This window comes from Nicotiana tabacum, chromosome 12, assembly GCF_000715075.1.
Source record: "Nicotiana tabacum cultivar K326 chromosome 12, ASM71507v2, whole genome shotgun sequence".
Taxonomy (NCBI): domain Eukaryota; kingdom Viridiplantae; phylum Streptophyta; class Magnoliopsida; order Solanales; family Solanaceae; genus Nicotiana; species Nicotiana tabacum.
The window spans coordinates 36,465,779-36,537,867 of NC_134091.1; the positions used below are offsets into that span (position 1 = coordinate 36,465,779).

General features: G+C 36.8%; 1 pseudogene; it reads right to left on the minus strand.

Moving 5' to 3' along the window:
- Positions 1-3,090: 3,090 nt before the first annotated feature.
- LOC142167096 (uncharacterized) lies at positions 3,091-55,234 on the minus strand (annotated as a pseudogene).
- Between the last annotated feature and the right edge of the window lie 16,855 nt (positions 55,235-72,089).

Below are 72,089 nucleotides of genomic sequence, written 5' to 3' on the forward strand. Positions count from 1 at the left end.
CTGAGCATTTTATCTCTGAGCTACTTCCTTTATTACTTCCATTATATTGTTATGAACTGTTGTTGGCTATTGGTGTTGGACCCCCGGCCTGTGTTCCAACTCGTCACTACTTTCAACCTAAGGTTAGATTTGTTACTTATTGAGTACATGAGATCGGTTGTACTCATACAATACTTCTGCACCTTGCGTGCAAATATTGGATGATGATGTTGTTGTGATCGTCGGAAGCTGGATTTGAAGACGCACCTGAGTTCCGGTTATAACTGCCTCTTGTTCATGGTAGCCTTAGATTTATAAAAATCTATTTATGTACATTTCAGACAGATGATGTATTTATTTCATACTACCTTTGTAAACTCTAATCTTAGAAGGTCATGATTTGTACTACCATTCCTTGGGAAATTGTTTGTATAAAAGCGGTGTATTATCATTTCTTGTATTAATCAATCTCATTAAATCGGATAGTTGCTAATTGGCTAGCCTGACAGGTTGGGTTAGATGTCATCACGACTAGGTGAATTTTGGTTCGTGACAAGGTGGTATCAGAGCTCTAGGTTCTTAAGTTCTACAAGTCATGAGCAAGTGTCGAGTAGAGTCTTGCGGATCGGTATGATGACGTCCATACCTATCTTTGAGAGGCTACAGGGAATTTAGGATAATTTCCCATCTTTCTATCCTTATCATGCGGAATTGATTCAACTTGAAACATAACTCTTTGAATTCCTTCCACGTATTTGTATGCGCATGTGATCGTTCGGTATCAGCTGTGCATCACCGACTTGTGATTCCATGGATGAGGTGCGAGGTATGGTTTCAGCGCATTGATGATGGGCCAGTATGGATGACTTAAGGCCGGGTTTTGAGTGCAGCTTGAGCACGGGGATTTAGGTTATGTGAGCACGTGCTTTTGGACTTATATGTCCGATAATGTCCCCATGAGTGGAATTTGTAACTCGATGAGTGGCTGGATTGCTATTTGATGAGAATGATGTGACTGCATGAAGTGTCCAGATCATTTGATTGTGACGAGAATAGTTTGCTTGAGATGTAAAAAGGCCTATTGGGTGTTAGATTGTTGTCTTGATGTGACATATAGGGTCGAGTTATGAGTGTGTTGAAAGATTTTTCATGTTGTTTAATTGTGGAACGAAGTAGATTTCATGTCTTGTTATGAGTTTAGACTTAGGAAGATTAAGTGATGGCGTAGTTATCGTGGCTGTGAAAGGTTATAGAGAGATGTCAGTTTGAGACTAAGCGGTGGGTTATAACCTGTGTGGTAATCTACGGATGTGTGAACCATATGATGTTGTGTGGAGAGCTTCTTTCCTCTAGCGGATTAAATGTGTTGAGATTTGAATTTTGAACTTGGTTAAGAAAGTTGACCTGATCGGCATGTAGATGTATGCGATTTTAGTAGATGATTTCAGATACCATATGGTTTGTGCTATGTGAGCTTATGAATGATTTAGTTGAATCTCCCTGCGGTATTATGGCAGTAATAGAGCATGGGCATTGTGAGTTATCGAGTATTTAGATCTATGGCTTTGAGCCAAGTGAGGGAGTCTGCTATCGACAGTTTGATTACATGGTTATGTGTTGTATTGTTTTGGTCTGAGGCATACTTGTGGATCGGTTATGACTTGCAGAGGTTGGGTTTGAGGATGACTCGAGTATGGGAATTTCAGAATGTGGGTTATATTGCACTTTATAAGTATATGAAAATCATGGAATGATTGAGTTGTTACGTGTGTAGGATGTAGTGTGCATGGAGTAGGGGTTTGCTCGGTTGTTTAGAGGTGTGGGTTACTTCTTTGGGTGTTGTTGTGCTAATGGGGCACAGGTCATTTGGCCCATTTGGGCGGCGCAATTGAGATTTGGGCAGGATGGATGACTCTCGAGAAAGTTCTCATGGATTCAAGATTTATATGTAGCAATTGTGATCAAACCAAACCGCTCCAACTTGTTCACACTGATGTGTGTGGACCAATCAATCCACCTTCCTTCTGTAAAGTAAATACTTTCTTCTCTTCATTGATGACTTTAGTAGAAAGACTTGAGTTTATTTCTTGAACCAAAAATCTGAAGCTTTTGCTACTTTTAAAAATTTCAAAGTTCTTATGGAGAAATAAATTGGCTATGAAATTAAAGATTTAATGTCCGATAGAGGAGGTGAATTCACTTCAAAAGAATTTAATGATTTCTTTCAGTCTCATGGAATTCGTCGCCCTCTAATGGCACCTTATTAACCCCAACAAAATGGAGTTATAGAGAGAAAGAATCATATGATTCTTAATATGGCTAGATGTATGTTGAAAGATAAAAGTATGCCCAAGGAATTTTGGATCGAAGCTGTTTCTTGTGCAGTTTATTTGAACAATAGGTCTCCAACAAGAAATGTTAGAGGTCAAATTCCTCAAGAAGCATGGAGTAGAAGAAAGCCAAGTGTTAAGCACTTGAGAATCTTTGGGAGCATAGCCTATGCTCATGTGCCACACCAAGGGAGAGCGAAGCTTGACGATCGAAGTGTCAAGCATGTGTTTGTTGGCTATGATACAAGTTCAAAAGGCTATAAATTATACAACCCATGCAGCGGCAAAGTGGTTGTAAGTCACGATGTTGGATTTCATAAAGAATTGGCATGGAATTGGGAAGCTCGGGAAGAAGCTTCACATGATTTTCTTCCATACTTTGGTGATGAAGAAGAAATAGAGACCGTGGAACCTGTGCAGGAGGAGATCGAGTTAATAGCGAAGAACAACACTTGGGAGTTAACAACGCTTCCCAAGGGTCATCGAGAAATTGGAGTAAAATGGGTATACAATACAAAGAAGAATGTTGATGGAAATGTGGAGAGATACAAGGCACGACTTGTGGCTAAAAGCTACAAGGAAATGTGGAGAGATACAAGGCACGACTTGTGGCTAAAAGCTACAAGCAAAGGCAAGGCATTGACTATGAAGAGGTCTACGCACCTGTTACCCGCATGGAGATGATTTGTTTGCTGATCTCTTTGGCTGCTCAAATGAAGTGGAAGATCCATCCATTAGATGTCAAGTCAGCCTTTTTGAATGGCTATCTTGAAGACGAAGTCTATGTTGAACAACCATTGGGCTTTATGAAAAAAAATCATGAAGATAAAGTGTTACAGTTGAAGAAGGCTTTATATGGATTAAAGCAAGCCCCCCAAGCATGGAATAGTTGCAACGACAAGTATTTTCAAGACAATGGGTTCACTCGTTGTCTTCATGAATATGCTCTTTACCTTAAAGTTCATACTAATGGATATATCTTACTTGTTTGTCTATATGTTGATGATCTTATTTTGATGGGTAATAACCCAAATTTGTTTGAAGATTTTAAGAAAGATTTGTCCCGTGAATTCGAGATGATAGATGTAGGACTCATGTCATACTACTTGGGCCTAGAAGTGAAGCAGATAGAGGATGGAAGTTTTATCTCTCAAGAAAGCTATACAAAATAGATATTGAAGAAGTTCAACATGCTCGATTGCAACCTTGTGAACACGCCAATGGAGAGTGGGACAAAATTGTCCAAGTTTGATGAAGTAGAAAAAGTGGATCCCACATTTTTCAAAAGTCTTGTGGGAAGTTTGAGGTACTTGACTTGTACCAGGCTAGATATGCTCTTTGCGGTTGGAGTAGTAAGCCGCTTCATGAAATCTCCTACCTCAACTCATTTGAAAGTCGTTGTAAGAATTCTTCGTTACCTAAAAGGTAAGATTGACTTTGGGCCATTTTATTCTTCTTCTAGTGATTTTCACCTTATGGATATTGTGATAGTGATTATGCGGGAGATATTGATGATAGAAAAAGTACAACTGGCTTTGTACTTTTCTTGGGTGATTCTGTTATTTCTTGGAGTTCAAAGAAACAATAAATTATTACTCTCTCGACTTATGAAGCTGAATATGTAGCGGCAACATCATGTACGTGTCATGATTTTTGGTTGAGAAGATTGTTGAAGGAGCTCAATTTATCAAAAATTGAAGCTACAGATATTTGTATTGACAACAAATCCGCACAGGCACTCAAAAAGAATCCGGTGTATCATGATCATAGCAAGCATATAGACACAAGGTATCACTTCATCATAGAATGTATTGCCAAGAAAGATGTAGAACTCAAATATGTGAAATCTCATGATCAAGTTGCAGATATATTCACAAAGCCTCTCAAGTTTGAAGATTTTCAGATGTTGAGATCAAGACTTGGAATGACCAAGAAAATTCAAAATCAAGGGGGAGATTTTTGGGACCCATAAAAAAGGAAATAAAGAAAAAGATGAAAAGGTTGCAGAAGGCAAATTGGGCGGCTGAAAAATTTACCAAGTTGGGCAGCTGAACTTTGCAAATTGTTGAATGAGCCAATCTAATTGTTTGGTTTGGTGGCAACTTTGCCTATAAAAGAAAGTATTTTGTTTCAGTTTAAAACACACCAAAAACATAAAGAAGCAATAGAAGTTAGAGAGATGAATCCACAGATTGTAGTATGTGAGATAAATAATGAGTGTGGGTAATATTGTAGTGAGGTGCTTTAAATAAAGAGTGTTATTTCTTTTAAAATTGTAGTAGTCTCTTGACACTACTAAGTTAGAATATTATAGTAGTAATATTGCTCTGCTCGGGTATTGTATTTACCTTGTTAAAGGAGTGAGTGTGAGTAATATTGTAGTGAGATGCTTTAAATAAAGAGTGTTATTTCTTTCAGAATTATAGTAGTCTCTTGACACTACTAAGTTATAATATTATAGTGGTAATATTGCTCCGTTCGGGTATTGTATTTACCTCGTTAAAAGAGTTGGTGTCGTTGTTACTTTCTTGTGTTATTATTATTTGCAATGGATATTATTTCTAGGTGGGATTATTATTTTTCCCAACATATTATACTATTTATACGACAAATTAAGAAATAGACATTTTTGGCAGGAGTTTCGGGAATAGACAAGCTGGCTTCCGATGAATTTGCTAGCAGAGAAATGTATTACCCAAGATGCTTTCCTTTGATTATCTCCAATGCTGAAACAATACAATTTCATAAAGTTTTAATAAACAATGTAGAGTGTGTGGCTATACTTTGTGTTGTTTTAAAAGAAAAAGATAAAAAGTTAGACCTTACCTGGTGCAACATAGCCACATGTGCCTGCAAGCGCAGTGCATTTGGATGAATCTGGCTTGATAAGCTTAGCTATACTCGGAATCAAGTAAAACATTACTGCTTGATATATCTCGATGAACAATCGGTGGTGAGTAATCCTGGTGCATATAAGATAAAGCAAAAGCAACACCCTTGATGATATTCACCCTTTTAAGCCAATCCAAATTCTTGGACTCAACTTCATTGCTCAAAATACTAGACAAACTCCCCCTCTCCACATACTCGTAAATCAAGAACGAGTGTTGTGCACTTGAACAAAAGCCATAGAGTTTCACAATGTTCTGATGCTTAATCCCTAGTAATGCCCTTACCTCATTCATGAAGCTTTTGAGAAGTGTATTCTCGAATGAAGAATGAATTCTCTTCACAGCTATATTCCTTGATGATGAAAGGTTTACCTTGTAAACGCTACCATGCCCTCCTTGCCGATGCAAAACTCTCTAATGCCTTTCCATCTAACATGGATATTGAAAGCCATCCATCATCTTGTCTTTCGACGTCTTTAACTCTCTTACTTTTATCACGCATAAGGAGAATGCCAAAGAAAGCACGGAGTAGTACTAGTGCTCCCAACAGGAAGTAGAGAAACGAGGATGAGTTTATGTCCCTTCGCCAATGAGTGCTTTATCACCATAGAAGATGACCTTTCGCAAGTTTGGAATCCTGTTACATTGCCGGAAAGACCTTTGTTACCTTCTAATGAAGCATTAATCAAAGCTTTATTATTTGGTATTAAACCTTTCAACTCATTGAATGACAATACGACATCAAGCAAACCGGTCGGGCATTCACATTCTTGAGGAATGTGGCCATAGAGGTCATTGTGGAAAGATTGTTGTTTGCCAAGTTCTGCAAATGGGCTAACTGAGGAGGTATTTATCCAATAAGAAGGTTATGGCTCAAATCAAGTACACTTTGATGAGTTATCCTCCCTATCTCTATTGGAATTTTCTTGTCTAATTTGTTGCTTAGGTTCAAGAAAAACAGGTTCATGTAATCGGGTGAAAATGAACCTCCCCCCTAACTTTCAATATTTGGCATCTTTCACTAATAGAAATCTGCCCAAATCCGTCCAAACCATACCGACCGAAATCCGTCGGAAGGGAAAACCGACCGAAATCCGTCGGAATATATCTAGATCGGTCGCAAAAGTCAAATATAATTTTTTACTAAAAATACCGACCACTTTTGGTCGGAAAAAGTGGTCCCACAATAAAAAAAATACTGCTTTATCTGACACATAAATATTTCGACCGATTTCGGTTGGAAATTGGTCAATATTTGACCAAGTCATGGTTAGTCTTTGCATATTATCTACCAAAAAAATGTTTAATTGAAAATATTCAAGTATACTGACCGAATTCGGTCGGAAATTTTGATTTAATTTTTTCCGCCTAGGCTCAATTATTTTTTTCCAATAACAAAAATAAGATTTTAAAATTATTATGAATATACCAACCGATTTCGGTCGGTATTAGTGGTAAAAAATAGTCAACCACTTATAAATTATTATTATTTACAATCTATATATATTTAACAATACACACACACACACACACACACACACACACACACACACACACACACACATATATATATATATATATATATATATATATATATATATATATATATATATATATATATATATATACAACGGCTATATCAATTAAACTCGATCAGTTATATATATAATGTTTATCATCTGTGTGCTTTCGTATAAATTACACTGCATATCCGTATATGTGTAATAGATTCTAATAGAGTGTATGATTTTATTTAATTTATGATAATTTACACTTACATACATATGACTAGCGTTGATGATTTATTCTCAACTGTTCATACTCGAATGCTTGATCGGTGACTAAATAAGAAAATAAATCTTGGAGTTTAAGTGACTAGATGCTCTGGTATAATGACTAGATGCTTCGGTATAAGAACTGTTTTGACAATTTGTTCAACACAATGATGGATGATAAGAATAAGACAAAAAATAACCTGAAGGCTAGACTGGACTTACAAGAATATTGCAGGCGATGTGAAATACATTTGCAGTCTGCGAACAATGGTAAGGTGTTCAAGTCCAAGGCCATCTACACATTCACTTTGGAACAAAGACGACAGATTTGTGAGTGGGTTGCAAACCTAAAGATGTTCGAGGGCTAAGCTTTGAACCTAGGAAAACGTGCCAATGTGGTTGAAGGAAAGCTGACTCATATGAAAAGTCAAGACTGCCATATCTTCTTGGAAACCTTGATTCCTATTGCATTTTGTGATTTGCCTAAAAATATCTGAAAACCCATCACAGAGATAAATTTGTTCTTCAAAGACTTATGTTATATCACATTAAGGGAAGAAAACCTATTTCAAATGAATCGAAACATTCTTGTAATCAGTAATAAGTTGGAAATGATTTTTCCATGTGGTTTCTTTGATGTAATGGAACACCTTCCAATTTACATTGTACACGAGGCGAGACTCGCAGGGCCGGTTCAATGCAGGTGGATGTATCCATTCGAGAGGTAATTGTCACGCCCCGAACCAGGGGACGAGACCGGCACTCGGTGCCTCACCTATCCTTGCGTACCAACTTGCTACTAAGGGACTCTGAACATATGATGTCATACTTTGGCCATGGGCCACATTGCAAGACAACTGCGAATGCTGAATAAATATCAATATAAAACTAGGCCGACAAGGTCGTCATAATTACTACAGCTGACAAACCAACCAAATATACATACAAGGCCTACAAGCCTAACATGCTGCACTAACTGACAGGATATGTCTACAAGCCTCTACTGGTGGATATACTATGATCAGAACAGCATCCCGACCTACTCATAATATATATACATTTATACACAATATGTACATAAAGCTCTAGACCTGGCATCTCCGAAAGGCATGGAGCTTACCGATCAAGCTAAACTCGGGCAACACTTAATGAGGAGGTATACCCGTCTGTCTGTGTGAACCTGCACGCATGAAATGCAGCGCCCCCAAAAAAGGGACGTCAGTACGAAATAATGTACCGAGTATATAAGGCACTACACTGAAAGATGAAACTGAACTGATAATATAATAACTGAAAGAAACTGGAAGTCAATGATAATCTGAAGATATGCTTACCTACTGATACTGACTCAACTCTCTCAATATAGTAAGTAAAATAGTTGTCCGGCCTTATAAGACTCGGTATATATATAACTGCTCTGTCGTAGTAGGCTCGCTCATAGGCGCTCGACCATACTAGGCTCTGTATCTCGGCTAACTGGGCTCGCTCATAGGCGCTCGGCCACAGTAGGCTCGGTATATAACTTACCATCTGATCAGAGGTTGCCCAATAGGGGCCTGCCCATCGATTATAGCTCGATGGTAATGAAAATATTGTAATACTGCATATATAGGCTCTCTGCTCTCTTGACTAGAATAAGACAATACTCAATTGAATATGAAGTCCCGATAAGGAGAATATTGTAACTTACAAGACTAGAAAAATATACATAAATTCCGAAATATGAATTTCTCTTTATGTCTCGTCATCAACTAATGTAATGGATTTCCTTATTATTTAATCATTCATTTTCTTAAGTAATGACATATGGTGTTTGTAAGCTTATGCTTGTTGACTAAACCAGGACTATTTTACATTTTGGTATAACTTATGCAAATCATAAAAGTATCAGTGTGTTAGTAATAAAGGTATCTCATCATCTTCAATTAGGAAATCCTTACATAATAATCCACATATTATTGTTCCCTTATTATTTTCCACTGCATAAACAATTTCTGCATTATTACAATTCGGCATAATTTTCCAGATTTTTGGTATTACAGGGTCATGCCAAAATGAAGGAAGGGCTTAGCCTTAACATACATGGAGTAGAGAAAAATCCGTATGATGTTCTTGGAAAAGGTTGCACCGTACTCCTTTAGAATCGCAAAATTTCGTTGCTATTACGCAGTATAATTTCGTATGAAATTGTTTGACGAGCAAAATCACGTCAATCTATCTCACTTTGTAGAAGAGTCATATGAAACAAGATATATGAAACAAGAGCCACTTTGTAAAATCATGTTTGAGACTTTCCACCGTAAGTGTCTTACTTACAAAATATATAATCCCTTGCAACAAATGAATTTGATAACCTTGATGATAAGTTAGAGATAGACCAAAATCATTTCACTTTTCACGTGTAATTGTCTTAAGTTTGATATACAGTTGCCTACTAATTGATTTGTCTAAAGGTAAGAGTCACCTATGTCTTACTCCACTTGCTGCCACGTGGGGGTGGGGTGGGAATTTTAATCTTATCCTATAATCAATTAATTAATTAGGTAATATCCCGCTATCCGATAATTAACCAATTACCCGCACAATTAAAAGTTATCTCAAATTACTTAAAATTCTATTTATTTTTTATGTACTTTTTACATCATACTATCATGGTCATATGGTACCATATAAAGTAAATACATACACTATTATTTTTACTAAAACATCCATGTAAAAATACATATATTTCTCAACTTATAATTTTTTTAATCTCATATAAAGAGTAAAAATTCGCGTACGCTTAATTCTTAAAATGATAAAAAGATAACCTTCTTTTCTTGTGAAAAAAATAATTTCTATCTTTACAATAAAGAAAATCTCATAAACTTTCTCATATTAGGTGTATAATTTATCATATCCGATAATAGTAATAATAGTAACTATTCAAAATTATACTTATAAAACTTTTACTAAAATACTCCATTTAAAAGAAAATACCACATTAACATAATATCTAACAGTATCAATGTTGATAAACTTACGGAGTCTTACGGTCACAAATCCTCTGTAGAAAAGTACAGAATGTAACAGTAATGATCAAACCTTGATTTATTCTTGTAATTTTCTTTAACATTATCGTCTAATATGAAAATGTGCAGGACTATCGGCAAGTGTAACGATTTGTTAAACCGAAAAATAGGATTGAAGGATCCATATGCGAAGCCTATCTTGCAAAGGAAACTGCCCATTTTTGTTCTTACTACTTCGATAGTCATGTGCCATGTGCTAGAAATAGGCCCAATCGGCACAATGTCGTGGTTAAGATTGATCCATTGTATCGATCAATGTCCATATTCAATCAACCAGGCCGAGGTTCTAAAGATCGAACAAAAAGGGGCCTAAGTAGTATGGAGTACAAATCAGCTTCAAATCATGTGTTGCTAAATTGTTCGGATCTTCAACCCTTTCTTAAGTAAGTGTTGACGTAAGATTAATTTACATGGACTACTATTTAATTTAGTTGATGCAACTAACAAAATTTTCAATGTGTCGCTCAGTGACTTCTTGAGTCAATTTGGCCATGATGTTGTATATTCTACAATTGAGGCATGATTTAAAGAGTGTGCAAGTGCATCTTACACCAAGTTTAGAAATGTTACTTACCTCGAAAAAGCCGAATCAGATGCCGAGCAAGCTAAACAATGCCGAGAAATTTCTAGTCCGCAAACGCCTTCCTATCTCCTTAATTCAACCAAAACGACATGTTTCTATTCAAACCACGTGCAAATTAATAACAATACACTCCAATGCTTATAATTTAAAAATTTATAAAAATTCTCAACTCCGTCCAAAAAGTCGACAGTGGGAGCCACGTCTCGGAATCCGACGAAACTCACAAAATCTGACAATCCATTCAATTACGAATTCAACCATACTAATTTCACTCCAATCTGACTCCGAATCGATATTCAAAACTCGAAAATTTATTTTATGGAATTATAGAAATTTCCTTCGATTTCTCTTGAAAATTCGATAATTATACGCCAAAAATGAAGATTAATTCATGCAATATAATCACAAGAGAATCGAGAACACTGATCCCAAGTTGTGTGGTGAAATTCCTCTCCAAGGTCGCCCAAACCGAGCTCCAAAATCCGAAAATAAAGAAAGAAACCAAAGACCTCGAATTATAGGTTCTATCCAGTGTTTTCGCATTTGTGGTCTCATTGTCGCATCTGCAACCTCCGCTTCTGCAGACGAGTTGTGCTTCTGTACATACCCCTGAAGGCCAGCCCTTTCGCTTATGTGATCAAAACCACCGCATATGCGGTCGCTCTTCTGCGCAGATTCCTCTGCATCTGCGGCTCCTGCCCAGCAGTACCTATTTTTCTTAGGCGATGGGATGCTCGCTTCTGCGACCAAGCTTCCGCAAAAGCGATTGCACCATTAACCCAAAAATTCCAGTAGCTTCAACAAGGGATCGATCCGAACCTCATCCGAAACTCACCCGAGCCACTCGGGACCTTGTACGAATATACCAATAATCCCCGTAACATAACACAGACTTACTCGAGGTTTCAAATTACACATAACAACATCGAAATGACAACTTGCACCTCGAATCGAACTTATGAATTTTCAAATTCTATATCTTGTGCCGAAACGTGTCAAATCAATTCGGAATGAACTCAAATTTTGCATACAAGTCATAAATGACATAACAAATCTACTGAAATTTTCAGAATCACAATCCGGACTCGATATCATAAAAGTCAACTTTCGGTCAAACTTCTAAACCTTCAATTTCTTATTTTTGCCATTTCAAGCCAAATTCAACTATGGATTTCAAAATAAATATCCGAACACACTCCTAAGTACAAAATAACCTTACGGAGCTATTGGAACCATCAAAAGTGTATTACAAAGTCATTTGCAAAAAAGTCAAACTCCCGTCAACCCTTTTTATTTTTTCAAACATGATATTTATTCTTCCGAACTAATCCCGAAACACCTGAAACATCAAATCTGACGATTCACACACGTTATAATACATCATATGAAGCTATTCAAGATTTCAAATAGTTGAAAGGAGCCTAAATGTTCAAAATGACAAGTCGGGTCATTACAGTTACACACTTCATTTGCAGACTAAGTGTGCCTGGGAGGACCAGCATAACAGTGTCATTCTTGCAAATTTTGAGTTTAAATACCACAAGAGACTATCCAATTCCTTCTATTCTGCTCAGAAGAAGAGCAAGAAGCTTTCATGGGTTCTATCGCACATATGGGAGGATCTACTGAGGCAGTAGACCACTGAGAAGTTCGAGAAGACGAGTGAACAGGGAAAGAAGGCCCGAGCATCTAAGAAGGGTGGCTCCTTGCACTGTGTGGGTGCAAGGAGCATGGGGACTGTGAGGAGACTACTGGTAATTCTATTTAATTCTATTTTTATCAAACTATATTTATATTAATTTAGTTAACATATTTTATTATATTTGTAGGAAAAAAAATATGGGAGGAAGATGACTCATGATGAGTTCTTCATGGAGACTCACATCCGGAAGAAGAAGGCACCGACAGATCCAACTAGATGGGTCGAGGACCGGGCGAAGATTAGATATGTAAGTTTCATAACTACTACAACTTGAAATTAATGTTTATAATATTATATAGTTAATAATTTTCTATCTTCTAAATAAAGGGTCGCTACAAGATTAATGTGGAGGAATACACTCAGACCTTGCCATCGAAAGAGCAAGGTGAGCGACCACCCATTTTAGACGAAGAAGCGCAGAAGATATGGTTGGATGTTGTCGGTGGTCCTAAAAAGGGGATAGCGTACGACCTTCCAGAGAGATCATTTCGGCACTATAGGGCTGGATTGCAAGGTATGTGGACTTCCGCCCAAGGCGAGGCAATTGATAGGTCGACTATCTCGTCTATGGAGAAGAAGATCGCAAAGATGACAGCAGAGCTTGAAGAGACAAAGGCTAGAGAACAAAAGAGAGATAAGCAATTTGATACCCTTCAAGTTCAGCTAGAAAAGAGGGACCAATATTCTTGCTAGTGGGGCTTTACCCATTCCCCAATCTCGTGAGCCTTCCCCAGATAATAATCCTTCTCCTCATGATCCTTTGAACCATGCCAACGATAAAGCTTCTAGGAGTGAATATGGAGATGATGCAATACAAAATACTCATTGAATGGTGTGTATTGCTAAACAAAGTCTTGAACTTGTGAATATTTAGTTGGAATGGTTTTGAATGATGATTGTATTGTTGATATTATTTTGTTATTGAACATTTGTATTGTTATTATTGTGATGGGCGTTGTTGTTGTGGTTGTTATTAGCGTTGTTGTTGTTGTGGTTATTGTGGTTATGGTTTTTATTAGCCTTGTTGTTGTGGTTGTGGTTGTTATTAGCGTTGTTGTTGTGGTTGTGGTTGTTATTACCGTTGTTAGTGTAGTGTTACAACCCAAATTCGCATACCATAGATCACGCCGTAAGTTAGTCGACGTAAATCCAAGAAGAGATTATCTTTGAGATGATAAGAAATTAATCCTATTGGTCTTAAACGATACAAGGGTGTATAAGAGTGGTTAACAAGTATTTGAAGTTAAACGAATCAAGGATGTTGTAACCCATATTTTCGGGTAACACTAGAGGTGATTAATTGCCCCAAGTTTTTAATATCATAAGTCTTGAAGTCAAGCGAGTTATGAAACAAAAGTCGATAAAAGTTGTCGCAACTTAGGTTTATAATTTTACTTAAACTTTAGGTCAAATGTTACTGCATTTTTCTCCCAATGTGCTTAGAATTATGGGGTGATCTACCTATCAAATTGAAGATCTATGAGTCTAGTTTCCAACGCATTAAACCGTTCATCGATACGATCTCGGAATAGAGAGATATTCACATTTTTGCGAGAGTGCGCCAAGCTGCTCTCTATGGGGTCCAAAAAGGCTGTTTAAGACATATGGACATATATAAGATACCTCAACCCCGTTTTAAGTCATTATTTTTCAGTATATTCAGACCTTATAACCCTAAAAACAGTCTCTCAAGGTTCTCTCATGATCCAAGACCCAAACAAAGGGCAAACAACACAAATCAAATGTCGGGAATCCCGTGGCGCTAGTAAGTTTCTTGTTCTTCTTGTTGTTGCTGATTTTTGTGTTGTTCCAGCTCGTGTGGGAGGTTGTTTTAAGTTTTTTATGTTCTGTAAATACACCTTCAAGTTTTTAATATCAACCCTAGGTGATTTCAAGTCTTCTAAAGTAATTCTAGTGCCGAAAAACCCGAATTAATTGCTAGTTTCGCTTCCTTGTTCTTGTGGCAGAATTGAAGGGATATTTCGTGGAAAATTAAGGTAAAATTGGAGTTGTTATTTCTGTTTAAAGGTAAGGAACCTCTTACTCTATATATATATTTAAGATTATCCAAGTTGCAGCTAAGTCGTTGAAGCTAGAACTTGTGAAATATATATCGAAAGGCTTGGTAGTAATGTTGTTAGTTGGTGGACTATTTTGGAGGCTTAATATGATTATTAATGATGTTGTCTGGGCTGTTTGGTGATTGTATTGACTTGTGGGAAGTCATATAAATAGGGGAGGTGCTGTCCGTTTCATCGTAAAATAGGTTGCGGTCGATACATAATAGTTACGACGCTTAAACGATAATGATAGTGTCATTTCTCTTATTGTAGACTAAGGAGTCGTGACATTTGCATAGCTTGAGGTTCGTCAGTATATACAAGGTATGTGAGGCTATCCCCTTCATTCTTTTGCACGACTCTGATTGTACATAATGTAATGAACGAGCTCCCAAAGATACTCTACTCTTAGAAGCTAGCAATACTTATATTGCTGCCCTTCTTATGAAACGATTGATATTGATGTTACTTCTCTTATTATTATATTATCAATGTTGTTGGTAGTTCCTGATTCTTATAAGATTCTTGATGAAGAGTTAATCCTAATAACGTGTACGAAGGATACCAACCTTATGTCACTCCGAAAGGTTCAAAATGTGATTCCAATGAGTCCAGCATGCATCATATATATATGTATCTATTTTACTCTACCGAGCCGCGCTATAGTCGGCCGGGTACGGCACCTATTGTGCAACCACTGATTAGTTGGGTTTTACCGAGCTCCACGTGGCCGGGTACGATTCTACCGAGCCCTATGATGGCCGGGTACGTTTTACCGAGCCTATTATGGCCGGGTACGATATGATGATGGTGATGCCCACAAAGGCGTATGTTTTAAAAGTTTATGTATATATATGTATGTATCATGTATTTCATGTCAGTAGCCCTCAGAGGTACCCAGATGTCACAGGTTGTATATTCTCTATCCCTGTTTACATTACTGTTCTTACTTATGCTTTCTTGCCTCACATACTCAGTACTTTATTCGTACTGACATCCTTTTTATTTGTGGACGCTGCATGTCGTGCTGCAGGTCCTGATAGACAGGTAGATGTAGCTCCCCCACCACAGTAGGCTATCCAGTTCAGCGGTTATTGGCGAGATCCCTTCTCCGGACTTGCCGTGGTCTTGGTATGCATTTTTGTTATAGACATTATGGGTATGTCGGGGCCCTGTTCCGGCAATGTTGTAGCACTTATGTTCCTTTAGAGGCTCATAGACAGATGTCGACTTATGTATGGTTTAGAATGCCTTTTCGGCTGATTTTTGTTGTATAGTCTTTCATGGCATCATGATAGCTCGTACCTTATATATAGTTTCTTGACAGTCTTGTCGTCCCATGTTATGTATGTTCATGACATTATCTTTCATTGTTGGATGTTCATGATCCATGTCTACTATTTATATTGATCTTGTCGGCCCTTAAAGATAATAAGGAAGGTTAGATAAAATGTACGTTGGTGCTCGGCAAGTATGGCCCGGGTGCTAGTCATGACCCTCCAGTTGGGTCGTGACAAACTTGGTATCAGAGCAAGTCTGTCCTAGGGGATGTCTATGAGCCGTGTCTAGTAGAGTTTCGATTATGGATGTGTAGCGTGCCACATTTATAATCAGGAGGCTACGTGACATCTAGGGTTGCTACCTTCTTCCTGAATCTAGATCGTGCATAGAGTTGAGTAGTAAGTGTTCATATCTAATATTCACCTTATTTTCTTTTAGCGATGCCTTCGACTAGGAAGCAAGCAATTAGTAAACTGCTTGATACAGCTGTGGGAGAGGGTAACATTCAGGTGCCTCCAGCCAGAGCAGGCCAAAGTGAGGCTCAGAGTGAGATGCCATCTCATACCTCTCCGTCTCCTCCAGAGGATATTAGGAGGCACCCAGTACATCCAGTTCCTCCGTCTAGCACTACAGACCACGATATGCGCAGTGCAGTGCAATTGTTGACTAGCTTGGTAGCTGCTCAGGCTCAGAGGCAGAATACCGGTGCTGCTGATAAACCGGTTAGTGCGAGAGTTCGTGATTTTATTAATCTAGACCCTCCAGTGTTTACCGGATCAGACCCCAAGGAGGACCCGCAAACATTTATTGATCAGGTTCATTGTACATTGCGGGTTATGCATGCTAGTGATACGGAGGCAGTAGAATTGGCTTCTTATCGGTTACGGGATTTAGCGATTTTATGGTATGATAGTTGGGAGAGATCTAGGGGTCCGAATGCTCCTCCAGCCGTGTGGAAGGAATTTTCTGAGGCCTTTCTTCGTCACTACTTGCCAGCTGAGATACGACGAGCTAGAGCTGATAAAATCTTGAACCTTCGACAGGGTAATATGAGTGTACGAGAGTATAGTATATAGTTTGATTCTTTAGCAAGGTATACTCCCCATATGGTGGCCGAGATGAGTGATAGGGTGCACCTGTTCATGAACGGGTTGGGACCACATCTGATAAATGAGTGCACAATAGCCTCCTTGGTAGAGGGCATGGATATTTCCCGTATTCAGGCTTATGCCCAGACCCTTCAGGATCATAAGTTATATGCTAAGCTCTCTAAATGTGAATTCTTGCTGAACTCAGTAGCATTCCTTGGCCATGTGATATCTGATGAGGGTATTAGTGTCGACACTCAGAAGATCGATGCAGTGAAGAATTGGCCGAGACCTACAACACCGTCAGAAGTCCGCAGCTTCCTGGGGCTAGCAGGATATTATAGGTAGTTTGTAGAAGGGTTTTCCTCTATATCAGCACCATTGACTAAGTTAACACAGAAATCTACCAAGTTCCAGTGGTCTGATGCTTGTGAACATAGTTTTCAGGAGCTAAAGAATCGATTGACATTCGCGCCAGTGCTCACTCTCCCAGAAGGAACAGAAGGTTATGTGGTATATTGTGATGCCTCAGGTATAGGTTTGGGGTGCGTATTGATGCAACGTGGGAAGGTGATTGCTTATGCATCAAGACAATTGAAGAAGCTTGAAAAGAATTACCCGACTCATGATTTGGAATTGGCTGCAGTAATATATGCTTTGAAGATATAGCAGCACTACTTATACGGCGTCCATGTTGACATCTACACAGATCACAAGAGTTTACAATACATCTTCAAGCAGAAGGAGTTGAATTTGAGGCAGCGTATGTGGCTTGAATTACTGAAAGACTACGATGTCGAGATATTGTACCATCCCGGTAAAGCTAATGTTGTGGCAGACGCTCTCAGCCGTAAGTCAATGGGAAGCTTAATACATATTGAGGCAGGTAGACAAGGGTTGACCTAAGAGCTTCACCAGCTGGCTAATATGAGAATCAGATTGTTGGACTCTGATGACGGAGGTGTTACTGTACAGAATACAACAGAATCATCTTTGGTAGCCGAGGTAAAAGCACGGCAATATGAAGATCCTACCTTAGTAAGATTGAGAGAGGGAATTCAGCAGTGTAAGATTACAGCTTTCAAGATCGGAGGAGATGGGACACTGAGATACCAGGGCCGATTATGTGTACCTAGTGTGGCAGGGTTGCGAGAGAAGATTATGATTGAGATTCACCAGTCCCGATATTCTATCCATCCTGGCTCGACAAAGATGTATCATGACGTTAAGGAGCAGTATTGGTGGGATAACATGAAGAAGTCTATTGCAGAATTTGTAGCCCAGTGTCCTAATTGTCAACAAGTAAAGATAGAGCATCAGAAACCTAGTGGATTGATTCAGAATATAGAGATTCTGACCTGGAAATGGGAGGTGATTAATATGGACTTCATTATTGGATTACCTCGCTCTTATCATAAGTTTGACTCCATCTGGGTGATAGTTGATCGACTTACAAAATCTGCCCATTTTCTGCCAGTTAAGACAACTTACACGGCTGAAGATTATGCGAAGTTGTATATCAAGGAGATTGTTAGGCTTCATGGTGTGCTGGTATCTATTATATCAGACCGAGGAGCTCAATTTATGGCTAACTTTTGGAGGTCTTTTCAGAAGGGTTTAGGCACACAAGTAAATCTCAACACTGCATTCCATCTGCAGACTGACGGACGGGCTGAACGTACCATCCAGACGCTTGAAGATATGCTACGAGCATGTGTTCTAGATTTCAAGGGGAATTGGGATGACCATCTGGCACTTATAGAATTTGCCTACAATAATAGCTACCATTCCAGTATTAAAATGGCCCTGTATGAGGCACTGTACGGGAGGAGATATAGATCACCAGTTAGATGGTTCGAAGTCAGTGAGACAGAATTATATGGGCCAGATTTGATTCACCAAGCCATTGAGAAGGTGAAAGTGATACAAGAGCGACTGAGGACGGCACAAAGCAGGCAAAAGTCTTATTCCGACATCTGACGTCGTGATCTAGAATTTGAGGTTGGTGATTGGGTTTTCCTGAAGATCTCACCGATGAAGGGTGTTATGCGTTTTGGGAAGAAGGGTAAGTTGAGTCCGCAGTATATTAGTCCGTACAAAATTCTTCGACGAATTGGACAGGTTGCTTACGAGTTAGAATTGCCATCTGAATTGGAATTTGTCCACCCGGTATTCCATGTATCTATATTGAGGAAATGTATTGGAGACCCTTCTCGGGTCGTCCCTATCAAAGATGTACAAGTTACAAAGGATCTATCATATGATGAAGTGCCAGTGGCTATATTAGATCGACACGTCCGCAAGCTGAGAACAAAGGATGTAGCTTCCGTGAAAGTATTATGGAGGAACAAGAATATAGAAGAAATGACATGGGAAGCAGAAGAGGAGATGAAGTCTAAATACCCTTACCTATTCCAGAGTGAAGATAACGAGGATGCCGGGGGAAAGAAGGACACATTATAAGGTGAAACGGCTCTATGAGGTAAGCAATAGCTTGTGAATACTCTTTTTTTTAATACAAAATGGTAATATGCAGATAATGTACATATCCATAATGCTTTGTATAGTCTTGTAAGGCCATAGGTTAGGTTTAACTGCTTGCAAGTTTGGCTAGTGTCCATTTTATAGGGGAAACTCAGCCGGAAATCTCCGTCGGAATCCACAATGAGTTAGACACCCCATAAACCCTTACATTCGAGGACGAATGTTCCTAAGGGGGAGAGGGTGTTACAACCCAAATTCGCATACCATAGATCACGCCGTAAGTTAGTCGACATAAATCCAAGAAGAGATTATCTTTGAGATGATAAGAAGTTAATCCTATTGGTCTTAAACGATACAAGGGTGTATAAGAGTGGTTAACAAGTATTTGAAGTTAAACGAATCAAGGATGTTGTAACCCGTATTTTCGGGTAACACTAGAGGTGATTAATTGCCCCAAGAGGTCTTGTTTTAATGTATTTGAATCATATAATATGCGCATCATAAGTCTTGAAGTCAAGCGAGTTATGAAACAAAAGTCGATAAAAGTTTTCGCAACTTAGGTTTATAATTTTACTTAAACTTTAGGTCAAATGTTACTGCATTTTTCTCCCAATGTGCTTGGAATTATGGGGTTATCTACCTATAAAATTGAAGATCTATGAGTCTAGTTTCCAATGCATTAAACCGTTCATCGATACGATCTCGGAATAGAGAGATATTCGCATTTTTGCGAGAGTGCGCCAAGCTGCTCTCTATGGGGCCCACAAAGGCGGTTTAAGACATATGGACATATATAAGATACCTCAACCCCGTTTTAAGTCATTATTTTTCAGTATATTCAGACCTTATAACCCTAAAAATAGTCTCTCAAGGTTCTCTCATGATCCAAGACCCAAACAAAGGGCAAACAATACAAATCAAATGTCGAAAATCCCGTGGCGCTAGTAAGTTTCTTGTTCTTCTTGTTGTTGCTGATTTTTTGTGTTGTTCCAGCTCGTGTGGGAGGTTGTTTTAAGTGTTTTATGTTCTGTAAATACACCTTCAAGTTTTTAATATCAACCCTAGGTGATTTCAAGTCTTCTAAAGTAATTCTAGTGCCGAAAAACCCGAATTAATTGCTAGTTTCGCTTCCTTGTTCTTATGGCAGAATTGAAGGGATATTTCGTGGAAAATTAAGGTCAAATTGGAGTTGTTCTTTCTGTTTAAAGTTAAGTAACCTCTTACTCTATATATATTTAAGATTATCCAAGTTGCAGCTAAGTCGTTGAAGCTAGAACTTGTGAAATATATATCGAAAGGCTTGGTAGTAATGTTGTTAGTTGGTGGACTATTTTGGAGGCTTAATATGATTATTAATGATATTGTTTGGGCTGTTTGGTGATTGTATTGACTTGTGGGAAGTCATATAAATAGGGGAGGTGCTATCCGTTTTATCGTAAAATAGGTTGCGGTCGATACATAATAGTTACGACGCTTAAACGATAATGATAGTGTCATTTCTCTTATTGTAGACTAAGGAGTCGTGACATTTGCATAGCTTGAGGTTCGTCAGTATATACAAGGTATGTGAGGCTATCCCCTTCATTCTTTTGCATGACTCTGATTGTACATAATGTAATGAACGAGCTCCCAAAGATACTCTACTCTTAGAAGCTAGCAGTACTTATATTGCTGCCCTTCTTATGAAACGATTGATATTGATGTTACTTCTCTTATTCTTATATTATCAATGTTGTTGGTAGTTCCTGATTCTTATAAGATTCTTGATGAAGAGTTAATTCTAATAACGTGTACGAAGGATACCAACCTTATGTCACTCCGAAAGGTTCAAAATGTGATTCCAATGAGTCCAGCATGCATCATATATATGTATCTATTTTACTCTACCGAGCCGCGCTATAGTCGGCCGGGTACGGCACCTATTGTGCAACCACTGATCAGTTGGGTTTTACCGAGCTCCACGTGGCCGGGTACAATTCTACCGAGCCCTATGATGGCCGGGTACGTTTTACCGAGCCTATTATGGCCGGGTACGATATGATGATGGTGATGCCCACAAAGGCGTATGTTTTAAAAGTTTATGTATATATATGTATGTATCATGTATTTCATGTCAGTAGCCCTCAGAGGTACCCAGATGTCACAGGTTGTATATTCTCTATCCCTGTTTACATTACTGTTCTTACTTATGCTTTCTTGCCTCACATACTCAGTACTTTATTCGTACTGACGTCCTTTTTATTTGTGGACGCTGCATGTCGTGCTGCAGGTCCTGATAGACAGGTAGACGTAGCTCCCCCACCACAGTAGGCTGTCCAGTTCAGCGGTTATTGGCGAGATCCCTTCTCCGGACTTGCCGTGGTCTTGGTATGCATTTTTGTTATAGACATTATGGGTATGTCGGGGCCCTGTTCCGGCAATGTTGTAGCACTTATGTTCCTTTAGAGGCTCATAGACAGATGTCGACTTATGTATGGTTTAGAATGCCTTTTCGGCTGATTTTTGTTGTATAGTCTTTCATGGCATCATGATAGCTCGTACCTTATATATAGTTTCTTGACAGTCTTGTCGTCCCATGTTATGTATGTTCATGACATTATCTTTCATTGTTGGATGTTCATGATCCATGTCTACTATTTATATTGATCTTGTCGGCCTTTAAAGATAATAAGGAAGGTTAGATAAAATGTACATTGGTGCTCGGCAAGTATGGCCCGGGTGCTAGTCATGACCCTCTAGTTGGGTCGTGACATTAATCTCAATTGTTTGGTTGGTAATTTGAATGGAAGCAATGTAATGCTGCTATTATAGGATGATTATTGCTTGTAATTGCCAGGTAGTGTAGCATAAAAGCAGGCATATTCTTCCAGGTTTTTACCCAAAAAACCGACCGATTTCGGTCGGAATTCTCATATTAAAATCCAGAAATTCATAATTTTTGTCTGACTTCCGTCGGTAATTTCAATGTTCAATCTGCAAAAAATTGAAATTACTGACCGAAGTCGGTCGAAAATAACTTTTTTATTCATTTATTTGTTAATTATTCCGACCGATTTTGGTCGGTCTGTTAAAATTTAAAAAGAAATGCAAATTTATCAAAAAAAATATTTCTGACCAAAATTGGTCGCTATTTTGAAAACTAAATAAAAAATAATTTAAATAATACCGACCGAGTTCGGTCGGTTTATTTTTTTTTCCAACAAAGGTTGTCAGTTAAAGTGGTCAACCAAAGGTTGAATTAACTGATCAACTTCAGTCGGAAAATTGCGATCGAAGACCTTAGCGGCCACTATCGCTAAGACGAATTAAAATCGGTCGGAAATCAGTCGCAATTCCTACATTTTCGACCGATTTTGGTCGGTTTTCGTGGATAATTTTTGGTAGTTTTCTAGTAGTGTTTCCCCCATTGCATTAAATTCGGCCATTGACCAGTAGATTTAAAATATTCAACCAGTCACTATAGGGGAAAATTGTAATTTTACTTTTTTATTTTATTTAGTGGGGTGCCCTAATCAATTATATACCTTGTTATCTTTAGTATTTTTTTTTAACTCTTGTTAATTGCCTATTGAAGAACCAATCGTTTTCATCACAAGAGTTTTCAATCACGATAAAGGTTCTGTGTAACGATCCGGCCGATCGTTTTGAGAGTATTAGCCCTGAATCCCTATTTATTACTCCCTCTATTTTATTTTGTGGTTACGTGACTTCCCGGGAGGATTTGTTTTTTGGTTTCGAAGTGAAATGGGACACATAGTCTCTAAATTGGGAGTTTAAGTTCTAGGGATTGACCGTAGTTTAAACTGTGTGAAGACGACCTCGAAATGGAGTTTCGGCAGTTCCAATAGCTCTGTAGGGTAATTTTTGTCTAGAGAGCGTGTTCGGATGTTGATTTTGGAGGTCCGTAGGTTATTTCGGCTTTAATTGGCGAAAGTTGAAAAATTGGATGATTTTTGGAAAGTTTGAACGGGAGTCAACTTTTTGATATCGGGGTCGGATTCCGATTTTGGAAGTTGGAGTAGGTCCGTGATGTCAATTATGACTTGTGTGCAAAATTTGAGGTCAATCAGACTTGATTTGATAGGTTTCGGCGTCGAATGTAGAAGTTTAAAATTTTAAAGTTCATTAGGCTTGAATCGATGTGCAATTCATATTTCTAACGTTGGTTGATGTGATTCAAAGGCTCGACTATGTTCGTATGATGTTTTAGGACTTATTGATTTTGGATGGTTAACAGATCAAGTTGAAGTTTAAAGAATGGCTGAAGTGCTCCAGTTCTGGTGCAACCGCACCTGCTTAAGATTTACCGTAGATGCGAGCCCGCAAAAGTGTGAGTCCAAGCACAGAAGCAGAACTGGAGAAGGTGGCCAGTGGTCGCAGGTGCGACAAGGAGGTCTCATAAGTGGTTTCGCTTCTACGGAAGGACGAGCGCAAAAGCAGAAAGGCCAGGGATGCCTGATGATCGTAGAAACGGACTTAGTCCGTAGGAGCGTATGCGCAAAAGAGCTCATTGGACGTAGAAGCGGAACCGCAGATGCGCATTTGGGTCCTCATAAGCATACGTGTCTTGACTAAGGGAGAACCGCACCTGCGATGGAAATTCTACAGGTGCGGAGCCACAGAAGCGGTTGTGGGTTCGCAGGTGCGAATTCAATGGGCAGAAAAGGCCTAAGTTCGAGGGTTTGATTTCATTCTCCACTTTTGGACATAGAGAGCTCGGATTGAGGTGAAATTTCGAGGGTTTTTCTGAGGAAACATTTGGGTAAGGATGCTTGACTTGTTTTTGATTAATTCCCACTAAGATATCATTTATTCTTCTTTTAATTAAGGATTTGGGTTGAGAAATTTGTGAAAAAGGTGGGAAAAATCTTTAGGCAGAATTTTGAGGTTTGGATCGAGAATTGTTTATCGGATTAGAGTAATTTTGGTATGGGTGAACTCGATATCGAATGGATGTTCATATTTTATGACTTTTACCCGATTATGAGATGTGGGCTCGGGTCGACCTTTTGGGGTGATTTTTCGATTCTTTGCTAAAGTCATAGATTTATTATTTAAATTAGTTTCTTGCAGTTGTATTTGTAGTATGTAATTTCTTTTGGCTAGATTTGGGTCGTTCGGAGTCAGAAAGTCAAGGGAAAGGCATTCTTATCGTCTGATTGAGCGAGATTTGAGGTAAGTGACTTGTATAACCTTTTGTGGGGGATATACCCTTAGGATTTGGTACTCGTGTAACAATTTGTGATATGTGAGCGCCATGTACGTGAGGAGACGAGTGCGTACTTGGGCTAAATGTGAAAATTTCGGTTCTTGCTGAGTAGTCTTCTGTTATGACCCGTCCGGTTGTTTTAAGAGTAATAGTCTCGATCCCCTAATCAATGCTTTCCCTATATCATTTTATGCTTATGTGACTTGCCGAGGGGTTTTGTTTTTGGTTTCAGAGTGAATTGGGACACTTAGTCCCTAAAATGGAAGCTTAAGGTCTAGGAATTTGACCGTAGTTGGAACTGTGTGAAGACAACTCAGAGTTGGAGTTTTTTTGTTTCCGTTAGCTCCGTTGGGTGATTTTAAACGAAGGAGCGCGTCCGGATTGTGATTTGGAGGTCCGTAACTGAATTAGGCATGAAATGGCAAAAGTTGAATTTTTGGGAAGTTTGACCGGAATGGGACTTTTTGATAACGGGGTCAGATTCCGATTCTGGAAGTTGGAGTAGGTCCGTAATGTCGAATATGACTTGTGTACAATATTTAAGGTCAATCGGGCGTGAATTGATAGGTTTCGTCATCGGTTGTAGAAGTGTGAAGTTTTAAGTTCATTAAGTTTGAATTGGAGTGCGATTGTTGTTTTTGTTGTTGTTTGATGTGATTTTAGGGCTCGACTAAGTATGTATGATATTTTAGGACATGTTGGTATCTTTGGTTGAGGTCCTGGGGGCCTCGGGTTGATTTCGGATGGTTATCGAATCGAATTGGAAGTTGGAAGAATTGCTAAAGCATTGCAGCTTCTGGTGTCATCGCACCTGTGGTGGGTTGACCGCAGGTGCGGACTCGCATGTGCTAGCGGAGGAACGCATTGCGGTTTGGAGAATCATGGCATGTGGGTGCAGGTGCAATGTTAGGACCGCAGAAGCGGAGTCTCTTCTGTGGAAGATGGAACACAGAAACAGAAGGCCAGGAAGGCTGTGGATTGCAGAAGCGGGGATCTTATACTGAACCACAAGAAAGATGGGAAATAAATAGAAAAGAATTATTTGCATTATATAAATGTTTATTAGTATTTGAACCATATATAGTTTACAACAGATTTATTGTAAGAACAGATAATACCCAAGTAAAATGGTGGATAACCATAAAAGTACAAGATTCAGTTACAACAAAAGAAATACGCAGACTGGTACTAAATATATTAAACTTTACATTTACAATTGAAATAATCACTACTAACAAGAATGTTGTTGCAGATTACTTGTCAAGACAAAGCTACCCAAACCGACCCAGATAATACAATGGAAAATCTACTCTTAGCCATGACTACACTTTGTAAGAAAGTGGAAAGTATGGATGAAGAGATACAGATAATAAGAAAAACAGCTAGTAGTCAGCAGCATGACCCAAAAAATGCGGAGATAAGACGATCGGAAGTCTCTAAAATTCCAGAGCTAGAAGGTGACGTTGAGAAACACCTAAAAACTCATAACAGTTTGCTAAATACAGTTGCAGGAAGCAGCACAGCTAGCAGTACATCTGCAAAGAAGAAGGAAGAGATTAAACCTAGATACACAAATATAAATATGAACAATTTATTTTCAAGCAAAAAATCATGGTAGTGACCGGAAAAGATGATTAAAATAACTTATTATAATATGATGAATAAGGATAATAGACATAGAGATTAAAAGGAGTATGTTTAGCAAATCATATGATAAAATGAACACCTACTTAATAGATGACGATCTTAGCTATAAAATACTTATACTATATATACTAAAAGATATTAATAATGATGTAAGAAGAATAATCTATGAAAAATTACTCACCTTTGAAATAACAGAAATAATGGACCAAAATTGGACATAATTAATTATACCAGAAATAGATTTATATGAACTAGATTTATATTTCGATAACACATAATGAATAATATATACCTACAATACTGGCAACAAACTACCGACAGTATAAAATTACTAACAAATCTAGTAAAAACTAATATAGAAGAATACCAAAGAACTCAAGATATAGAATATATAGAATATATATTAGAAAGTTTAAAAGAAATAATTAGATTAATTCCACTACAAAAAGAATATTATGAAAAAGCTTTTACATCTGACTGAATTATAAATGAAATTAAATAAAAATAGAAAGGACACTAAAAATAAAGAAATGTACTTGTTATAACTGTGGAAAATTAGGACATATAGCTAAAGACTGTAAAGCACCTAGGAACTTAAAGAAAAAACAAATAACTGAAATCATAATTAATGATGAAGAATATATGCAGATGGAATATATAGATTATGAACTAGATAGTGAAGATAGTGTATATGAAATATCAGATATAGAAGATGAAATAGAAGATGAAATAACTAAAGAAGATGATGAAACCTAATGACTGAAAAAGAAATAGAAGTAATAACACGAGAAGAATATAAAGATGAAGAATCCTCAGAACAAAAAATTATATTTGATAATAATATATTTGAACAAATAAAAGGAAAAGAATTTTTGGCTAACCACGTAATATTCTTCTTTTTGTCTTTTGAACCAATTTTTTATTGTAGGTACTTCAAATATTTTTTCGACACTGAGGTCTAATTCTTTTCCTTTTATTTGTTCAAATATATTATTATCAAATATAATTTTTTGTTCTGAGGATTCTTCATCTTTATATTCTTCTCGTGTTATTACTTCTATTTCTTTTTCAGTCATTAGGTTTCATCATCTTCTTTAGTTATTTCATCTTCTATTTCATCTTCTATATCTGATATTTCATATACACTATCTTCACTATCTAGTTCATAATCTATATATTCCATCTGCATATATTCTTCATCATTAATTATGATTTCAGTTATTTGTTTTTTCTTTAAGTTCCTAGGTGCTTTACAGTCTTTAGCTATATGTCCTAATTTTCCACAGTTATAACAAGTACATTTCTTTATTTTTAGTGTCCTTTCTATTTTTATTTAATTTAATTTATAATTCAGTCAGATGTAAAAGCTTTTTCATAATATTCTTTTTGTAGTGGAATTAATCTAATTATTTCTTTTAAACTTTCTAATATATATTCTATATCTTGGGTTCTTTGGTATTCTTCTATATTAGTCTTTACTAGATTTGTTAGTAATTTTATACTGTCGGTAGTTTGTTGCCAGTATTGTAGGTATATATTATTCAGTATGTGTTATCGAAATATAAATCTAGTTCATATAAATCTATTTCTGGTATAATTAATTCTGTCTAATTTTGGTCCATTATTTCTGTTATTTCAAAGGTGAGTAATTTTTCATAAATTATTCTTCTTACATCATTATTAATATCTTTTAGTATATATAGTATAAGTATTTTATAGCTAAGATCGTCATCTATTAAGTAGGTGTTCATTTTATCATATGATTTGCTAAACATATTCCTTTTAATCTCTATGTCTATTATCCTTATTCATCATATTATAATAAGTTATTTTAATCATCTTTTCCGGTCACTACCATGATTTTTTGCTTCAATCAGTTACCCTAACAGCGCTTCAACTTTGTTTACTTCCCTAAACGGCCTCTCTGCCTACCGGTTTCAACCTTAGGATGCATAGTCTGGGCTTACTTATTCTTAGCATATTTTCATGGCAAACTTACTCAAGATGATTTCTATAACAATACTATTATATGATGGATAATTATAATTTACATGTAAGAGATTATCAGGAATATATTTGTTTAGCTACTCATGATTATAGTGTGACATACCTGTTTTTGTAAGTTCTTGATATCTTCTTGTTGATCCATAGCTTTCATATCTTCTTGTTTATCCATAGCTTTCCTGTATTTTATCTTTGAGTATATTTAGTAAGAGAAGAAAGAGAGAGAGGAGAGAGAATCCCTTGGCCTGAAGATGTAGCCTGTTTTTTATTCATAATTGAAAGTCTATTTAAAGATTACAAAATGACTCTTACTGTTCATGAACGACCTTTACTGTTCATGAGACTGACTCTTACTTTTGTAAAGTAAAGAACTATTTACTTTACGACTTTTACAAAAAACAAAATAACATTATTTAAAAAAGAAAAGAATCTAAATCTTTTACTTTATCTTGTCTGACATAGTTTTTGTCGTCTAGTTTGTCGTCTTCTTCTCGATTATTCCAGTTGTACGTCTGGAACAATGTTATCTTCTCCTTTGCATTTTGAGCATATGTGGTCTGGATATTTGTGACTGATTAGCTTGCAGTATCTTGTTAACAGCTCTGGAGAGATGAAATTCGTCCTTATAGCTCTTGTAGTTGTAGGTTGTTCTGGTTTTAAAAGACTTAAGACCCATTGCCTTAATTCTTCCATATCTGCTTCTCGTACTTCTCTGCAATTTGAATATATCATTGTTTGTTCTCTTGAATAATAACTCCAAATAGCATTCTGGTTTAGGTAGTTGTTTTCTAGTTCATTTAGTATAGTGGATATTCCAATAATCCTTTTATTTGCATAAAAGTCTGGAATATTTATTTTTTCTATCTCTTCTTGTTCTTCTATTCTTTCTGGTATGAGCATTTCTCTTGTAAGTCCGATCTTGATAACTTGTATGATAGGCTTTATTTCTTCATATAATATCTCTGCTGTAGCTGAATAAAATCGTATATAGAATAACGTTCCTTTAGTTATTCTTCTGTATTGCATAAATGCTCTGTGTAACTCCGGTATGGTAGCTATCTCCTGTCCTGTTTGTGTATATACAGTATCTAGTAATCCATAATTGTAGCAAGTGGCTACTAGTTTTGCATTTATATTTGGTAGGGCTATTAATTTATTGTATCCTGTTAGATAATGGGTAATATAATCTTTATTTGGATTCTGGGTAGTTTGGGATCTTGGGTTTTTGTTTAAAAAGTTTTGCATTTTGTGTATGTTGTCTATATATGTACGGGTTATATGGTTGTATATCTTTTTGGCTTGGTTCAAACTTTCTTTGTAGGTATTTATCTGTGGTGGTAGGAATATTTCGTTCTGGGTATTTTGGATATTTTTCTGTGTGAATGGTTTTGAAAATAGATTGTTCATATTTATATTTGTGTATTTGGGTTTAATTTCTTCCTTCTTCTTTGCAGATGTACTGCTAGCTGTGCTGCTTCCTGCAACTGTATTTAGCAAACTGTTATGAGTTTTTAGGTATTTCTCAACGTCACCTTCTAGCTCTGGAATTTTAGAGACTTTCGATCGTCTTATCTCCGCATTTTTTGGGTCATGCTGCTGACTACTAGCTATTTTTCTTATTATCTGTATCTCTTCATCCATACTTTCCACTTTCTTACAAAGTGTAGTCATGGCTAAGAGTAGATTTTCCATTGTATTATCTGGGTCGGTTTGGGTAGCTTTGTCTTGACAAGTAATCTGCAACAACATTCTTGTTAGTAGTGATTATTTCAATTGTAAATATAAAGTTTAATATATTTAGTACCAGTCTGCGTATTTCTTTTGTTGTAACTGAATCTTGTACTTTTCTGGTTATCCACCATTTTACTTGGGTATTATCTGTTCTTACAATAAATCTGTTGTAAACTATATATGGTTCAAATGCTAATAAACATTTATATAATGCAAATAATTCTTTTCTATTTATTTCCCATCTTTCTTGTGGTTCAGTATAAGATCCTGAATAATATCTGCAATGATGTTCTATTTTTTCTTTATCATATTTATATTTAAGAACTCCTCCATAACTATGATTACTCGAATCTGTTTCTACAATATAAGTAAATTTCTTATTTTCATCTGGGAAGTATAATTTTGGTAGTTTCTTACACAATATTTTAATCTTCCTTATTTGTTCCTTATCTTTTTCATCGAACCCATATTCTACATCCTTTTTTAGTTTTTTCTGTAAAGGTTTTAGGTTTTCTGCTAATTTAGGTATATATTCTCTTACTTGGTTTACTAATCCTAAAAATGATTGTAATTTCTTTTTTGTATCTATGTTTTCATCAAGATTGATTACTTTTCGTACTATGTGTGTTTGCATTTTTATTCCATTTTTATCTATTTGTATTCCTAAAAATTCTATCTGATTCTTCATAATTTCTGCTTTGGTTTTGCTTAAGCTTATACCAGAATTTTCTATAATATGTATGAATTTTTCTAATAATTTTATATGTTCATCTTGTGTTCTTGAATATAGTAATATATCATCTATATATACTATACAATTCTCTAGTTGGTTAAAATAATTATTCATAAAATGTTGGTATCTTCCTGGTGCATTTTTATATCCAAATGGTAAAACATTCCATTCATAAAATCCTTGTGGTACTGTAAATGCTGTTAGTTTTTTAGATTCATCTTCTAGTTTTAGATGGTAAAATCCTGATTTACAGTCAAATTTACTAAAGTAATTATATCCTTGGATTTGTCTTATTTTTAATATCTTGTTAGGTATTGGGTAATTATATGTTTTAGTTTTTGCATTTAAATTTCGGTAATCTATAACCATTCTACTTTTTCCTCTTTTTTGTTCACTATGTTTATTTACTATAAATGCTGGACTTGTATGTTTACTATTACTTTCTTGTATATAATTGTTATCTAATAGTTCTTTTATATGCATTTTAAATTCTGCTAAATCATCAAAGTTATATTTTAAGGGTTTTTGTGTTATTATACTATTTTCTTCTATTAATTCTATTTTTATTTTTGTCTTATGTTTATTCCATCCTTTTAGAGGGTTATCATTATATAATTTTTCTAATTCATTCTGGATTATTTTTACTTTGTCTATTGTGAATATAATAATTTCTAATTGAGTAGTTGTATTTTTACTTATATTTTCTAGTTTTTGTGTGATTTTTTCATTTACTCGTATCCATTCTGTAGTTTTTCGTTGTTTATTATTTACTCTTTTTGCTCCTACTTTATTTTTACATGGTGTGGTAAACCACCAGTGTGTTCTTGTTATTATGTGTGGGTATAATTTGTCTAAAAATGGCATTCCTAGTAACATATCTTTCGTAGTAAATTCAAAGTTATATATTTCTTCTATAGTTAATATTTTATCCCATATTTGTATTTTTATATTTTTGGCTTTGTAGTTAATCATACTACCTTCATTATTAAATCATGTTACTACCATAGGTGTTTTTAATTTTTCCCATTTATCCGTTGGTAAACAATTATATTTACATATATTAGCTTCTGCTCCTGTATCTATCATTGGTGTATAGTATCTATTATAATATCCTTCTACTATGACTTTTGCGAGTATATATATTTTCATTCTTCTGTTCTTTTTATTATTATTTTCTTATCTTTGTATGTTATGGTTAATTGCTTATCTCCTAGACTGTATGGTTTTACTTTTTCTAACCATTTTATTCCTAGTGTAATATTTTCATTTTTGTTTTCTTGATATATTTTAAATTGTATTATTAGAGGTATTCCTCCAATAATTATTTCTTTTTCTGTTATTTCTTCATTTATTATTAATTCTTTAGGTAATTCAGGGCATAATTGTTCAGTAGTTATTATTTCAGTTTCTGTTACTAATTCTCTTGTAATATAATTTTCTTCTTGTCCTGTATTTATTAATATTTGATATTTTCTTTGTTCCATGATTCCAGTTATATAGTAGTGGTATGTATTTATTTTTTCTTTTGTGTTTTTTATTAAATTTTTTGGGATTATATATTCTCTTCTTGATGTACTTATTCTTGATGATGTTGGTGTTTCATAAGTTAATTGGTTTGGTATACTTGATGTACTTAGTCTTTCTTTTACTATTTCTAAATCTTCTTCTATGTCAATTTCTTTATAACTATATTCATTATTGTCAATAACTGTAACTATTCTTTCAAACGGGTTTTCTATTTTGATTTTATTAATTTTATTTTTTGCTGTTATTTTATGTTTTGTTGTTAAGACGTATAGATTTTTACATCTAGCTGTAAATATTTTACTTCCAGGTGTTAATTCTATTCCTGATATTTTCCAGTATAGTACTAATGATTTATCTATATTCTTATCGTTTATTGCTATTGAATAATTAGCACTTATTATGAATTTGAATTTTTGATATATGAGATTTCCTTTTATTGCACTTATTATGCTTTTTTCTATAGGTTGTATTATTCTATCATCTGCTAAATATATTTCTATAGGGGTATCTATTCCTTCCCTAAAACATGCTTTTATTAGTATTTCAGTTCCTCCTAGGTGTACATATTTAATTGGGTTTTTTGTTTTTATGTCTTGTATTTCTTTATTTATTATTCTTTTATTTATTATTGGTATTTTGGCTTTTCCTTTTGTATATTTACAGTCAATTATATGTTCTTTTTGGCTAACCACGTAATATTCTTCTTTTTGTCTTTTGAACCAATTTTTTATTGTAGGTACTTCAAATATTTTTTCGACACTGAGGTCTAATTCTTTTTCTTTTATTTGTTCAAATATATTATTATCAAATATAATTTTTTGTTCTGAGGATTCTTCATCTTTATATTCTTCTCGTGTTATTACTTCTATTTCTTTTTCAGTCATTAGGTTTCATCATCTTCTTTAGTTATTTCATCTTCTATTTTATCTTCTATATCTGATATTTCATATACACTATCTTCACTATCTAGTTCATAATCTATATATTCCATCTGCATATATTCTTCATCATTAATTATGATTTCAGTTATTTGTTTTTTCTTTAAGTTCCTATGTGCTTTACAGTCTTTAGCTATATGTCCTAATTTTCCACAGTTATAACAAGTACATTCTGTTAGTTTCTTTTTTGGTCTAAACGGTCTTTTAGCCTGATAATTTTTTACATAATATCTTTTTCTTGGTTTTTTATTTTTATATTTTGACTTATATTTATTATATTTCTTTGTTTTCCATTTTTTATTATATTTATCTGTATCTGTACATCCGAATTGTGGTGCAGTTTTATTTTTACAACATCTTAAATTTTTTATTAATATTCTTTCTATTTTTGTTTCTTCTTTATATTTTTCGCATAACTGTACAAACCATTGTTGTAGAAATCTTATCCTAGCTCCTAAAGTATCTGTTACTCCTGCTTCATTCCAGTCTTTTATTATTTTAGAATTAAAAGGTTCTGGTAATTTTATGAAATATAGTTTTCTTATTTCTTTGCCTTCTTCTGTATTATATGTTCCTTTATAATAATATTCTCTAAATGCACAAGTATATTCGTCTATATAGCACATATTACATATTGCTAATTTTGTTATTAGGTTTCTATTTGTTTGTTTTTCCTTATTTTGTTCTTCAATTTCTGTAGTCATACTACTAAATTCGTTTCTTATGGCTATTTCATATTTATATAATATTTCTATATTTGTTGTTGCTATTTCACCATTAAATTTTTTATTACTTTTTAAGGTATCTATACTTTGTTTTGTTAAATTGTGCAACCATAATTTTACTGTTCCTATGAGTGTTCTTTCTATATATCCTGGTGTTTCTGTCATTCCTATTTTATTATCTACCAATTATTTAGATAAATATCCTATCCATAGTTGGATTGTTTTATTTATATCTGCTACGCAATCTAAATCTAAAAAGTTATATTGTTCAGATATTGGTTTTGGTGTCCATTTCCTATTTAGTCTACTATCCCATAGTGTATTATTTCTATCATGTTGTTCATAGTTAGCTGTATAATAATTTGGGTATAATCCTTTTGGATTTTTTACACCTGATGTACTAGGTTTTTCATCCATATCTACATCTCCTGTATTTATTTCTACATTTTTTATTTTTTCTATATTTTCTAAAAGTTCTGTATATGTTTCACTTATTTCACTTGATTCTGACTTTTGGTCATTTATATTGTTATCTATTTCTTCAATTCTATCTATTTCATCAATTCTGGGAATTTCTTCTGGTTGTAATATTTGTTTAAATTTATTTATCTCATCTGTTAATTCTATTTCTTTATTTTTTTTCTCTTTGCTTGTTTTCATATAGTGCTTTTAACATGTTTAATTCTTTTTCTAATGTTATAATTTTTGTGTTTTTAGTTTCTTCTAATTATTGTATTTCTCTGTTTGCTTGATTTTTAATAATTTCTATTTTTTTTTCTTATCAATTTCTTCATTTTCTTTACTTATTCTTGTCATAGCTGTTAAGCTATCTTCTAATCTTGCTGTTTCTTTTTCTATCATAAGGTATAATTGGTCTCCTATTTTTTTATATCTTCTGCCTAAATTTGAAAATATTATTTTTATTTTCAATCCATCTTGATTTTCATATGTTTTTTCGTCTATGGCAAATTCTTCTTTGTTCATTTTTAATCTATAGATTCTATGGGTTCAACTATTAAGATTTTTAGCATTGAACTGATTGTATTTTTTAAGTTATGGGTTTAGATCTACTATTTGTGTAATTTTAATAAATTTTTACACCTACTTTATGAAGATAGAGATGTTGTGTCCGGTCGGTAGATCCTCGACTCAAAAAACAGTGAAACTAAAGCATAAACAACTACGATAACAAGGTAGCAGGGTAATGGAAGAAACACAAACTTGTTCGATAAATTGAAGAAATAACAGAGTGATAAAAGATCATATGTGTAACTATAAAACAGCAGCAGTTAACCCGCACACTGTGATACAATATGATTGGACAGTAAACATATGTCGCAATCTTAGCTTTCAAGATATAGCAATTTATAAAATAAATATTAAAATAACTATAATCCATTCAAGAGAATAATGCAAAAAGAGATAAACCTAGTTTTGAATTCCTCCATATAAAGCAAGGAACCTACATTCAGTTTTTTTTATTATAATTCATACCTGCCTGACATCTCGGTCATAGAGCTTTTGCCCACGCTCTAGACGGAGTACAAACAAAGAAGACCAATAAACATGAAATATCACAAACGGTCTAGAGATTAGAGAGAACACTAAAAATAACAAGGTATACAATTAATTAGAGAATCTATTAAATAAATAAAAACTGAAATTACGATTTGCCCCTATAGTGACTGGCCAAATATTTTAAAGCTACCGGTCAATGGCCGGATATTGATGTAAAGGGAGAAAGATGCCTAATGTTGAAAGTTATGGGGGAGGTTCATTTTTAAGGGAAAGTTCGGGAGGAAAAATGATTTTCACCCCATGTAATCTCCAATAAATGTTGGGATCGAGGGACTCTAACTTTGTTAGTGACTCAAGTTCTGTAGGAATACTACTGTTACGATCCAAAATCCAACTAGCCATGATGGCACCTAATATCACCCGCGAGGTAAGCCAAATAACACAATCCGATTCAATTAATATTAAACTGACTCTAATACACTCCCCAAGGACTGGTAGTACAAATCATTAGCTTCTAAGATTCAGAATTTACAAAGATGGTGTGAAATAAAATAAATCATTTGTTTGTAAATACATGAACATATTTTTAAATCTAAAGCTACCAAGATCAAGAGGCAGCTATGACCGGAACGCAGGTACATCTCCAATGCCAGCTCCCGCCATACACAGCAACATCAGCATTCAAAATCTGCACACAAGGTGCAAAAGTGTGGTATGAGTACAACCGAGCTCATGTACTCAATAAGTAACAAGTCTAACCTTAGGTTGAAAATAGTGACGAGCTTGTCCAAAGGCCAGAGTCCATACCAATAGCCAGTAACAATCCATAACAATATAATTAAAGCAGCACAGGTAATAACTCAATGATAAAATGCTCAACTCATTTGCACTTCCGGATAATAAACATTTCTTTTCAATTATAACAGTAAAACTCAATTCTTTTGCCGAAATCATTGAAAATATGAGTAATTCTGAAATCTGTAATTTTTCTCAAAAACTTTAACAACAGATAAGAAATTTCATTATCAGATGGCATGAGAAAAAATGCTTCTCTATGCCTACATATCAAGTATGCATGTCTAATGCAATGCAGCACAGTGATGAACTCATGTACTCACACTCTCAGAGTACTCAATCTCACTGTCTCGTATTTCCACCCATGACGCTCACTATTCAATACACTCAGTCACTCGGCACTGTACCGGGCAGATCTAGCCCAAATATAAATAATAAGGCAACTCCATGCTCTGGGAAGATCCATTACGAATATAAATATCAATTGCGCTCACTGTGTGGGGTGCAGACTCTGGAGGGGCTCCTTCAGCCCAAGCGCTATAATTCGCACGGACAACTCACGTGCTGCACGGACAACTCACGTGCTGCACGAACAACTCACGTATTGCACGGACAATTCACGTGCTATAGTATCAATATCTGGATCCACACGGATAACTCATGTGCTATAGTATCAACATCCTCACACACGGACAACTCACGTGCTATAATAAGCCAATATGGCTTGCTGCAGCGTGCAGCCCGATCCCATAATAATAAATTATATAAAGCCAATATGGCATATTACGGAGTGCTGCCAGACCCTATAAATATCCTCACAATCAGGCCCCGGCCTCACTAAGTCATCAATCTCTCCAGTCTTTCGGGCTCAAAATGTCATGAAAATCAACCCAAAAATAATAATATGATGTATCAATAATTAGCAACAGACTGAGATATGATATGAAATGAATTAACATAACTGAGTATGAAATTATAATTTAAAAAAATAATTCAACAATAATATGACCTATGTTGGTCTCAATAATAATGGCATATAGCCTCAGCATGATTTTTAAAATGATTCTCAACTCAATTTCTTTAACACATGAAAGTACATGGATAATGCCAAGATTATTTGAGTACAAAATTCTACGGAATCAATTACGTTACAAATTTGCACGGTGCACGCCCACACGCCCGTCACCTAACATGTGCGTCACCTCCAAACAATTCATATAACATGTAATTCAGGGATTCATACCCTCAGCTCCAAGTTTAGAAATATTACTTACCTCATACCGTGTAATTCTTTATTCCAATAAGCCTTTTCCTCGCGATTCGGCATCCGAACTCCTCGAATCTAGTCACAAATAATTCGATACAATCAACACAAGGTGTAAGAATCAATTCCATATGAAAATGCTAAATTTTACAATAAATCCGAAAACGTCAACAGTGGGACCCACATCTCGTAACCTGACAAAATTTATAAAATATGAACGCCTATTCAAGCACGAGTCCAACCATACCAAATTTATCAAATTCCGATATCAACTCGACCTTCAAATCCTCAAATCTTATTTTCAAATCCCTAGGCCCAAATTCTTGAATTACAATTCAAAAACACGTAATCTAGTCGGAATATTCGATGATAATTCAATATTATTGACTAACAATGATCACAAGTGACTTACCTCAAGATTTCTCATGAAATTTCTCTGAAATATCGCCCCAAGCCGTGTTCTTTCGCCCAAAAATGTTGAAATAAGCTAAACAAACAAAACTTCTCAATAAAACACTAATCTGGTCACTAAAAGTCCATTTCCCGTCACTAAAGGTCCGCACCAGAACCTGCTTGCACCAACAATTTATTATTTCACTAAAAAGGCTCTAACTCCATCATACAAACTTAGAATTCGACGATTCTTGTTCCTATGAGTCACAAATAATAATACGAACCTAGTCGTTCAATCTAAACTCAATTTGGAGCTCATTTGCTCAATGCGATACCAAATTTGTTCGTTAAACAATTAACTCATGTTTCAAGCTAAAAACCCAATCGTGACTTGATGAAATTAGACCAAACATTCCAGATCATACCTATAATTCATTATCAAACTCCCGAAAGTCTCAAAATCGAATATCGATCTCTAGAACTAAAAATGGACCTTTGGATCATTACATGCTTATGCTCAAAACACCAAACTCTTCCAAAACTCATCTGAGCCATATGGACCCCAACCAAGTATACTAACAAGTCCCATATCATGACACGAACGTAGTCGATGCCTCAAATTACATTAAACAACACTAAAACACGAATAGCACCACAATTCAAGCTTAATGAAAACTAACGAATTCCAAATTCTACATTAGATGCCGAAACCAATCAAATCAAGTCTGATTGACCACAAATTTTGCACACAAGTCATACATAACATAACTGATCTATCAAGATTTTTAGAACTGGATTTCAACCCCGATATCAATAAAGTCAACTCTTGGTCAAACTTCCAAACTTTCCATTTCCACTTTTTGCCATTTCAAGCCAAAACCAACTACGGACTTCCAAATAAATATCCAGACATACTCCTAAGTCCAAAATTACCATACGGAGCTATTGGAACCATCAAAACTCCATTCTAGAGTCGTTTGCACAAAAGTCAATATTCGGTGAACTCTTTTCATTTAAGCTTCTAAACAAGGATTGTTCTTTCAATTTAATCAAGAATCATCCGAAAACCAAAGCCGGTAATTCACACAAGTCATAATACACATTATGAAGCTGCTCAAGTCTTCAAATTATTGAACGAGATGTAAATGCTCAAAATGACAAGTCGGGTCGTTACATTCTCCCCCACTTATACATATGTTAGTCCTCGAACATGCCAAGAGTTGTTCCTAAACCTTCAAATCAGTATTCCACCATACCATGCATATACCTAGGGTGATCCCACGTCACCGTATTCCATATAGGCCCGACAGCACAACATAATTGAAAATCATTGCTTTAACCGTGGCCCATAAACCTTGGAACCCAATTTTTAACATCCGAAAATCTTTTCAAGACCCGAATCTCATATCTACACACTTTATAAGTCTGAACAAGTTGTATTAAGCCTTAACCATAACCCGAGATATAATCACATAACATACTACACAACTCGCATACTCGCAACACCATTTCCGATCACAGTAACTACTCAAAACCAACCAAGTACTAGTATTAAACCCCATATTCCACACAACCTCATTCCAAAACTTTCGTACACTGCCGATAATGAAAGAAACATATAGGAATTCACAACCACTCACCAGATCAACATGCCATGAAGCTTTCCCTCATTCAACAAGTACCATAGCCAATTATTTAAGCCGAATTCTAAGTTATTCTTCCAACATGCTGTAATCAAACCTGATAGTATCCATTCTAGGTCAAATGACTTTATATCACCAAACATAACTATTCTAGCTATTCTGGTGTAATCCTGCCATTTTTGTTTTAAAAGAATGACACATAACATAATTTAAAACCAACTCATCAAATTTCGTGAGAAGAACATTTGTGGGTGCATGTGCACAATTTTCTCAAATTGTCCTGATCATGCAATATCATAGCATGTAGAGGAAGGAAACAATTAATCAGATAAACGATCAAGGAAACGCGATTTCCACACGCTGCACGAAGAACTCACATGCTAGCAATAGAACCCGCACAGAAAACTCACATGCCAGTAATATCAATATATGGATCTGCATGGACAACTCACGTGCTAATAACATAATCCACCGGGTATAGTCCCAGGCCTCTAGTCCAACATATCATATAAGAACATTTAAACAGGTATACATGTATATGATGAGTAGGATAAGATTTTCGTGTTCCTGGACTGGTATAAATGACATGCCAAAGCGTAGGCATGTACAAAGTGTTCTATCGTAGCTCAAATCGGAAATCTTTCATCACTGAGGCATTTATCAAGTTCGTTCAGGGATTTTAACCCCTATGTAGCCTCAAACACGGCTCAAATAGCTCAACAGTGTTACAAATATGAGAAATATCATAGCTTAAAGCTTAATAGTTAATTCTAGGCTTATTATAGCCTAAACACAATCCGAGCAAGGATAAATAGCCCTCTAAAAAGTCCTCAATGTCTTAACCATAACACGTATTATTATCTAGTTAACTTGGCCTCATCTTCACAGTCCGCAGCCCCGAAACAATTTACTTCTGAGAACTCCCAGTCCCCAAATTTATAGAATACATGAACCACCGTAACTGATCACAACTCCAGCACTCGAATGACTAAAACATCCTTCATGCACGATCATACCACTAGGAATACTTCCATAATTTTTTCATGCCACATAGAAATAATTTGAATACCAGAAGTCTATCAACCATGTGAGTACCTCAATAACAATGAACATTCGTAAATCAAAACACAATGTGCCTTCAGAAATGCGCAACCTTCTTAGGAATTACTGAGCAATTATAATATTCATCCAAATATACGAAACTGACCATGATGTCCAAAATTTGTAACCTTCTATTCAAGACTGAACTGCCACCTTGTACATGTAAATCTTAGTCCCGCACAACACATCACATCTATCATGCCATCATGTGAAAAGCACGATAATCTCATTATCAACTCTGAGTCACAAGCAAACTACATACCCGGTTAGTTAGATGCCTTCCATTTACTCTCATCTAGGAGGAAATCACAATACACAACATGTTCCTCACACCGGTAGAAAATATCTGGCTCAAACAATGATAGAAACCATCAAGAACACTTTGAAATCCATTTGCACATAACCAAGCTATCAGAACTGAATTCCTCTAACTTGACCAAGCCACGCAGGTCACCAAACCCAAGAATATTTCACCAAAACATCTGTAGAGTGTCACCACATCATAATTACCCCCATAAATACTACAATCGAGACACCCACTTTGAAAAGACCTTACGTGAACTTAAAATTGTTCCTTTACCTTTCTTATACTGAAATGTAGAATCCCTAGTCACACAGAATTATGGGAAGTCCTGGCACCATCCAATGTAAATAACTGATTCTAGCGATATATAAATCCAAAAATTCTTAATTGCTACATATGCATCTTTAACCCTTTTGAATCTTCTTGAGAGACATCCACTGTACTTAAATCTAAATTGCACCATCCAAACGGGTCGAAATACACGTGTCCTATTAGCACAACAACACTCAAAGAAGTGTCACCCACCTTATCGCAACCGAGCAAATTTATACTCCATGCACACTATATCCTTCACAAATAACAACTCACTCATCCCATGATTTTTTTTGTATACAAATAATGTGCAATATAACCCATATCCAAGAATGTTCCTTACTCGAGTCATCCTCAATCTCAACCTCCGCAAGTCATAACGGATCCGCAATTATGCCTCAAACCCAAAGCTAGTATTAAACACATAACCATGAAATCAAATCATCAATAGTAGGCTCCCCTATTTGGTTCAAATCCATAGAGTAAAACATCTGATAACTCTCCATTCCCATACTCTACTATCGCTATAATCCCACAGAAATTCAACTAAATCCTTCGAAAACTCATGTACCCCGTTGGTAGAAAAGAAACTATCACGACCTAAAACCTAACCCATCATGATGGCGCCTATTGTGATACTAGGCAAGCCGACATTTCCAAAAAACTTTCAACATTTAATAGAAATGAATTAAGACATTTAAAATAATCGGAGTTTTTCATAAAAACAGACTAAAACCCAAAAACATAAGTGTGGAAAAATAGCCCGATATTGGGGTGTCACTGAGTCATGAGCATCTAGATATCTAGTCTAATACAAACAGTGTCTAAGTATCAATACAGAAAAGAGAGAAAACATAGAAGGAGAGACAAGGTTTGCGGACGCCGGCAGCTACCTCGTAGTCTCCGATACTCGATCGCGCACAAACTCAACGACCTCCATGATCAAACACACCTGGATCTGCACATGAAATGCATGGTGTAGCATGAGTACAACCAACTCAATAAGTAACAAAAATAAATAAGGAATTGAGAAGGTAGTGACGAGCTATACATTACAGTTGATTTTTAATAATTCCAGCAAAGAGTAGACATACTTTCAAATCCGGCTGTTCAAGTCAAATCAGTTTATACTGTTACAGTGCAGGTAATTCGGATATAGAATCTTTCAGAAATTTCACAACAATGATAGATAGCAACTAAGTGCATCAACAAATGAAAAACAAGTACAGCCTCTCAGGGCAACATATACTAAACTCGTCATAACAGCTTAATCACTCGGCTCTCAGCCATCGGTACTCACACTCAATAAGTACCTGCGCTCACTGGGGGTGTGCAGACTCCGGAGGGGCTCCTTTCAGCCCAAGCACTATATCGTTGCGGCATGCAGCCCGACTCAATCATATAAGTAGCCATAAGGCTCGTTGCGGTGTGCAACCTGATCCACAATCCATAAATAGCCATAAGGCTCATTGCGGCGTGCAACCCAATCTATATACCCTCGCATAGCTCACAGCTCGGTACTCATGCCCTACCCCAGTCACTGACCTCTCCATCCCCTCGGGCTCACAGAATATCACAAGAATCAGCCCAAACAAAGAATACAACAAGTATCAACAAGAAATGAGAGGGAATAGAGATATAACACACAAGTAAGACTGTGACTGAGTATAAGACAGAAATTAGCAGTCAATCCAATAAGTACTCGACCGCTACGGGTCCCAATAGTGACAACATATGTCCTACGCATCATTTTTAACATGAATGGCAGACAAATTTCTAGAAGACAGAGGGAACATGAAATTAACAATGAGCTATTCGACTTTACAGTCTCGTGGGACGGACCAAGTCACAATCACCCACGGTGCACGCTCACACACCCATCACCTAGCATGTGCGTCACCTCCAAACACTCACATCATACCAATCCTCGAGGTTTCATACCCTCAAAACCAGATTTAAAGTGGTTACTTACCTCAAACACGTAAAAATCGTTCTTCGCAATGCCTTTGCCCCTTGAATCAATCTCCAAACACTCCGAATCTAGACATAAGCAGTACGAGATAATCAATATTGGTTAAAAGGATCAGTTCCACAAGAAAACTACTAAAATATAGACCACAATCCGAAATCGGCTCAACCCGGCCCCCGGGCCTACGTCGTGAAACCCGACGAAAGTCACAAAACCCGAAAGCCTACTCACCCACGAATCTAACCATACCAAATTTATAAAAATCTGTCCTCAATTGCCCCTCCAAAACCCCAAAGTTCACTCTCCACTTCCCAAGCCCTAAACCCCCAAATTGCCTACTCAAATCCCTAATTATGTGGTGAAGGAAGCCATAGATTCGCAAAATTTAGACCAATCCGGGTTAGAATTACTTACCCCAACGTATTCCTTGAAAATACTCACAAAATTGCCTCTCTCCTGAGCTTCTCAAGTCCAAAAATCAAAAACGAAAGTCCAACACTCGAGCTGGTATTTTTCTGCCTAGAAATACCGCACTTGCGGTCCTCTTGTCGCTTTTGTGACGCCGCACCTGCGGAAATTCCATCACAGGTGCAGATTTCACTTAAAAATCCTGACCTCGCTCCTGCGGCCCCAAGACCGCATCTACGCCTATTGCAGGTGCGGGAATCCATCGCACCTGTGGCCATCCTTCGCACCTACGCCCAGCTGCCCACATCTACGATCCTTGCAGGTGCAGAAAAATCTTCGCACCTGCAGCTCCTGCCCAGCTCCTTCTTGGCCGCATCCGCGGATCCTTCTTCGATATTGCGGTCTTGCACTTGTGGTTCCCACTTCGTAGGTGCGGTTACACCAGTACCAGCAACTTCTGTTGCATTTTCTTAACTCCCATCAAGCCGTTAACCACCCAAAATCATCCCGAGGCCTCCGGATCAAACTAACAAGTCATATAACCCCGAACTTGGTCAAACCTTCGAATCACTCACGACAACCTCAAAACACCAATTACATCCGGATTCAAGCCTAAAGAACTTCTAAACTTCCAAATTCCACAAACGACGCCAAAATCTATCAAACCACGTCCGATTGACCTCAAATTTTACACACAAGTCAAAAATGACACCACGAACCTATTCCAACTTCTAGAAATCTAATCCGGCCCCAATATAAAAATTTCCACTGCCGGACAAAATTGCCAAAATTCCAACTTTCGCCAATTCAAGCCTAATTCTATTACGGAACTCCAAATCACATTTCGGACGCGCTCCTTAGTCCAAAATCACCTAACGGAGCTAACGGAACCATAAAAATTCAAATCCGATATCATTTTCCCACAAGTTTACATCCGATCGACTTTTCCAACTTAAGCTTCCAATAAAGAGACTAAGTATCTCAATTCACTCCAAAACCACTCCGAACCCGAACCAACCAACCCAGTAAGACATAATACAGTTATAAAGCACAAAAGAAGAAGAATTGGGGGAAACGAGGCTATAACTCTCGGAATGACCGGCTGGGTTGTTACATCCTCCCCCTCTTAAACAAACGTTAGTCCTCGAACGGGTCTAGAACCATACCTGAAGTTTCAAACAGGTGTGGATATCTGCTCCGTATCTCCCGCTCGGTCTCCCAAGTGGCCTCCTCCATAGGCTGACCTCTCCACTGCACCTTCAGTGAAGCTATATCCTTTGACCTCAACTTCTGAACCTGCCGCTCCAAAATGGCCACCGGCTCCACATCATAAGTCATATCACTATCCAACTGAACCGTGCTGAAATCCAAAACATGGGATGGATCACTGATATACTTCAGGAGCATAGAAATATGAAATACTAGATGCAGACACAACAAGTTAGGTGGCAAGGGAAGTTGTAAGCCACCTTCCCTATCCTCTGAAATACCTCCAAAGGCCCAATGAACCGGGGGCTCAACTTGCCCCTCCTCCCAAACCTCATAACACCCTTCATGCATGCTACTTTCAGCAGAACCTTCTCCTCAACCATGAAAGACACATCATGGACCTTCCTGTCAGCATAGCTCTTCTGCCTAGACTACGTCGTGTGAAGCTGCTCCTGAATCAATTTCACCTTGTCTAATGCATCCTAGATCAACTCTATCCCCAAGAGCCTAGCCTCACCTGGCTCAAACCATCCCACTGGATATCTACACCGCCTCCCATATAAAGCCTTGTACGGAGCCATCTGAATGCTCGACTGATAACTATTGTTATATGCAAACTCCGCAAGCGGCAGAAACTGGTCCCATGAACCACCAAAATCAATGACAAAAGTGCGTAACATGTCCTCCAATATCTGGATAGTACGCTCGGACTGTCCGTCCATCTGAGGGTGAAGGGTTGTGCTCAACTCAACCTGAGTACCCAACTCTCGCTGCACGGCCCTCCAAAACTGCGATGTAAACTGTGTGCATCTATCCCAAATGATGGAAACTGGGACACCATGAAGGTGAACAATCTCTCGGATGTAAATCTCAGCCAATCGCTCTAAAGAGTAAGTAGTACCAACTGGAATGAAGTGCGCAGACTTGGTCATCCGATCCACAATCACCCAAATAGCATCGAACTTCCTCGAAGTCCGTGGGAGCCCAACTACGAAATCCATGGTGATTCGCTCCCACTTCCACTCTGGGATCTCTAACTTCTGAAGCAAGCCACCCGGTCTCTAATGCTTATACTTAACCTGCTAACAATTGAGACACCGAGCCACAAACCCAACTATATCCTTCTTCATCCTCCTCAACCAATAGTGTTGTCTCATATCCTGGTACATCTTCGTGGCACCCGGATAAATGGAATACCGCGAGCTGTGGGCCTCCTCAAGAATCAACTCCCGAAGCCCATCCACATTGGGAAAACATATACAGCCCTGCATTCTCAACACGCCATCATCATCAATAGTCATATCTCTAGCATCACCTCGCCGAACCCTGTCCTGGAGGACGAGCAGATGGGGGTTATCATACTGACGTGCTCTGATACGATCATAAATATAAGACCTAGAGACCACACAAGCCATTACCTGACTCGGCTCGAAATATCCAATCTGACAAGATGGCTAGCTAAGGCCTGAATATTCAATTCCAAGGGTGTTTCTGCTGCTGAAAGATACACTAAACTCCCCAAAATCTCTGTCCAACGACTCAAGGCATCGGCCACTACATTGGCCTTCTCGGGATGGTACAAAATGGTGATATCATAGTCCTTAAGAAGCTACAACCACCTCCACTGATGCAAGTTAAAATCCTTTTGTTTGAACAGATGCTGCAATACCCGATGATCAGTTAAATCTCATAATGGACACCGTACAAATGGTGCCACCAAATCTTTAAGGCGTGAATAATAGCTGCTAACTCAAGGTCATGGACAAGATAGTTCTTCTCATGGGTCTTCAACTGGCGTGAAGCATAAGCAATCACTCTACCCTCTTGCATTAGAACACACCCAATACCGATCCGTAAGGCATCACAATACACTGTGTAAGAACAAGAAGCTGATGGCAGGACTAGAACTGGAGCTGTGGTCAAAGTTGAGCTTCTGAAAGCTCTCCTCGCACTCATCCGACCACCTGAATGGAGCACCCTTTTGGGTCAATTTGGTCAACGGCGATGCAATAGATGAAAAACCCTACAAAAAATGACTGTAATAGCCCGCCAAACCAAAAAAGCTCCTAATCTCCGTGGCTGAGGACGGTCTAGGCCAACTCTGCACCGCCTCTATCTTCTTTGGATCCACTTGAAAGATGGAGGGTGGAGTCTCCCAAACCTCTACAATCGACGCTGCTCATCATCAGGCATGACAGGAACCACATAGTCCTGAGCAGCTACAACCGGCTAGGCTGGTGGTGCCCCAAGTGTTTGGAATCCTTGTACCACCTGCTCTAGTTTGCGGGCGGCGGGAGTCTGAGCACCTCCCCCAGCTTGAGAAGTGGCTGCTGCGGCCGGAACAGAGATCGCCTGAGCAAGACTGGTACACGCGGTCAGAATCTGAGCTAAGGCCTCCCGAAGGTCTGGAATCACAATAGGCACAGGTGGTGCCTGAGTTGGTCCCACCGGCTCATCCACAATTGGAGCCTGCTCCTGAACTAGGGAAACTAGTGGATCTGCAGGTACTACCCTAGCTTTGGTAAGAGATGCACCTCTGCCCCTACCACGACCTCTACCGCGACCTTGGCCTCTCGCGGCCCTGACTGGTGGTACTGGTGGATGTCCCTCTTGCCCCGTAGCACGCGTCCTCACCATCTGTGAGAGAATTAGAACAATAAAAATTTAGTTACCAGAATCAAAAGATTCGCACGACAAGAATTCAAGAATGTGAAGTTTCCTAAGGGTTCGGGAGCCTCTCGAAGATAAGTACAGACGTCTCCGTACCGACCCGCAAGACTCTACTAAACCTGCTCATGACTCGTGAGACCTATGTAACCTATGCTCTGATACCAACTTGTTACGACCCAAAACCTAACCCGTCGTGATGGCGCTTATCATGATACTAGGCAAGCCGACATTTCCAAAACACTTTCAGCATTTAACAAAAATGAATTAAGACATTTAAAATAACCGCAGTTTTTCATAAAAACTGAGTAAAATCCAAAAATATAAATGCGAAAAAATAACCCGGCATCGGGGTGTCCCTGAGTCATGAGCATCTAGATATCCAGTTTAATACAAACAGTGTCTAAGTATCAATAGAGAAAAGAGAGAAAACATAGAAGGAGAGACAAGGTCAGCGGACGCCGATAGCTACTTTGTAGTCTCTGATACTTGATCGCGCACGAACTCAACGACCTCCGTGATCAAACACATCTGGATCTGCACATGAAGTGTAGGGTGTAGCATGAGTACAACCAACTCAGCAAGTAATAAAAAAAATTAAAGAACTGAGAAGGTAGTGACGAGCTATACAATACAGTTCATTTTCAATAATTCCAGCAAAGAGTAGATATGCTTTCAAATCCGGCAGTTCAAGTCAAATCAATTTATACAGTTATAGTGCAGGTAATCCGGATATAGAATCTTTGAAAAGTTTCACAACAATGACAGATAACAACTAAGTGCATCAACAAATAAAAAACAAGTACAGCCTCTTAGGGCAACAGACACTCAACTGGTCACAACAGCTCAATCACTCGGCTCTCAGCCCTCAGTACTTACACTCAATAGGTACCTGCGCTCACTAGGGGTGTGCGGGCTCCTTTCAGCCCAAGCGTTATATCGCTGCGGCGTGCAGCCCGACCCAATCATATAAGTAGCCATAAGGCTCGTTGCGGAGTGCAACATGATCCACAATCCATAAATAGCCATAAGGCTCATTGCGGCATGCAACCCGATCCATATACCCTCACATATCTCACAACTCGGCACTCAGGCCCTACCTCAGTCACTGACCTCTCCAGCCCCTCGGGCTCACAGAATATCACAATAATCAGCCCAAATAAAGAATACAACAAGTATCAACAAGAAATGAGAGGGAACAGAGATATAAAACACAAGTAAGACTGTGACTGAGTATAAGACAGAAATTAGCAGTCAATCCAATAAGTACTCGACCTCTACAGGTCCCAACAGTGATAACATATGGCCTAAGCATGGTTTCTAACATGAATGGCAGTCAAATTTCTAGAAGACAGAGGGAACATAAAATTAACAATGAGCTATTCGACTTTACAATCTCGCGGGACGGACCAAGTCACAATCCCCCACGGTGCACACTCACACGCCCGTCACCTAGCATGTGCGTTACCTCCAAACACTCACATCATACCAATCCTCGGGGTTTCATACCCTCAAAACTAGATTTAAAATTGTTACTTACCTCAGACGCTCAAAAATCCTACTCCACAATGCCTTTGCCCATCGAATCAATCTCCAAACGCTCCGAATCTAGCCATAAGCAGTACGAGATAATCAATATTGGTTAAAAGGATCAATTCCACAAGAAAACTACTAAAATATAGCCCAAAAACCGAAATCGACTCAACTTTGTCCCTCGGGCCCACATCTCGAAACCCAATGAAAGTCACAAAACCCGAAAGCCTGCTCACCAACGAATCTAACCATACCAAATATCTAAAAATCCGACCTCAATTTCCCCTCCAAAACCCCAAAGTTCACTCTCCAATTCCTAAGCCCTAAACCCCCAAATTTTCAACTCAAATCCCTAATTAGGTGATGAAGGAAGCCATAGATTCACAAAATTTAGAACAATCCGGATTAGAATTACTTACCCCAATGTTTTCCTTGAAAATCCTTGAAAGATCGCCTCTCTCCCGAGCTTCTCAAGTCCAAAAATCGAAAATGAAAGTCCAACCCTCGAACTGGTGTTTTTCTGCCCAGAAATACTGCACATGTTGTTCTCGTGTCGCTTCTGCGACGCCACACCTGCGAAAATTCCATCGCATGTGCGGATTTCACTTTAAAATTCTGACCTCGCTCTTGCGGCCCTAAGACCGCATCTACGCCTATCGCATGTGCAGGAATCCATCGCACATACGGCTATCCTTCGCACCTACGCCCAGTTTCCCGCATCTGCGACCCTCGCAGGTACGGGGAAATTTTCGCACCTGCGGATCCTGCCCAGCTCCTTCTTGGACGCATTCGCGACTCCTTCTTTGCTTCTGCGGGCTCGCACTCTGCAGGTGCGGTTATACCAATAGTAGCAACTTCAGTTGCATTTCCTTAAATCCCATCAAATCGTTAACCACCCGAAATCACCCCGAGGCCTCTAGGACCTCAACCGATCATACCAACAAGTCATATAACCCCATGCAAATTTAGCCAAACCTTCGAATCACTCAAGACAACCTCAAAACACCAATTATACCCGGATTCAAGCCTAAAGAACTTCTAAACTTCCAAATTCCACAAACGACGCGGAAACCTACCAAACCACGTCCGATTGACCTCAAATTTTACACACAAGTCAAAAATGACACCACGAACCTATTCCAACTTCCAGGAATCCAATCTGACCCCGATATCAAAATTTCCAATGCTGGCCAAAATTGCCAAAATTTCAACTTTCGCCAATTCAAGCCTAATTCTATTACGGACCTCCAAATCACATTCCGGACGCGCTCCTTAGTCCAAAATCACCTAATGGAGCTAACGGAACCATAAAAATTCAAATCCGATATCGTTTTCCCACAAGTTGATATCCGGTCGACATTTCCAACTTAAGCTTCCAATTAAGAGACTAAGTGTCTCAATTCACTTCACAAACACTCTGCACCCAAACCAACTAACCCGGTAAGACATAATACAGCTGTAAAGAACAAAAGAAGCCGAATTGGGAGAAATGGGGCTATAACTCTCGAAATGACCGGTCGGGTCTTTACAGAAACCCTCCACACAACAATATAGGGATAAGACATCCGTAGATTGCTCCGTGGGTCATAACCCACCTGCCTAGCCTCAAACTAATATCTTTCTATATCCTTTAGCAGCCACAATTACAATGCAATCACTTAATCTTCCCGAGTCTGAGCTTATCAAAAGGACATGAGAATCTAATTTGTTCCACAATTAAACAACATGAAAGATCCTTCAACACATAAATTGTGACAGACACCAAGCACCCAATAGCCCATTTTTCATCATATTCAAGCCACATGAACACATCTCACTGTCATACCATACTCATCACGTAGCCAATCAACCACTCATCGAGCCATAGATCACAATCATAGGGACACTACCGAACATATAAGTCCAAAAGCGTATACTCGCACATCTGAAACTACCAAGCCTAAGTTGTGGTCTAAACCTGGCCTCAAGTCCTCTAGACTCGGCCATCACCACAACATAAAAAACACATCTTGTACCTCATTCATAGAATCACAGGCCGTCGATGCACAACTGATACTGAGCGTTCACATACGCATTCGAGTGAGTGGAAGAAATTCAAGGAGGTACGCTTCAAAATGAATCAACGTCGCACTATAAGGAAAGAAAGGTGGGAAGTTTATCCTAAATGCCATGTAGCCTCTCGAAGATAAGTATGGACGTCATCATACCGATCCGCAAGACTTTACTAGACACTTGCTCATGACTTGTAGAACCTATGAACCTAGGGCTCTGATACCAACTTGTCACGACCCACAATCCAACTAGCCATGATGGAACCTAACCTCACCCGCTAGGTAAGCCAAATAACACAATCTGATTCAATTAATATTTAACTGACTCTAGTAAACTCCCTAAGGACTGGTAGTACAAATCACGAGCATCTAAGATTCAGAATTTACAAAACTGGTGTGAAATAAAATACATCATCTGTTTTAAAATATATGAACAGATTTTTAAATCTAAAGCTACCAAGATCAAGAGGCAACTATGACCGGAACACAGGTACATCTCCAATGCCATCTCCCTCCATACACAACAACATCAGCATCCAAAATCTGCATACAAGGTACAAAAGTGTAGTATGAGTACAACCGATCCCATGTACTCAATAAGTAACAAACCTAACCTTAGGTTGAAAGTAGTGAAGAGCTTGTACGAAGGTCAGAGTCCATACCAATATCCAGTAACAATGCATAACAATATAATTAAAGTAACACAGGTAATAACTCAATGATAAAATGCTCAGCTCGTTTACAATTCCACAAAATAAATATTTTCTTTTCAATTATAACGGTAAAACTCAAATCTTTTGCCGAAATCACCGAAAATATGTGTAAGTCTGAAATCTGTGATTTTTCTCAAAAACTTTAACAACATATAAGAAATTTCATTATCAGATGACATGAGGAAAAATGCTTCTTTATGCCTACAAATCAAGTATGCATGTCTAATGCAATGCAACACAGTGATTAACTTATGTACTCACGCTCTTAGAGTATTCAATATCACTGTCTCGTATTTCCATCATCACGATCATTATTCAGCACACTCAGTCACTCAGCACTATACAGGGCAGATCCATCCCAAATATAAATAAATAAGGCAACTCCATGCCCTGGGAAGATCCATCCTGAATATAAATATCAAGTGCGCTCACTGTGTGGAGTGCAGACTCCGGAGGGAATCCTTCAGCCCAAGCACTATAATCCACATGGACAACTCACGTGCTACACGGACAACTCACGTGCTGCACGGACAACTCGCGTGCTATAGTATCAATATCTGGATCCGCACGAATAACTCACGTGATGCACGGACAACTCACATGCTATAGTATCAATATCTGGATCCGCACAGACAACTCACATATTGCACGAACAACTCACGTGCTATAATAACCCAATCTGGCTTGTTGCGGCATGTATCCCGATCCCATAATAATAAATTATATAAAGCCAATATGGCTTGCTGCGGCGTGCAGCCCGATCCCATAAATATCCTCACAATAAGGCCTTCGGCCTCACTCAGTCATCAATCTTTCCAGTCTCTCGAGCTCAAAATATCGTGAAAATCAGCCCAAAAATAATAATATGATGTATCAATAATTAGCAACAAAGACTGGGATATGATATGAAATGAATGAACATGACTGAGTATGAAATTATAATTTAAACAAATAATTCAACAATAATAGGACCTCTGTTTGTCTCAATAATAACGACATATAACCTCATCATGATTTTAATATGATTCTCAGCTCAATTTCTTTAACACATGAAAGTACATGGATAATGACAAGATTATTTGATTACAAAATTCTACGGAATCAATTACGTCATAAATTTCCACGGTGCACGCCCACACACCCGTCTCCTAGCATGTGCGTCACCTCCAAACAATTTATATAACACATAATTCAGGGATTCATACCCTCAGCTCCAAGTTTAGAAATGTTACTTACCTCAAACCGTGCAATTCTTTATTCCAATAAGCCTTTTCCTCTAGATTCGACATCCGGACGCCTCGAATCATGTCCCAAATAATTCGATACAATCAACACGAGGTGTAGGAATCAATTTCATATGAAAATACTAAATTTCACAATAAATCTAAAAAAGTCAACAAAAACTCAACAGTGGGGTTCACGTCTCGGAAGCAGACAAAAGTTACAAAATATGAACGCTCATTCAACCACGAGTCCAACCATACTAAATTTACCAAATTCCTACATCAACTCGACCTTCAAATCCTCAAATCTTATTTCTAAATCCCTAGGCCCAAATTCTCAAATTACACCTCAAAAATACGTAATCTAGTCGGAATATTCGATAATAATTCAATATTATTTACTAACAATGATCACAAGTGACTTACCTCAAGATTTCCCGTGAAATTTCTCTAAAAAATCGCCCCAAGTCGTGTTCTTTCACCCAAAAATGTTGAAATGAGCTAAAAAACAAAACTGCTCGATAAAAATACTAATCTAGTCGCTAAAAGTCCATTTCCGTCACTAAAGATCCGCACCAGAATCTACTTGCACCAGTAATTTATTGTTTCACTAAAAAGGCTCTAACTCCATCATACAAACTCGAAATTCTAGTTTCTATGAGTCACAAATAATACTATGAACTTAGTCGTTCAATCGAAACTCAATTCATAGCTCATTTGCTCAATGCGATACCAATTTCGCTCGTTAAACAATTAACTCATGATTCACTCTAAAAACCCAATCGCGACTTGATGAAATTAGACCAAACATTCCAGATCATTCCTATAATTCATTATCAAACTCACGGAAGTCTCAAAATCAAATTTCGATCTCTAGAACTAAAAATGGACCTTTGAATCATTACATGCTTATTCTCAAAACACCAAACTCTTCCAAAAATTCTTCCAAAACTCATTTGAGCCCCATGAGACCCCAACCAAGTATACTAACAAGTCTCATAACATGACACGAACTTAGTCGATGCCTCAAATTATATTAAACAACACTAAAATACGAACCGCACCACAATTCAAGCTTAATAAAAGCTAACGAATTCCAAATTCTATATTTAATGCCGAAACCTATCAAATCAAGTCTGATTAATCTCAAATTTTGCACACAAGTCATACATGATATAACAGACCTATCAAAATTTCCAGAACAGGATTCCGACCCCATTTTCAACTTTCGCCATTTCAAGCCAAAATCATCTATGGACTTCCAAATAAATATCCGGACATACTCCTAAGTCCAAAATCACCATATGGAGCTATTGGAACAATCAAAACTTTATTCCGGAGTCGTTTGTACAAAAGTCAAACTTCGGTCAACTCTTTTCATTTAAGCTTCTACACAAGGATTGTTCTTTCAATTTAATCTTGAATCATCCGAAAACCAAAGCCGACAATTCACACAAGTCATAATACACATTACAAAGCTTCTCAAGACTTCAAATTGTTGAGTATGATGTAAATGCTCAAAAGGACAAGTCGGGTCATTACAACTTCCATAAATATGGTTATTTTGCATAAATAATTTAACTAAAGAGGTCAATTTTCCAAATTCCTTAGGAATCAGACCAACTAAATGGTTCGATGAAAGATCAAGTCCTAAAAGCACTTTGAGGTTTCCAATCTCTGGTGATATCTTACCACTGATGTTATTTCTGGCTATCCGCAAATCAGTCAAATTCTTGCATTTCCCTCAGTAGTTGCTGCTGAGTTCACCATCAAATCATTTTCGCCCAAATCAATGAACTGAAGCTCTGGATAGATGCCAAAAGCTTCAGATAAATTCCCAGTGAAACTATTGCTATTAAAGAGAACCCTTTTGAAAATCGAGCACTTTCTCAAGCTTCGTAGTATTGGCCATTTCAGCTTATTATTACTCACCACAAAGTTCTCAAATTTTCCACCTTTACAAATCTGCTCCGGCAAATGGCCCGAAAACTGATTATAATTCACTAGCATCCCAACCAAGTTATCCAACTAAGCAAGTTCTTTTGGAATGGAACCAGAAAGCTTGTTGAAACTGACAAACAGTCTTTGCAAGTTTCTCAAATTGCCAAAGGAAGCAAGAATTGAACCAGTAAGCAGAATATCGCCAATGTCAGGTCAGAGAGGTTTTTCAGATTCCCCAACTCTATAGAAATGAGCCTAGAGAGTTTGTTGGTATGGAGAAATAGTTTTTGCAAGTTTCTTAAATTCCCAAAGGTACCAGGAATTGAACCAGTAAGCTGATTTTTGGCTAATTCCAGATGAGTTAATGTCTCATTATCCATGAAAGTAAATACCAATGAAAAGATGGTTAGGGATTACATTTCTAATCAATTGGCCCAGCCTACAAGTGGTGGAAATTATAGACAAGCCATTCAAGAGTTGTATAATCTTCGCGGTCCCAAGAAGAAACAGTCGTTAGAAAATCGCAACTCCGTCGGCCAAAAAATATGTATGTTCCTTAATTTGTCGTATAAATAGTATAACACACATAATTGGTCGAAAGTAACCATAAAATACGAACTTTATTTTACTTGTTAGTTGTTAGTTGTCACGCCCCAACCTCGGGAAGTGTGACCGGCGCTCAACCGAGTAAACCCGATCGAGAAAGCCTGTTAAATACTTTCTACCCCACTTACCCATGATCAAGAAAGAAAAAAAAGATATGATTTCATTAATTAAACAGTGGAAAGTTCATACATATAATATTAAATCGTTTCATTAGCTATTTCGTCTTTAAGTCTCAGAATACACATACACTTATAGTCTGAGTAGAACAAGTGATCAAACACAACATAACTTGTTTAACATTCCCAACACCCGTATATAAACCATATAGTGTCTACGGAGCCTCTAAAGATACAAAAGAGTGTAAAGAAGGTGCCGGTAATAAGGCCCCGGCTATACCTCAAAAATTACAATAATATAAACAAAAGACATATTACATGACCCCGGAATGAAATGGGGCTCACCGAGTCCTCTAAGAAGAGGATGCAACACCTATCTCTGATCAACACTGTCTGCTATGGAACCACCTACATCCATTTAAAAATGCAGCGCCTCCGGCAAAAGGGGCGTTAGTACTGTCGAATAGTATTCGTATGTATAGTTAAATACCATCTCAATAGAATGAATAATAATACAAGGAAAACAGTCAAGAATTCAATACGAGCTTCAAATAACATTAAAACATCAAGTTAAGGATCACATAGATTTTCAAGTCAACTTATTATTAGGTTGGATGGGTTTTAGTGCCAATATACCACAGTCCATAATACCACCGTGTTCTTATACAGAGTCCGATCTCGGCCTGATCGGCTAAGCCATCTCATTTGAGATATCAACCATGTTCATTATTTCATTCACAATACCACCGTATTATTACATGGAGTCTGATCTTGGCCCAATCGGCTAAGCCATCTCATTTGAGACATCAACCATGTTCATAATTTCACTTACAATACCACCGTGTTGTTACACGGAGTCTGATCTCGACCCGATCGGCTAAGCCATCTCATTCGAGACATCAACTATTTCAATCGATCATCTTACTTCGTATTCCTTTCCCATCTTTTCAGCACATTGGCAGAATTGGCTTTAATTATAAAGTCGTTCTTGGCACTTTTCCTTATTTCATAATTCAAGTTCTTTTTCACAATCCAACATTATTATTATTATCATCAATAACAACACAGTTTTCATTCAAGACTCTTGATTTCACATGTGAGCAATTTAGAATTCAAGACAAGTAGAGGCTTTTCACACAATTTGGCATAACAGTATTTAATCGAATTTGACTTGGAGTCTAGGCCTATTAGCACATATTCTAAGTCTTGAACATTTTCCCAGATGACGAGAAAACATGATGAAATCATGGGAATACATATTACACACATATTTGCAAAGCAAGCACATTCGGAATAGCAATTTTTAGGACGTTCAATTTGGGGACTTACGTCGATTGCATGAATACTGTGGGATTCAATTCTAAGAACGGGGAGGGGGGTTAGCCAACATACCTCAATTGAGTCTCTTAAAACTCTAAGACGTTCCGGAATATTAGCAACTTCAATCTATTTTAGCAATATAGCAAAATTGAACCCAAAATTAGGAAAACGATCATAATTCTAGCTCACTTGAGCATTCTATCAAACACTATGTGTGTACTAAGGTTTTATGGCCCTTTTTATGAAAGACTCCACCAACCCACACCCCATTCTTTTCTATCTTTAACTCACAACCTCCCCACATACTTTAGGAGCACATGCATGCAAGGTAAGCACACACATCCCCATGAATTACCTTACTAATGGCCCATTCTAGTTACATTTTGAAATTAAGAGTTTGGGTGATAGAATCTTACCTCTTAGGAAGAAGACCTAGGTTCCTCTCTTGATAATCTTCAAGGTTTTAAGCAAGAATTGAAGAGTAACTTGTTGAAGATCACTTTCTCCCTCTAGGACTCTCTCTCTCTCTCTCTCTCACTCACTCTAAAGTATTAGGTTTTGCTCAAAAATGCCCCTTTACATCTATTTTAACGAAGTAGGGTCGGGTTTTAAAAATCCAAAATGAAGCTCCGGAACAAGTTCTGTGGTCGCATATGCGACCGCATAATGGTTATGCGGTCCGCGCAATGACCGCGAAATTGGGGTGCCAAAACTAGAAGGGAACTGACCAGGTCTGCGGTCAATATGCCAAAACGGCACCACAAAACATTATTTTTCCTTTACTAAATTTTACGGGGCCTTACATTAATATGCCAATTTCACAAATCCAATTTATTGTGATTCAGCCACGTTGAAATATGTACAAGTACAACTGAATTATGTAGTTGGACAAAAGGCCCCAACTTCAGTTCTAGACCAACTCGATCCGAGACACCATTACTTCCTAATCTGTGCTACTAGTTAGCTATACCTTTGTGTATGGATTAAATAATCTGTAATATATTGTTTGCCTTTATATTTGGGGTTCGTGGCTTCTGCGCATATATTTTTCGGAAAATGACAATGTATATCCGCTCTCAAAATAATAGCCGAAAAAATGTAGTATATTTTTTGTGTATATATACATTTTGTATGTTATACGCAAAAATTATATAAATTTTATACACTTTTTTGGCTATCGAATATAAATAGTTTCTGATGCGGGATAAAAGTAAAAAATACCAATAAGAGCCCGTTTGGCCAGGCTGCCAAAAATTACTTATTTTGAAAAGTGTTTTTGTTCAAATGTGATTTTAAAAAAATACTTTTGCGAAAAAACAGTTTTGTGCTTGGATAATTCATATGAGTAGTGCTTTTTATAAGATCATTGTATTTGGTCAATCTTTCCAAAAAGTACTTTTAAGTATCAAATTATCAAAAAGGACAATAAAGATTCAGTTTGCAATTAGTATTATTAAAAAAAAAAATTAAATATTTCTTATTAAAGAATTAATTAAAATATAAAATATAAAGTAAAAATATTAATTAAAAATTCTAATCAATATAAAATATAATTATTCCAAAGCAATAACATTGAGTATCTTTTTTTTGGTAATTAATAACACTGAGTATCTAATATTACTTATTGTTCACATGATAATTTAAATATATCAAAATATACTATTCAATATAAATCAAAAAGTTACTCTTAGGAATAGGAGAAAGAGAATAAAAATATGATTGAAATAAAAGAGAGAAAAAAGGTATGGTAGAAATAAAAAGGAAAAGGAAAAAAAATATTAAATTAATGAGGAATAATTTGAAAATATAAATTTATTATAAGATTAATTTTGTCTTGAACAAATTAACTTTCTACTTTTGTTTCTTGGAAGAAGCTAAAATTTGTAGTTTCTCCACAAAAGCAGAAAAATTGATTGTTGCTCAGAAGTAATTTTTTTCATCGCTGAACATCTCAAATTTTTCAAAAAGTATTTTTTTGGATAAAAAAAGTACTTTTAGTCTCCCAAAAGTTTGGCCAAAGAGGCTCTAAGTAGTTTTGGGGTTTATGCACAGCTCATCGGCCTCCGAAAAATATGTGCAAAGCCTTTGCGAGGTTATGAATTCAAGTGCTGCACATTATTTTTCCTCTCCAGCTTTTTTCTTGTTCTTCCAGCTAACGGAACACCAAGAGGGCGAGGGTTGAAGTTATTATTGTACCTTTTCTCTTTTGCTTCTTAAACATTAGTGTAAAAATCAGCACTTTTTATGTAATTTCTTTTTTTTACATTATACAATTATTGAAGGGAAGACTGATACTTTTTGTGCGTGATGAGTAGTTTGGAGGTGGTGAACTGTTATGCAGCGCAATATGTGGTGAATCTTCAGTATTACAAACTGTCAGCAATAACACAGATAGAGATGAATGAGTGAAAGTTGTATATGTTGTATTGTGGTGATCTCCTTTTTATACAGTTGATTGGGAATTGAATCCCAGATTTACAAGTAAGGTGAAAGGAAAGACATTAAATTACAAAGATACAATCCTAATCCTAACATATTACAATCATAAAATAAAATCAGATCTTTAGAATAAAATCAAATCTGAAATCAAGCTACTGATATTGTTAGATATGATATTAAGCAACAGCTGATATTGTTCCTTTATGCCCCCTCAAGTTAGGGTAAGTGTCAACGACTCCTAACTTGATGAGATTCCGTTGAAACGATGCAGCGAGTTGATCAGCAGAGTGAACATGAACAATGTTGATGCGATTTTTATGAACTTGATCACGAACAAAGTGAAAGTCAATGAATACTGGGTTTTGGCAGAGATAAGTGGTGCCGATGTTGTCGCAGTAAACTGGTGGAGTAGTGGAAATAGGAACATAGAGTTCAGACAACAAATTCATAATCCAATTTCCTTCGGCAACGACTCCAGCAACTGCTCTATATTCTGCTTCGGTGGATGAACGAGCGACGGAACGTTGTTTCTTGGAGGATCAACTAATGGGATTTAAACCAAGATCAATGAGATAAGCAGAAGTGGATGATTGATCAGTGAGATCACCTGCCCAATCAGCATCAGAATAAATGTGGAGTGCATGATTAGATTGTTTCTTGAAGAAGAGGCCATGTGTTATTGTCTGTTTTAGATAGCGTAGAACACGTTTGACAGCAGTCCAATGAATTATAGTTGGACGATGCATAAACTGAGAAAGCTTGTTCACAACATAGCTTATGTCAGGGCGTGTGAAAGCTAAGTGCTGCAATTTGCCAATAGCAGAACGATATTGCTTTGCATCAGTGAGAGGAGAGCCATCATCCAACTTAAGTTGCGTGGAGGTAGATAGCGGAGAATGAACAACTATGCTTTCTTCCATTGAAAACTCTTTGAGCACATATGAGATGTAGTTAGATTGGGAAAGGATCAAACCATATGCATTTGAAAGGACTTCAATACCCAGAAAATAATGCAGTAGCCCAAGGTCCTTTAGAGAAAAGCGTTTAGATAAGGCATCCTTGATATTGTTGATAGCTGTCTCATTATTTCCCGTCACTACAACGTCATCAACATAAACAAGAAGATATAGCGCTATACCCATTGAGTGAAAGATAACATGGAACTATCATACTGAGAATTTTTAAAACCAAGTGAGACAAGAAAGTCCTTGAGTTCATTATACCACACACGTGGGGCTTGATTGAGCACATAAATGGCCTTTTGAAGGCGACATATGTAATTTGGATAGTCTGGATGTTCAAAACCTTTTGGTTGCTTCATATATACATCTTCTTCAAGATGACCTTGAAGGAAAGCATTATTGACATCTAGTTGATGAAGGGGCCAACCACAACAAGTGGCAAGAGATAGCACAATGCGTACTATTGTTGGCTTGACTACAGGACTGAAAGTGGAATGAAAGTCAACACCGGGACGTTGTGTAAGTCCCGTGGCAACTAACTGCGCTTTGTAACGATCAATAGAACCATCAGCCTTCTGTTTTATACGAAAGATCCATTTGTTGTCAACAATGTTGCGCCTAGGATCAGGAGGTATGAGCTCCCAAGTTTTTTTTGAGCAAAGCGTCAAATTCCTCTTCCATGGCCAAACGCCACTTTGGATCCTTGGATGCCTGCTTCACAATGGAAGGTAGGAGAAGAGAAGGTAGGGTGGCCATATAGTCAAAGACACGTTTATGTTTGAAGATGTTATTTTGTGATCGAGTAGTGATATGTGTAGGTGAAGGGTGAGGTGGACGCGAAGTCCAATTAGAGGGGAGGGAACTAGTTGAGGAAGAAGAAGAAGAAGAAGAAGAAGAAGAAGAAGAAGAAGAAGAAGAAGAAGAAGAAGAAGAAGAAGAAGATTGAGGTAGAGTGACCTACCCTTGGAGACGTAGATGATGTTGACACTGGAGGTTCAGGAGAAGCATTGGACGCAGTAATTGGAGCACTTGTAGGAGCATCCATTTGTAGAGATGCATATTTATGGACTGAAATGGGAGGAATAAGATCAGATTGTGCAGGATCTTGGAAATTATTCGAGTTCTCCGATATTTCTGAGCTCTTTGATGTCGAAAGATTATGCCATAATATTCTGGAATTAGAATAATTGAATTTTGAAAAGATATTTTAATAATGAAAGGTGTTCTCTAAAAGATTTGACATCTCTGGAAAAATAAAGTTTGGATTTGACTGGATCAAAACATTGATGATTGTGATATTGTATTGAAAAGCCAAGATAGACACAGTGTTGATCTGGGTTCTAATTTATTTTTGGAATATGGCTTCAGCCATGGGTAACAGAGACAACCAAAATTACAAATTAATTTGAAATTTGGTTGTTGTCCAAAAAAGCTTGGTAAGGAGAATATCTATTTTTGGAATTTTTGAAAGAGGGAAATCGATTAATTAAGTAAACAGCTGCTTGAACGGCAAAACTCCAAAATGAAGGCGGCAAAGATGCTTGGTGGAGTAGTGTTCTAGCTGTTTCAATGATATGTCGATGTCGACATTCAACCAAAGCTACTCGCTGAGGGGTATAAGGAGAAGAAATTAGGTGTTGAATTCCATTGATAGCTAGAATGGGTTTGAGAGCTTGAAATTCTCCTCCACCATCAGAATAGAGAGTGAGAAGTTTGGTCTGAAAGTAATTCTCAATTAATGGTTTAAATTCTGAAAAGTCTTTTGAGACATCACTTTTATTTTTGAGAGTATAAAGTCGTGTGTATCTTGTGAAATGATCAACAAAATTAATATAGTATAACTTTTTATCAAAGGAGAAAACTGGAGAATGACCCCACACGTCAGTGTAAAGAATATGAAGTGGTTTAGAACTAAGTAAATATGAAATAAAAAAGAGATGTCTGTGGCTTCTATTCTAATTGCAAGAATTACAAAAGTCTAACTTGGATACATTGGAATAAGGCAAGTGACAACTATGTAGGATAAAATTAAAAAGGCGGTTATTTGGATGTCCTAATCTTTGATGTCACAGTGTAAGAGAAGGAGTGATACTAGCTGAATGAGTCTTTGGTGGATTGGCTTGAAGTGCTTGCTCTGTAGTTGGCCACTCGTACAAGTCGTCCCTATTCTGGCCGTATAGCAATGGTGCCCCCGTTTTCAGTGCCTTCACAACAAAAGAAAAAAGAAAAAAACTCAATAGAAGTTTGATTTTGTTGACAAAACTTAGAGACAGAGATCGGATTCTTTTTAATAGAGGGTGCACATAGAATATTACAAAGGAAAAATGAAGAGTTGGGAGTTTGAAGAATAGATAATCATGTTTGTGTAATCGGGGTCTTATAATCGTTACCCATTGAGATGTCATGTGGTTTGACTAAAGTCTGTGGATCAACAGTGATATGGTGAGAGGCTCCGGTATCTAGGATCCAAGGGTTGGTGTTGGTCATGGTTCGAGTAGCATAATGCGTCTTAGCTTCAAAGTAATTGTGAGACTTGGATTTGCATACATTTTCCACATGCCCAAACTTTCCATACAATTGGCACTGTATTTGTGGCTTGGAGTTAGATGGAGGACGCCAAGGTGATGGAGAAAATCCATTGATGTTTATGAAATTCTTGTTCAAGTGAAGACTATTGAAGGGCATCCCAGATTGACACCATTTGCATGATGGCTTGGGACCAAAACTCTGATTGTTGTTCTGTGGTGTTGTCCGTTGATTAACCTGGGCCGTGATGGGGGTTGCTACATTTTTTTGTTCCTCATGTTTGAGGAAGGTTTCATGGCCAGAAAGTTTATCAAAGAGTTCTTCATATGTGATTGGGGTGTCACGTGCCCGAATCGCAGCACTAATCTCGCGATACTCTAGTCCTAAACCGCTGAGGATTTTGATTACAAGTTCTTCATTACTGATAGGTGCTCCAGCCAGTTGCAAATTCATTAGCGATAGAACGGACATCATGAAGATATTCAGTAATTTTCTTATGATCTCGTGACACTTTGCCAAGGATGTCTCTCAGACTGTACATGTGCGCTTGGGATTTATTTGCATAAGTGATATGCAAATGATCCCATGCTTCTTTAGAGTTGGCAGCAGTAGCGATCGATGGAGCAATGGTGGGACCGACAGACGCCATGAGAGCATTGTGGATCATGCTATCTTGACGAAACCAGATTCGATACTCAGGATTTGGATCATCCTGATTATCTTTTCGTATGGTTTTTGGAGGGATGACAATCGTACCATCAAGATAATCAACAAGATCATACCCACACATGAGCGCGTAACCTTGAGTGCTAAAGTTACCGGAGCCCATAAGTTTTATAGGCAGTTGTGAAGCCGGGTTGAATTGAATAATCTGGTTGTTTTGGTTTGGAGAGGCATCAATGGCTTGAACTGTGGATGGTGAGTTTGAAGAGTTGGTGGCATGAGTTGCAGATTGAGAAGTTTTATCCATTGATATGAAGATGATCGACTGACTCGTTTGAGTGTTAAAGAGGCTCTGATACCATAACAGAGACAGAGATGAATGAGTGAAAGTTGTATATGTTGTATTATGGTGATCTCCTTTTTATACAGTTGATTGGGAATTGAATCCCAGATTTACAGATAAGGAGGAAAGACATTAAATTATAAAGATACAATCCTAATGTCACGACCCAAAATCCCACCACAGGCGTCGTGATGACACTTAGGCTCTAAGACTAAGTAAGCCGATTACAATTACAATTCAAGCCAATTTCTTTTTTAATAGATAATCGAAACCAAAAGCGCAAACAAATATAAAAACCTCCCAAGACTGGTACTACTGAGTCACGAACTCTAACTGAATTTATGAAATGATCTCAAGGATCGAATATACAATATTGTTCGAATAATAATTAATAGTACAATAAAATAGAAAGACTCCAAGGGACTGCGACAATCAAGCAGCTCTACCTTGAATCCTTGCGATCAACATACTAACTCTGCCCGAGTCCGATATCTCCAATACCTGGCTCTTCACAAAAATGTGCAGAAGTGTAGTATGAGTACACCACGGTCGGTCCCCAGTAAATATCAAGACTAACCTCGGTGGAGTAGTGACGAGGTACAGTCAAGACACTCGCTAATCAATTAACTTGTGCAGTGTAGCAGTATATAATAATAATAATAATAATAATAATAATAATAATAATAATAATAATAATAATAATAATAATAATAATAATAATAATAATAATAATAATAATAATAATAATAATAATAATAATAATAGAAATAAATGGCAATGATGGCAACAAGAATAAATAAATGATGTAAACAACAAGGCAACAAGAACCCCATAAATATTGCTCAAACGAATAAGGAACACAAATACAACCAATCAATCAAGTCCCTCAAATATACGTCTTTCCAATGTAAGTACTTCAAGTATAAATCTTTCAAATATAAGTTTTTCAATAAAAATCCTTAGAATATAACCTTGTCAATTAAATATATATTTCGAATATACTCCCTTCAAATAAATTTCTTTCAACTATAATTCTTTCAAATAATATTTTTAAAATATAATTCCTTCAAATAAAAGTCACCTTGTGACACCTCATTTCATAATCATAAAAAGACGCATCTCAACCCACTTCCATATTTTCACGGTACCTCGTGCCCATATTTCTATCACAACTCCACGGACAACTCACGTGCCAATAATATCAAAGTATATAAGATCTACATGATCAATTTATTTCCACTAAAGTGAGTTTATAATTTTTAAATCAAGTAAGAAATCAATAAAGAAAAGAATTTATTTTAGAAATCATTTGGGTGAAGAAAATAACATTGCACTTAAATTAAAGGATCAGATAAACTACTGATTTGGATGTAAAACTATTTAATTTAAAATATAATAATAATTTTTTTTATTTAAATCAACTCAATCATCGAAAATCAGTAAGAAAAACCAGAAATATACTTCTTTAGAGTCTCGTGCTAAAAAGCCAAAATCGACACAATATAAGTAGGAGCACAAAACACATAATAATAAAGTCAACTAGTACATCATGGAAGAAGACAAGTATTTATATATTAAATGAAAAAAATCACCTAAGACAAGAACATAAATAAAGAAATATCAACAGGGCACTCCCGAGTTACCGCCTCGTAGTCCCAAATCATAAATAAATTCACAATATCTTATTTCCTTATATCACCGCGGGAGCCTTCATATTTAAGTTTAAAGAAATTATTTTTCCCAAAATAGCATCCCACGTTTTAGCCACCCTTATCACACCGCATGACTTCTAGTAGTTCCCCTACTAGCCACGCGTTTCAAGCCACCCTTATCTCACCGCATGCGTTTCAACACCCTGACCTTATATCACTACATACATATCAATATCACAATATTTCACAAATCGCACCTCAAGTGCCCAAATATCACAGCATAATAAAACTTGCACCTCAAGTGCTCACATATCACAACATATCACAAATTGCACATCAACTGCTCAAATCTTACAACATATCACAAATTGCACATCAAGTGCTCAAATTTTATAACATATCACAAAGTGCACATCAAATGCTCAAATCATACAACATATCACAAATTGCACATCAAGTACTCAAATCTTACAACATATTACAAATTACACATCAAGTGCTCAAATATTACAACATATAATAAATTGCACATTAGGTGCCCAAGTATTACAACTTTCCACAAAAATCAACAATACATTATTTTTTTCACAATAAGAAGCCCACGGCTCGGCCATACTGCGCACAAAAAGCTTAACAAAATATCCGGGAGTGAAAACCTCAACAAAATAATATTTCACAATTTAACACTTCGCCTCAATATGATTCCTTTATAACTCAATACCAATTTCAACGACATGAACTGAAAAGTAATTCATCAAGGAACAACGCCTTCTTTAATCTAAATTTTTAGCAAATAGATTAATTCCTCCTTTTTAAAGTTATTTAATAAATTATTAGCAGATGGAAAATTCGTAATGAAATTATTTCCACCAAATGGAAACTCAATAAACACAGAATTCACATAAAAGACAAGTGGCAATCACACCAAATTATCATATAAAAACAACTTCGGCAAAGAAGGAAAAGAGGCATGACAAATAAGGGATTTAATAAGTTCCAATATTTTTTCAATTTAATACATAAGGGTGTATATGAATTTTAACCGATATAATTTGCACATATAAACCAAGTATGTACTCGTCATCTAGCGTACATGATTTTCAATCACACAATTTACACATAAGACTCAATGCCTAAGGGAAAATCTCCTCACACAAGGTTAGGCAAGATACTTATCTTTTTGAAGTTAGGCCGATATTCCAAAATAGCCTTCTTGCTTTAATTGACCTCCGGACGGCTCAAATCTATCCAAATTAATTGTATAACTTCATTAAAATTCATCAAAAATAACTATGGATAATAAAACATCAACTTAAAATTTTATTCTAAAAAGACAGTGCGGGGCCCGCCCTTCGGAACCAGTCAAAATTTTTACGAAATCCGAACACCCATTCCGACACAAGTTCAACCATACAAAAATTATCAAATTCCTATAACGGATCGCCCTTCAAATCTTAAATTAAAGTCTAGAGGATTTCTACCATTTTCAACCCAATTCACTAATTTAGTGATAAAAACAACAATAGATTCATGTAATTTAACCAAAATCAAGTTAGGAATTCTTACCCCAATGATTTCCTTGAAAAACACTTGAAAAATCGCCTCACCCGAGCTTCCTTGGTCCAAAAATGGAAGAATGAGATGAATTTGGACTTTAGTCTGCTGCCCAGGGTTTTGTTCTTCTCGTTCGCGAAACTCCCCTCGCGTTCACGATGAAACAATTCTTCAAAAGCCATTTTCAAACTCTTCTCAGACAGCCTTTAGTGTAATAGTCATACCATTTTGTACCAAACTCCAAATGATGAATGCTTTGACTTTCTAAAAACTATACTCCGAGGGCTATAACTTTTATTTGTTGCTCATCTCCCAATTCCTTATATATTGCGAGATATAAGCTTCCAAATTCAGCCCTATGCAACAGAGATTTCCAAATTCTTCCAGGACAGCCTATAGTGTATCCACCATAACTTTTGGTACACAACCCCAAACAACAAATGGTTTACCATTATCAAAACTAGACATAAAGTGCTACAAATTTTATTTTTGGATCATCTCCAAATTCCTTATAGATTGCGAGATATGAGCCTCCAAACTCAGACAACGAACAGTAAAATTTCCTTCTTCGCGAATGCGAGAGCCTCTTCACGAACGCGAAGAACAAAGTCCCAACATCAAAATCCTTCTTCGCGAATGCGAGAGGCTCCTCGCGAATGCGAAGAACAACACCAGAACCAGCAACCAGCAATATCAAAACACCCAAACTTGGTCCGGAACCACCCCGAATCAAATCTGAGGCCCCCGAGACCCCGTACAAACATAGCAGCAAGTCTCAAAATATATTACGGACTTACTCGAGGCCTCAAATCACATCAAATAACATCAAAACGATGAATCGCACCTCAAATCAAAATCTATGAACTTTGAACTTTCAAATTCTTTAACTTGTGCCGAAACATATCAAATCAATCCGAAATGACTTTAAAGTTTGCACACAAGTCATAAATGATATAATGAAGCTATTCAAATTTTCGGAATCGAAATACGACCTCGTTATTAAAAATTCCACCTTCGGTCGGACTTTCCAAAAATTTTCTATTTTCTAATTTTTGCCAAAATGCGTAGAATTGTCCTACGGACTTCCAAATCCAAATATGAATAGACGCCTAAGTCCGAAATCATCATACGAAGCTATTTCCATCATCGAAATTCCATTCCAGGGTTGTTTGCTCAAAAGTCAACTCTTCGGTCAACACTTTCCATTTAAGCGTCTAACAAGAATTGTTCTTTTAATTAAATTCTGAATCCTTCGAAAATCAAACTCGACCACACCCGCGGGTTATAATACATATTGCGAAGCTTCTCGAGACCTTAAGTCACTAAGCAGGGCATTAATTTTTAAAACGACAAGTCGAGTCGTTACATTCTCCCCCTCTTAAACATGCGTTCGTCCTCAAACGTGCCAAGAATTATTCCGATGACATTAAATTACTGAGTGCGTTATTTCACACATACTCACGGGTGATTCTACGTCACTGTAAATTTAATAGGGGTCCGACAACATCATCTCAGTGGAGATTATTTCTTTTATTCACACTTGTAAGCTTTAAAGCCAATTTCCCTACACTCTAATAAATTTCAAATTTCTCACATCAACACACGGTATTAGTCCCAACCAGTTGTAGCAATTCGTGCCTACACACACGTCATACACATGTCCATAACCACATCTCTTATCATAATAAATGTTTATAATTAATTCCAGTATCCTCAATTAATCTCATATTCACCAAAATCTCATTTCAACTTCTCGTTACACTGACAGCAATACGCCAGGCATGAATACCTCATAATTATTTACTCAAATTAATGAGTCACATTTAACGCCAACTGGGCACTCACTTCGTAGGTTAAAACTCAATAATTACAACACAATTATGGCTAAATATGCACAGACTACAAGAATTATCGAATAAGCCCATCAGAAATGACTCCCTATTAATACTATAGTACAAATTTAAACTTCACAAAGGGAGAATTTAAACTCATAAAAAATTTCACCACAAGGACCTTGTCCTTATACAACTTCCACCGTGGCTTGTATCCCGGTTTAAATTATTAACATCATATAAAAATGCGAGGATCTCGTCCTCAACTCCGAATCACAAGTATTTTGTGCATTGTGCCAACTGAAATTTTCAATTTCCTTTCTTTTTTCTTTTCGCTATATTTCGTAAACAGTTGTCATAACACATAATGAACCCTCATCCTGGTAGGGCATATAATTCATAAAATTAAAATCAATTATTTCGAAATCACATCAAAACCCACTGTAGTGAATACACGGGCTAACATCATCAAATCTCCCCAACAAGGATAACATATAAGTGGGTCACAAAGTTACGAAGCTTATCCATAAGCGGAGCATATTAGGAGGACTCCCCTCAAAATTCAGAACCGAATCAAATTAAGGAATATATCCTTTTATAACAGATCGGGATCATACCTATAGCGACACCGCCTGGTGTTGTGGCCTCAGCCACACCATAACAATTATATCAACGGGCTGGGCCTCCCCCTCTAGGGCGCCCTCTGCCCGCATGTCCTCCACCCCTAACTAGTTGTGCACGTAGAGTAGTAATTGCATTGGGGACCATAGCCTGAGTGTTCTGATGAAATCTGCCCCAAGTCTGGACAATCTCTCATGATGTACCTAGTATCACCACACTGATAACAAACCCTCTGCAGGTTCGGCTGCTCATACTGAGTCTAAGCCAGATAACTGAAATAACCATTATAGGAACCCCGTGCCGGTGGTGCATTAAAAGAACTTACTGGAGCACTCTGAGTATTCTGAAATTATTCTCATGACCCCGCTGATACTAAAATGTAGAATTATTAACGACGTGGGAATACTGCAAGTCCTAACACCATCCCATACAAATCTCAGCTCTTACTTATATACAAGTTTTGGAGAACCTTTTAATATCACATATATACATCTCAGGCCAAAACTGATATAACATATGACCCCGCAATCTGATCGTTGATAGTGGACTCCCCTCACTTGGCGTGAAGCCATAGGACACAGTCCGATGATGCACAATACTAACCTTCACCGCTCATACATCACCAGACATAAGACACATCAAGCAATTTATTGGGCGCATGTCATCCTCATGACAGACAAAATTGCTTCCTTGAGTGCCTTGGCTGCTAGTATGTACCCTTCGCTAAGTTGAAATCCCATACGAACTACATAATCTCTAATACCACCAACTATTTCAGATCTACATCCACCTCGTGAACCTACCACGATTGTGATGATTAGGCAATTAATTAAACCTTCTTAAGATCATACTTATCAACTAGATGTCAGAACTTGTTGCACCCCCATGTGCACAACTGAATGATCTTTGGATACTTCCGCATCCTCGATCTGGATGACATGTAGTAACAATGGTTGAAAAACCCTGGCTCCCTTATAAACCCTCTGTAGTATCACGAACCATTGGTGCATAGTTGATAATGAGTGTGCAATTTCATACATGAGTGGATGTAAAAGAACATAAGATATATACTTCAAGCTTAATAAATGTCGCACGATAAGGAATGAAAGAAGCGAAAATTTTCCTACTAGCTCTGTAGCCTCTCGAAGATAAGTACAGACGTCTCCGTACCGATCCGCAAGACTCTACTAAACTTGTTCGTGACTCGTAGAACCTATGAACCTAGAGCTCTGATACCAACTTGTCACGACCCAAAATCCCACCACAGGCGTCGTAATGGCACTTAGTCTCTAAGACTAAGTAAGCCGATTACAATTACAATTCAAGCCAATTTCTTTTTTAATAGATAATCGAAACCAAAAGCGCAAACAAATATAAAAACCTCCCAAGACTCGTACTACTGAGTCACGAACTCTAACTGAATTTATGAAATGATCTCAAGGATCGAATATACAATATTGTTCGAATAATAATTAACAGTACAATAAAATAGAAAGACTCCAAGGGACTGCGACAATTAAGCAGCTCAACCTTGAATCCTTGCGATCAACACACTAACTCTGCCCGAGTCCGATATCTCCAATACCTGGCTCTGCACAAAAATGTACAAAAGTGTAGTATGAGTACACCAATGTCGGTACCCAGTAAATATCAAGACTAATCTCGGTGGAGTAGTGATGAGGTACATTCAAGACACTCGCTAATCAATTAACCTGTACAGTGTAGCAATATATAATAATAATAATAATAATAATAATAATAATAATAATAATAATAATAATAATAATAATAATAATAATAATAATAATAATAATAATAATAATAATAATAATAATAATAATAATAATAACAATAGCATAAAAAATAACAATAACAATAATAATAATAATAACAATAATAATAATAATAACAATAATAATAATAACAATAATAATAATAATAATAATAATAATAATAATAATAACAATAATAATAATAACAATAATAATAATAATAATAATAATAACAATAATAATAACAATAATAATAACAATAATAATAATAATAATAATAATAATAATAATAATAATAATAATAATAATAATAATAATAATAATAATAATAATAATAATAATAATAATAATAATAATAATAATAATAATAATAATAATAATAATAATAATAATAATAATAATAATAATAATAATAATAATAATAATAATAATAATAATAATAATAATAATAATAATAATAATAATAATAATAATAATAATAATAATAATAATAATAATAATAATAATAATAATAATAATAATAATAATAATAATAATAATAATAATAATAATAATAATAATAATAATAATAATAATAATAATAATAATAATAATAATAATAATAATAACAATGATGGCACTAAGAATAAATAAATGAGGTAAACAACAAGGCAACAAGAACCCCATAAATATTGCTCAAACGAATAAGGAACACAAATAAAACCAATCAATCAAGTCCCTCAAATATACGTCTTTCCAATGTAAGTACTTCAAGTATAAATCTTTCAAACATAAGTTTTTCAATAAAAATCCTTAGAATATAACCTTGTCAAATAACTATATATTTCAAATATACTCCCTTTAAATAAATTTCTTTCAACTATAATTCTTTCAAATAATAT